The following is a 72,089-nucleotide window of genomic DNA, read 5'->3' on the forward strand; positions in this document are numbered from 1 at the left end:
TTTCCAGAAATCCTCTTATGTAAATTGACCAAACTACTCTTTCATTTCTCTTTCCATGATTTACCCTGCTTATTCTATGAGGGAAGCTGGCTTCAATTTCCCCCCCGTAAGTGAAAATGGGTTTCTAATTCAGGCTTTCACTCTTTATCCTTTCTTTTTAATTCACGGTCATTCTTGTTCCTAGCTGGTCTCTGTTGACCTACTCAGAATCATTACTGGGAACCAGAAGATGGTATGTAATTGAATTGGTATTGCTGCTGTCACCATCAATTTTTTAGGAAAAAAGGCTGAGGAAACACAAAGGCAGAAACTATAATTGAATTTGGTTACTCCAAAGGTAAAACACAGTTGCAATTTTCAGAGAGCATGGCAGGTCAGATGGTGAATGGGTAGGGGCTGAGTGAGATGGATTATCCCTAGGGGATATGAAAACCAAAAAGTTGGACTTGGGCCAAAAGGGATGATCAGAAGTCATGAAACCCACAGCTTTCTCAAGGTCACTTCTTTTCTAGGCATCAGGTACAATGAACACTGGATTGAGGTGAATGGGGGCTCAGGAGAAGTGTGTTCTAGTTCTAGCTTCTCCAGTAAAGGTAAAACAATCAGCACGTTATTTAATTGCCCTGGGCCACCATCATCTCACTTATAAAATTGAGACAACAATATAATTCCTGCCTCTCAGGGCTGCTAAGAGGATGAAATGACATGGTATCTTTGATTGCTTTTGAATAGTGCTTCATGCTGTTTGGAAGCTAAGTCTTATTATTATTACATGATCAATGCCTTATTTCTACAATGACTAATCATTTCAGTTAGCTTTTTATCCATTACAGAAAGCATACCACAGAGAATTGGCTTGCTTAAATTATATTTATTTAACTTCCAACCTCCCATTAATATGTATTATCATGGCTGGGAATTTAACAGCCTGTAAGCCAGGACATATGAAAGTGATATCTGCATAGCATCCTTACATTTCATCACTTCCCTTGTCACAGTGAGGAGTGATGTTTACTTTGATAATATTTTATCAATGTCATCCGCTTACCTTGTTGCCTGAACGATTATTTTTGTGATTTGGTTACAAATACTACCTTTGAGGGGATCATGTGACTAGACTCATTATGGATTGTCAGTTTTCTATCCCTTTTTTTCTACCCAGAATTTTCCCCCAAAAGTGTTTTTACTTCTTCGCACCTTATTGCATTTAGTCATAGTCTAGAACTCATTTAATGTTTTACTCTAATTCTGACCTCAGTTAGTTAGTTAACAGAAAGAGTGTGAACTGCCCTAGTTTTGTTCTATTTCATATGTCTCCAGAAGTGTTGGAAAGGTACTAACAGGCTAAAGTTTATTTCCTTTTATGGCACCTCTTGCTCTCCAAAATATTGGCAGATGGACATAAACATTTTGAAATCCTAATGAAGGCCTGCAACTTGATCGTCTGTTAAGGACAGGGTCACCATACGACCCAGTATGCCTAGAGGGTTCTGGTTTATACCGGGTGTCTAGGAATAATTATTAATAGTATTCCCCTGTCACTCACAAACATGTCTCATTTGAGATAATATGACTGCCCTTTGGGGGATGATATTTTCAAATTACCTTCCAGTTGCTAGAACCATGTGGTTATTATACCAAGAAGGGTCTTTAGAGTTATCTGCCATTCTTTAACCACACGGACACTAAGAAGAAACTTCAATAGCTTGAGTCAATTCGATAAGTTAGTTTTGCTGCAAACTAGCTGTGTAACTTTTGACAAACCAGATTATCTCTCTGACTTTGAGTTTTAGTTCTAAAGTAATAGATAGCATTGGCCTTGAACCTATGTGGTCGGTCCATCTCTGTGTATGCATGTCTCTGTCTCTCTCTAGTCTTTATTGATATTTTCTGATTAATACATAGTATTTTAAAATTGAAACATTATCAACCATATAACAATTAGAAAGGAAAAGTGCCCCCACAACTTTATTCTCCAGATATAACCAATATTAAATATATTTGACATATATTCTCAAGCTTTTTTTTTTCTTGTGCCAAAGATCTAAGGAAAGTTGTCTTACAGAGAGTTTTAGAACTATTTCTAAAGGCAACAGGAGTTATATCAAGTGTCCTGAGGCTGATGACTCTAAGTTGATTTTTCTAGAAATCAGTTCTATCTAGGTCTCATGAAATAGAAAGGAGGTAAGGGCAGCTTTTTATCTCCTCTTTATGCCTCTCTGGCTTTGCATCAGGACCTGTCATTTGATTGTGCAAAAGCCCACAATGATGAAGTGTAGTGTGCTCTATTTTGGCTGATTCAACATGGTATGAATTATCTGCTGGTTATATTGTAACTCCTGGACTAGAACACTAATGGTCCTCTTTGGCTCCTCTGGCTGTATTTAGTTGCAGTGATTTGCCTGAATTGATCAGTGGTGACAGGGGCAGATGTCCTGAGAGTCCTCATTTCCCAGGATGAACTGTCATGGTGGACAGATTCTCCACTGTGCATAGAGCATGGTTTGGATACAAAAAGCCCATGTCTAAAATTAAATTCTGGGCTTTGTGTTATAAAGAAATGAATGCCCTAGAACTAATGAGCAAATCTGGACCCTACACTTACCTATGTAGCTTTTGCCATTAATTAACATGGCAGTAGGGAAAGAGATACAATGGAAAAATGGATATAATAATATTGTCATACTTGTTGCGGTAACTGCAAGAAGCTAAGAGGGCCACAAAAGCAATTTGAAAAATGTAAAGGGTTACTCAAATGTTAGGCATAATTAAGTTTATTATACTTGTTTTGTGGTCTTTAGGTGGATATTTCGGATACTTCTGGTATCCTATGCTGCCTAAGCAAAGTGAGGTTATTATAGTTTATGCCATTTTGTCTCCATTGGGTGGATACATTTAAGGTATACCTTCCAGCTCTAGGATATCCCAGGGGGAGGAATTTTAATACTGGTCCCTCCAGTTTCATGATCAGACATACATTTGGTCCAGTGTAGAAAATGTTTCAGCTCTTGGGTTTAATAATCAGGTAATCAAGTTATGTCACTTAATTCTTTATCAAATGGCAATTTGATAAATATCCCTAAATTATTTCTCAAATTAAATTAATGCAAAAGAAGGCTTCTCTCCGCTCGACTACTTCCTTCTCATCTTGCAGTTTAATTCCTCATTTTCTACTACTGAGGGCTCCCCGCTCCCGGGGTGCCTGACCTCTACTCTTTTGTAAACCCACATGTATTCTGAGCTTTATTGTCAGGGACCTGCTGCTAATTCTTTGCTGGCACTATCTTTCGAGCTCCTCAAAGGTATGTTATTAATGCTAGCAATAAAAAATACTTTCATGCAAAGCACATTTTTGGAACCTGGTAACATCACAAAAACAAAACCAAAAAACAACTGGCTGATAATATTTCTATGATTATCCAGTTCCACCTGGCTTGGCTTTGATAATCCCCAGTGATAACAATAGTAGAAGCTGGAGGTGTTTGAGAAAATGGCAACACATAGGATTACCCCAGCTAGTCTCAGCCCAGCTCCTTCTGCTAATCAAACCAGTGATGCAATCTTCTCTATTTTCCAGGAGGCACTTCTCTCTCCAGAGTGACAGAATACATTTGGTGCTTCTTACCCTGCCCTAGGTCCATGACTCCCTACCCTCTGAACAGTCACAGCTAAGGAGCCCAGTGACCCTGTGGCATTCAGCCTCAACACCGTAGTCTATTCCATCTTTTTTTGTTTTTGTTTTTCCTCTCTTTGCTGAATTGAATTGCAAATCTAGGCATGCCTCAGTGAAAGCACTTATATTTCTGATCTGCATCCGGACTCCCATCCTCTTCTGGGATAGCAAAAACCCTGAGGAAATATAGTCAGCCTCAGTTAAGCCAAACCTCTGATCAGATTAGCTCCCTGTTTAATAAGACTGAGGTAGGCATCCCAGCTGCGCTCTGTCCCATTTCACACAAGCAGAAGGATCAATGGCAGAAGACCCTTATTCTATGAATGTAACTTTGGGCACTGTTTCTCTAGTTTTATCATGAGGTTCAGACCACAAGGCATATTGCAGGTTTCAACGGGGAGACTTAAAACCTAAGAAAGAACTAGAAATCTTTATCTAGGGAAGGTGACAAAAACATGGACTACTAAAATGTGGGTCCTGTTTACAACCCTAACAAAACATGATTCTTTTAATAGCATAAGGTCACAATCTTTCCACCTCTTCAGTCCTCTGGCTTCCTTTCCTAATATGTAAAACATATTGGGATAACACAAGATAATTCCCAAAGTCCTTCTCTGTTCCAACTCTCATAAAATCCTTGGGCCCTAAATGGCTTTTATGGGCGAGATATTTTGAGGAAAGAATGAGGAGACCATAACATTGTTCGTTCATTGAACTACCCCTGCATTTGGCAGACATTTCATTCAGTGCTCATCACAGGCTGGCACTCGGGTGAGTAAGCATGGTGCTTGACTGTGAAGAACTCAGTTTAGTGGGGGAGGTAGGGCCATGAAGAATAATCATAATCCAGTATGGTCAGTACATCGTCAAGACCATACAGGGTACTATGGGTGTACAGAGGAGAGACTATAACATCTATTACAGAAAGAAAATTTGCCATGCCCTATTTACAAGCTCAGAAGAACCATAGGCGTCTCCACTCTTCTTAGCAACCTCTTGGAGCTCTCATTGTTCATTCTCCAGGCTTGCTCTGTGTCTTAACCCAGAGTCTACATTATGATCATTTTGCCTTATATAAGGATAATAATTCACAGAAATTATTTCAGACACCTTCAAGTTTGTGTTTACCTACAGCAGGCCCTCTGAGCTCTGAGAACAGAGCCTGTTGAATCTGTCCTGGGTTACCTCCCAACCCAAATACGTCACCAACCACATAGTTTGGCCCAGCCAAACTGATGTATCTGGTTACCTATCTTTTAAGAAAGAACAGGAAACCAGCAATATTTCAAAATGTTGCTGTATCTGTTTTTGAAAACGTACCAAAAACTATGGCAGGAGAGTTTGTTCCTGAATGCTTTGTTCTTCAATTCTGTAAGTTAATGTCGAGTGCTACATTATTCCTCAGGTGTAGTGCTGGGCCTTTTCTCTTTCGAGGGCAGTGTTCTTGTGCAATAGAAAAAATACTGAATCATTAGTCAGGAGGCCTGGGGTTTACTTTTGGTTCTGTCGTTAACTAGCAAGGTGACCTTAGTCAAAGTATGAAAACTCAATCTTTTCTATTAAATGAAGTGGTTGGGTGAAATGATCCCCAAGTTTTCTTTCAGCTTTGAAAGAATAGTCTCTGTTTCACTGTGAGTCTCTGATAGTCTCTGATCCCAAGGCTGTTCAGTGAATGTGTGTGGTTGACATGATAGGCTCAAAGCATAAGAAATTAGCATGGGTTCTCTGGGAAGCAGGCTCTGAGATGGAGATTATCAAGCAGGTGGTTTATTAGGGAGTACTCTTGGAAAGAATCCCTAGAGAAGGGAAGGAAAGGAAGCAGGACTGAGCAGAGGGACAAATAGAGCTTTAATGCAGCCTCAATGGAAAACACAGATGGGATGACCCTTTGGAGCCATCTTGAGTTGGAGAAGAGAGCTGGGCCTTTGAAACCCTTGTGTTGAGGAGTTGTTGGATGCAGCCTGGGGGGAAGCAACTCTCCTTAGCCAAAGTAATCCCCCAAAGTGGGCTGATAATTGAGGGCCTTCTGCCAGCAGCACTCCTGGTAGCTGGAAGAACACGTCCTTCATTCCTGAGGGGGATGGTACATCACAGCATCCACCCCAGGATGTCTGTGTGCTCCCACTCTTGTGAGCATCTGTGGAATATATGCAAAACACCTACCCAGTAATCATGCTCAACAGATGTTCATTTGTCCATTCATCCAACCATCCTTTTATTATTTTTTTTCCAGAGGTTACAGGAGAGAATCAGCTGGTGATTTCTCTTGCTAGCAAGAAAGGGATTCCTATTTAAGAAGGGAGATTGGATCTATTAATTTTCTTCCAATCTGAATCTACCTCTGTTCTATGATTCTATACTAATTAACAATAATAAATAATAATTAAATACTGCTCCATGGTTTACAGTGTTTTGAAATATGTTGTTTCATGTGATCCTCACAACTAACTTGTGTGGCAAACTAGGCTGGTATTAATAGTCTCATTGTAGAGATGAAGAAACTGAGGATAGATCTAGTAACTTGCCCAAAACCAGGATTAGATGAAAGGAGACTCTGAATCCAGGTCTGCTGATTTCTGGTCCAGGGCTGTTTCCACGATGCCAGAGTCAGCAGGGGCTCACAGGCTCTGAAGCAGCTGATAAGACCTGGCTTGGGGCAGCCTATCTTGCTGGTGAGTCTTCTCAGCTAAAGCTGACCTACTGGGCAGCACTGGCTTCCAGAGTCAGTGAGTCTAGAGTCTATGGGCCCCTTCCTAGTGCGTCCGTTCCCCACATGCCAGCCCCCCATAGCTCACCGAGCTTGTGCAGAATCCTGTGTATATATACTCTCAGCAGAGGCACTAAACTTGGTAATTTTATACACAGAGCAGCAGAGATTGTTCCCTATGACTTAGTGTGGGATTATGGTGAGGAAAAATCCTGGAAGGTGTATGTGATGTGTAACCATCCCATAGACCGGTGCTTCTCAAACCTTAACTTGCATTTGGATCACCTGGAGATCTTGTTCAAGTGCAGACTCTTTGAGTTGGTCTGGGGTGGGGCCTCAGGTTCTTCATCTTAAGCAAGTGCCCAGGTGCTGCTGGACCATAGTTTCCCTCTCTCCCAGGGGCAGAAACCTACAGTCTTTCATAGAAAGCTCAAGATTGGTCTTTGCTTTAAAGGCTAATTGGAGCCAATGATTTGAAAGGAACAGGTCATAATTTTACTGTAGTTACAGTTTGTCACCTCTTTTACCTCTTTCTAAGGAAGGAAGGAAGGAAGGAAGGAGGGTGGCAGAGAGGGGAGGAGGGGAAAAAAAGAAAATCAAATTGGTAATGTAATATGTGGTCAGAGTCAATCAAGCTGTAAGTGCATGTGATGCCGGTAGCAGTGCCACAACACTGGATCGGAGACTCTTCTTATTTAGTAGCGTCCACATTATCCATTTTGTGAAAGAGAAATGGAAACCATATGGATGAAATCTTCAGACACCAGAGGGAAAGATGCAGTGGACAGCCACTCGGGAGTAAAGGGAGCCCTTGGGGTTAGAAGCCCAGAGGAAAACCCTGTGATTTGGTTAAACCAGCTCCATTTAATGGGCTGTGGCCGGGTGTTTATGCAACAGAATGGCCCTCACTGCAGTCCCTGGGGTGTTGATTTACTCTTTGATGGTGTCTGTTCTGTAGAATCTGCCTTCATTTCCTGGCTTCTCAGGCTGCTGGAGGGGGTGGGTGGAAGCAAATGCTTTTGAAGTGATTTCCTTGCTAAAACATTCAAATCGCTTCTTCCTAAGGGGATGACATATTTTCTGAATTTTCACTGTATAGTTTCTCCGAGCAATAGAAGGAGGGGGCAGGGAATGCAGGCTGGAAACAGCCTTAGTCAGGAATGTTCTCAGGGGTAATACCAGGCAGGGAGGGGGGAAGGGAGCTTTTTCCTACAAGGCAAACTCTCTAAAAGCGAGGAGAAGAAATATGAAAATCAGGGTCTGCTCACCAGGGAAAAACTGTCAGTACAGTGGTGGAATATACATGTGAACGGAATATTTAAAACAGGCTTGGTCAGGTCCCCAAGAGCTATTCTGTGCAGAGCAGCGCCTCTCCAGTCCCCTCCTGTCTTCCTGACTCTCTCAATCCCGGTCTCAGGGTGGTGGTATCGGGTGGGGTTGGACTGGTGCCCGCAGCCATTGTCTGTCTGTGTTGGGGGTGGGGGGCGGGGTGCAGGCTGCTCGCGCGTGTGCGCATGCATGGTGGGGGAAGGGCGATGGCTGAGGCTTTCCAGGAGCTTGTGTCTCTGGAGATTTGGGGGAGAGCTGAGTTCAGGCCCTGGCGCCAGCCTTCCAGAGGGAAATCAGAAGCATGGTGCATAATTAGGCATCTCCCCCCCTCAGGCAAATGGGGAAGGAGTTTGCTCTCCCTGAGCATCAGCCTGCAGAGATGAAAACCAGGAGCAAACAGCAGGATTCCCTGCCACCTGGCTCAGGATTCCTGAGGCCCGTGGTGTGAGAAGAAGGTGGTACCCGGAGCGGTTGTCACGGGTGCCACCAGCTGTCGATCTGAGCATCCTGGTCTCTTTTCCATGGCACTTTTTTACCCACTTGTTTGAATGGTTTATCACAAAGAAATCACATTCTATCCCTGAACATTGAAAACTGTGGCATAGTGAGAGGCAGGGAGATAGACAGAACAGGGATGTATAACTTAAAGGAAATCTCCATGGAACTGGAAATAACTTAAAATTTAAAATAGCTGATTTTGCCAGAGCACTTGCAGTGTTTTAATTGATTTGCATGTGTTATTCTGTTGAGTGTCACAACAGGCCTGAGGCAGGCACGGTGATAATCGTTCCACAGACAGGAGACTAGACGACTGGGAGAGGCTGTGACCTGTCCAAAGTCACACAATTAGTAAGTGGCAGATTCGGAACTCAGTAAGAGATGGTCTGCATTGTGACAGCTCTCCAAAAAGGAGTTGTTCCATGTCTTCTCCACATGGCAACCCTACATGCCTTAGGGATTTAGTGTATTATTGCCTGCAGAAGATAGACTGACTCCACCCACTCCACCCACTGGGCCATTTCCTTGTTTGTTATCATCACATTAGATTTATTAAAAAGACCAGAATTTCCCTTATATGGAGTGGTTGCCTTCTACCCACTAGGATTTCGGGGAGACCACAGGGTGCCTGCCATGTACCAGTGTTAGAAAGGTGAAACCAGACTCCGGCTTTCACCTCTTCTGGTATAAAACAAGTGAGAGGCAGTAGGGTAAATATCAGCATGGGCTTTGGAGTCAGACTTCCTTGAATATTCCAGCCTGATTAACCTTTCTAGGCCTCAGTTTTCTCATCCATAAAATAATAGGAATAATAATAATACTTCTCTCAGAGGGTCTCTGTGAGGCTTAGAGAATGCATATGAAGTAGTCAGTAGAGTGTAGAGTTTCAGAATGTTGGTGACTGCTATTTTTAGGTTCACAGACTTTGCAGTGGGACCCTTAAAAAAAAGGTTTGACTTTGAGAGACTTGCAAGAATTCAAAGTGATTGAAATGCTGTTTGAATGAAAAGCCTGTATTTTCAGCTCTGTGATTCTAAGGGTCTAGTAAATAACACAGAGCCAGGCCTTTGTTTCATGCATCTTTGTATTTCTCACAGTTACCAAACCCAAGGCCTTCCACGGAAAAGGTGCTCAATGGATTCCAATTCATTGGGGTGGGGATGGGGAAAGGGGGTGTGCGTGTGTTGGGAGGTGGTTGGATGGAAAGTTATGGCAAGTAGGGGGATGTGGGGATGTGCCCTTTGACAACCACAACCCAGTGTTTTTGGGCTCCTCCTTTTTAGCTTTGCCTTGGGGACATACATAATATTCTTCTTTCTCATACTTTTTCCAGTATAATGTCAGCAGAGATACTCTCACGATTATTGCCTTAGGTATAATAAACTCTGCTTTACTAGGGGTGTGAGAATCTTTGTTCATAATAAAACTGAAGAGCAGTTATCTAAATAGAACTTCCAACTTTTCTCAGCTTTGGAGATCACTTGAAGACTAATCATTTCTGAATTCACAGCCCTGCTATTCCTGGCTCACATTTTTCTCTTCTTGAGAATTCACCAAGTCTACCTTCCTTACAGGTCTCATCCTATTTCTCTTCATAGACCAAGCTGTGCTTTCCTGGGTTGCCGGCCATTGCCATGGTCACAGAGAGCTGTACCTTTAGCTCAACAGGCTTGATCCTCAGCTTTAATGGAATTCTGTCTTTCAGCTGACTTCTCAGTGCTTTATGATCTGTCCTGTGAAATCCTCATTTCTAAACTGGAGAAAGCAGAGAAACCCTGTGTTCAAGACCTACAGGGATTTGAGATCAAGAGAACTCTTTAGATCTGTTTACCTTGGCACTGATGACCAGTAAAGTGTTTAGTTTAGATCAAGATTGTCTTGACAGGAAGAGTTGCCTATTCTAAGATGGAGAAGGGAAGCTACAATGAGGTGTGATATAAAAGTCATTGAGAACCCTATTTACCCTCAAGTTATTTTACTATTATGGCATTGAAAGTGCTTTGTGATTATTGTTTTTTCCTCAAGTCCTGCTTAGAGATGCTCAATCAGATCAAACCAAATAGACCCAGAATCATTTTCTAGCTTTGTCCATTACTGGATCTGTGACCTCAGGCAAATTGCTTCAGTTTCTTCATTCTGTAAAATGGCAAATATACTCCCTGTGTGACTGTGGCACAGAATAGAAATAATGGATGTAAAGTGGTCCTTGGTGCCTGATGTGTATTAGATGCACAATAAATGAGAGCTATTTATTATTTTAGTATTTATAGGCTGTTCCTCTGTAAGTCACTCACTAAAATATGAATATGCCTCCTGGAAGGAGTAATAGACTCCATTTATCAGTTTAACTAGCTTTCACCTTGGAAAACAAATAGGTTCTAAGGTAAGAGAGAAGAGAAGCGTGTTGGGGGAAGTGGCCTAGGGAAATGGGCAGCTGTGGCAGGAAGGTAGAATCCAGATGGACAGCTGTGGTTGAGATTCTTGGGTAGCCACGAGATAGCAGAAGAGCCCTGGAAGCTTGGGAAGAGGTGGTGACCAAACTGGGTGTCACCCACAGATTACACTGGAAACAGTCACCTATCACTAAGAGTGGACTCATTGTACCCATGGTGATGGTGGTGGGGAGTGGGGTGGATCAGGCCACAGAACTCCTGGCTATAGGAAAGGTCCTTCATCACAGCTGTGGCTCATGAAAGCTTCCAAAAAACCTCACTGTTCTCTGCTGTTCCAGCTGCAGCAGAAGGGAGCTTGGTCAGAAACAAATTGGACGTTTCTTAGAACACTGTATGAAGACCAAATGAAAACCACACAGCACATGTATTCTTTTAGCTGGTCATTTGACCAATTGCTTGTTCATGGGAGACTGACTTATGGAAAATTGAGCTAAAGGCAGAATCTAAAGGACTCTTTCCCATTTCATCTGTATCAACTCTGCTTTTCTGTGTTTTATTTATAGTTAAATTTTGTGAAATAATAGAAAATATATGTATTGGTCTCGATCTCCAGTTTCTGGCACAAAGCTAAACCCTTTAATTTCCTAAGTGATAAGAGTAGTAGGAACATTTGTTCTAATATTTGGTCTTTGACCCCAGTTCCCAATACAGAGCTCCTAAATCCCTTGGAATTTAGGAATGTCTTTTGCTCTAATAAGGTGACTCTTGGTGGGCTTCTAGATAACTTCAGGATGGGGGTTGGTCTCAGAATGATCAAGCCATGATTAGAAGGTTGGGACTTTCAGAATGATCAAGCCATGATTAGAAGGTTGGGACTCTCATCCACTGGGAAGAAGAGGGGCCTGGAGATTGAGATAATAATCCATTCTGCCTACACAATGAAGCCTGCATAAAAATTCCCTAAGTTACCAAGTTTGGAGAGCTTCTGGGTTGGTGAACAAGTCTACATTCCAGGAGGGTGGCACACCTCAATGCCACAGGGACAGAAGCTCCTGAGCTCAGGACTTTTCTAGACCTCACCCTATAGATCTCTTCGTCCGGCTATTTATTCATATTTTTTATTATGGCCTTGATAATAAACCAGTGAATGTAAATAAGTGTTTCTCTGAGCTCTATAAGCCATTCTAGCAAATTATCAAACCCAAGGAGGGGTTATGGGAGTCCCTATTTAAAGCCAATTGGTCAAAAGTAAGGGTGACAACCTGTGACTTGCAGTTGGTGTCTGAAGTTGGGGCAATCTTGTGAGTTTGAGCCCTTTACCTGTGGGATGTACACTAACTCCAGGTAGATAGTGTCAAAATTGAATTGTAGAACACCTAGCTGGTGTCAGAGAATTGTTTGATATATGGAAAGCCCACACCTCTGGTGGCAGTATTGTGTGGTAATTGTGTGAAAGTGAAGGAGAAACACAGGAGTGTTATTCATAGATTCCCTTTTCTCTGTACCTGGGGCACTATATTAAGGAAGATTTTGTGTGGTGCTTCAACTTTGGTTTTGTTTTGTTTTGTTTTGTTTAAGTCATCTCTACACCCAACATGGGGCTTGAACTCACAGCCTCAAGATCCCATGCTCTACCAACTAAGCCAGCCAGGCACCCCTGTGTGGCACTTCAAAATTGAAGACAATGATTTCTTTTTACCATAATGAGGTACAAAAAAGACATTTCACTAGAAGGATCGACCACCATTGATATGTGATTAGTTATTATAAGTTTTATTCCAAGTCCAGCCTGCTGGAAGCCATCCATCCCACCGCCCCCCCCTCCCAAAACCCTGAATTTTCCATCTAGTAGCCTATCAGAAATTCTCTGGAATTGGCCTAGAATAAAAAAGTGGATGATTTGCTGATTATATGGAGCATTCATCATGGAGAGTGGGGGCGGCAACACCTTGCTGCCTTCCTAAGTCAAAGCAAAAATATCTGGAGGATTTAGAGTTTGCTGGGCCTAGTGAGCAACTTACTGGAGAATTATCTGTGCTCTCACTCTAGTTTCTTCCTGAGTTGGATCCACAGATTTATTTGCTTCCTGTGCATTTTTTAACTGAGTGATAAATTTAAAGAGCATTTTAAAGAACACCTGCCATGTTTTATCAAGGGGCTTTGATGCCTCTTAAGAACAAACTCAATCCCAGAAAAACCTCACAAGCAAAGGAACAGCCAAGGGAATGCAGCAGCCATCTGGAATGCCTGACCAAAGCAGGAGATAAGCCCAGTTGTAGTACAGTAAGTGTGAAGTCTTTTTTTGTTTTGTTTTAACTCGGCCTAGAATGTTGATTTAATTACATTTAAAATAAGAGAAAGAAAAATAGATTAAGATGCAATGTTCTCCACTTGTAATTGAGGGAAACAGGCCATTTTAAGGAAGCATCTAACCAAGGCCATTCAGAGAGTTAATGTGGTTGACCAGAGGGATACAAACAGAGTTACCTAGAATATAACTTGGAGCATTAAGATTCTACAGATAATTATATTATCATTTATAGCAGTTCTGGGCATTGTTATACTTAATCCTGATCACAAACATGCCAAGTGGGCATTGAACTTCCTATTATTTAGATGAAAAGAAAGATAAAATATATCAAGTATTGACCTAAGTTTATAAAACCAATGAATGAAAGAACTTGGATTTGAACATAAAGATTTTTCTTCTCTCACAATATCACACTGCCTTCTTACTTGTTTATTCTTTATTTCACACAAAGTAATTGTTGTTTTGTTATTAACCATGTATTCTAATTATTCTTTTGACATTCATTTAGCTAACATTTGTCAGAAACCTACTATTTGCCAGGGATTATAGGGGATACAACAATTCATAAGGCAAAGCCCCTCATCTCAGAGTTTACAGTCTGATAGGGAAATAATTGCAACATAAGGCAGAATGTAAAATATGCCAAAAGAGAAGTATGGGTCTCTGCTTCTCTATTCCTCCTTCCCACAGATAATCAATAATTAATCCCACTTTGTATTTTGCTCATACCTGCCTTCCAAGCAGACCAAATGCTTTGCATATATTATCTTGTCAACACTCCCAGTAGTAGAACAGCTTCATAGTTCAATTCCAAACACCTATCACTTTGTGAAACTGTGCGCAGGCAGTCTCACTCTTTCTCATGCCAGAGCAGAGCAATGACACAGCGTCTCAAATAGCATCAGTGATCTCAAGTACGCAGCACCAGCACCGAGGGTCACACACCTCAGTTTTACTTAGATCTGCATGGGCATACGGTCCAATTTTCCTTCTATAGATTATGGACTGCTAACACTGTTGGTAGGGCAGTAGGGGGGAGAAAATGAAAAGAATGAAGAAATTGTATTCCATTTGGCCAGCAGAAGAAAGCAAACCCTAAAGGGAAGTTAAGGGACACTAGTAGCATCTGAATGCTGAGTTATAATGAAGGCAACCATGTATGGTGCTGTGTGCTTTACTTTCATTATTTCACTTAACCCCCACATCTCCCAGTTCAAAAGGGTTGCACTTAACTCATGGGCAAGCCCTCGTATTATCTCCATTTTCTTACAGGTGGGACCTGGGATTCAGTTCGGTTCAGTAACTTGACTTAGGCCAGGTAGTTAGTCTAAAATGAGCAGGAGTTCAGTCACAAATCTGTTTTTTTAAAGCTCAGGTTCTAACAACTATGTTCTACCCCTTCTCAGCATTGGGAGAATCAAGGAAAGTTGCATAACAGAGGTTGGATGCCTGGAAAGGCTGGGGCAAGGCCAGGAAGACAGGAATTGGGAAACACTCAGGTTTAAGGTGAAGTCACGAATAGTTTAACAGTAAGAACTTGGCTGAAATGATGGAAACCCTACTCAAGCTATCTTAAACCATAGAGGAAGCTTTTGGCTCAGGGAATCAAACTATGGCACTAGTGGGGGAAGGGTCCTGTGGTCTTCATCTAGAGAAGTAAAGGCCTCAGCTCTCTGTCTCTGTCTCCCCATACTTCAGCTCTGCTTCTCTCTTTTCACTCATTAACACCAGCTCTCCCCATGAGGCTGCAACCATGTCTAGAACCTGCCTCAGGATTTTATCTTTATAGCTCCATGACTTGTGCGGAAAAAGAGCTGTTCCCCTTAATTTGAGTTAGGAAAATCCCAGGAAAATTTATGACTGGTTTTGCCTGCACTATTTACCTCCCTGTATTGGAATCTTACCCCAACCAAGCAGAGGGTGGGAGTAGGAGGAGAACTGCTTCCTCTTCTAGAAAAAGAGGAAAAAGAGATGTTTGACTGACAATAACATATGCCTCCTACAAACAGAAACCAGATTAGCTATCAGAATAACAGATGTAAGAAACTAACCATGGATGGAAAATACACCTTAAAATCAGGGTTTTTTTTTTCCGCCTAATAAATCTTCCTGCTGCCAGAAGATGATCCATGCCAACCGAGGATCTACAACATCAGAGACTCACAGAATCCTTCCATCTCCTGTCTCTCCCCATTGCGTACTATGATCCATCCACATTGTTTTTCCTTTGGCCACTTTTTTGTAAGTACCAAACTCCATTCCTTCTTAGATTATACTAGCTGTTCCTCCGTTTGCAATGATTTCCCCCAGTTGTGCAGATCTCAGCTCAAATGCTACCTCCTGATAGAGGACATCTCAAACTACCTTTTTATTATAAGGCAATCCCTGGGGAGTTTTATCTTGTCATAGTAAATAACACCACTGACATTCTCATTCCCCTCTTTTCTCCTCTCCTCTGTTTTCTTTACTGTTTAGCTTCCCTAAAATATGAGTTCTCTGGGAGCAGAGATCTTTTCTGTCATCTTGCCCATTATAATGCCAGCACGGACAATAGTGTCTGGCATACTGTGTGGGTCCTTAATACATATTTGTTGAATAATTGATGAATCCTAGACTTAGAAGAGACTACAGCATTTAACTTGGTGGCTTGTACATAAGAGGGGCTTAAAACATGTTTCTGAATAAATGAAAAATAGGAGAATCCAGGAAACCTATGTTTTTTTCAAACTGTGGTGGGAATTTGCTGAATTTGAATAGTATAACCAAGACTTCAGATCTTCACACCAAGGATGAATGGCAAAGATCCACCTTCCCCTTCCACATTCTTATTAGGTGTCTGAGCTGCATGAGTGATACTTTGGAAATGACTGGCTTCTTACGTGGCTATTCATTTATTGAGCAATGTCATATGGTTTACATATTTTAGCTCCAATTCTGAGAGTTAAAGTAGTAGGTAACTTGCCCAGAGCCCAAAGGTTTATAAAAGGCAGAAATGGAAGTGTTCCAAATGTGCTCTAGCACATCTAGAAGATCTCAGAGTTGTGTATTTGGTCAGCTCTAGTAGTTGATACCTGCCCACAAACCCATTTCATTTTTATCTATACCTGGCATGTGGGTAAACAGATGAAAATCGATTCATGGTTGTCCCAGAGGTCTTTGTCTCTTAGGACAGTGGTTGAAAAGTAAGGTCCTCAGAAGCACATCATTATGTCCTGAGGACATGTTAGAAATACAAACTCTGAGGCTTCATTCTTTTTTTTTTTTTTTAAAGATTTTATTTATTTATTTGAGAGAGAGAGAACACCTGAGAGGGGATAGGGTCAGAGGACGAAGCAGACTCCCTGCCGAGCAGGAAGCCCAATGCGGGACTCGATCCAGGGACTCCAGGATCATGACCTGAGCCAAAGGCAGTCGCTTAACCAACTGAGCCACCCAGGCACCCTCTGAGGCTTCATTCTTGATCTGTTGAATCAGAAACTCTGGGAATGAAAAATGGGGGTAGAGTGATGAACTGTCCTGGTTTTTCCAGGACTGAAGGGGTTCCCAGGATGTGGGATTTTTAGTTTTAAAACTTGGCCAGTCCTGGGCAAACTGGGATGAGTTGGTTCCTATATTAGTTTTTTTTTTTTATTGCTACCATAACAAATTACCACAAACTTACAGCTTAAAACAACACATTTATTATCTTTGCGGTTCTATAGGTCAAAATTCCAGTGTGGGTCTCACTGGGCTGAAATCAAAGTGTAGCAGGGCTGTGTTTCTTTCTGGAGGTGTGATGAGAATCCATTTCATTGCTTTTTCCAGTTTCTAGGGGCCCCCTTCCTCTGTCTTCAAAGCCGGCAATGTTGTGTTTGGGGGACCATTCTTTGGCAGCCGCATGGTTCTCTGGCTATAGCCAGAAAAAGTTCTCTGATTTTAAGGACCAATGTGGTTAGATAAGGCCCACCTCAAGATCCTTCCATTTGCCAAGTCCCTTTCATGTCAGCTAATATATTCACAGGTTCCAAGGAATAAGATTCAGGCATCTTTGGGAAGCCATTACTCTGCCTACCACAGTTACCATAACTAGAAGCCAAATTTTCAGTAGTAAATACAGAATTTTCAGTAAGAAAACCAGTAAAGTCCTAGGCAGAGACAGGACAAGTTGGTCCCTTCACTGGGGTGACAGAGGGCAGAGAAGAGCCGTCTCACTGTGGCGGTGGGACCACATTGTGAAGTGGAGAAGGAGGCTCTGAGCTAGGCAGAAGTCAGAAGGAGGCAGATCTGTTTTTTTGAGTTGCCTGTTGTGTGATTTTTGTGTAACCTGATTCCGATTTTCTCTTTTTCAAGCTTGTGACATGATCTCCCATCTGTAGACATTTTTGTGTGTGTCGAGTATAACCATACTAATTTATTATTAGTCACTAACCATGGGTAATTCACTGTTGCTTATAAAATGCTACATTAACTACTGCTACCATTTAGTTATCAAGTTTTGATGGTAGCAAAAACAAATCATGACTTTAATTGTCTGAATCTGGCTCTCTGTGTGTGATCAGCATATGATCAGGACCTTGCTGAGTCCTACGGAGAACCGGTGAAAGACATTCACGGGATGCGGGCTGTAGTAGTAGCTCTTGCAGGGAAGCAATGTTCCATGAGTATTTTATTGTGTATGGTATATAGGAAGGATTTATTTGTCCCGTATAAATATCTGACTCTCTCTAGGTCTGCCATCTCTTTAGATGAAATGCCACCAAACAAAACACCTTCTAAAATAGCTAGAAATAGATGCACAGATAGAGCATTGGTAATGCTGCTGAAGTTTTGTGACTTTAATATAAACATGGGTATAGGAAACCAACGAATGTCTCTCTTCTTCATGGTGACTGGAAGGCTGGGAATGGAAGTGGAGTGAGGATTTTGCCCCCCGTGAGGTCATAGGTGCAGCTCTACTTTACATTATGATGTAGATGCTTCTCTTTAAAGGCGAGAGCACAGTCCTGGGAATGAAGATAGACATGCCAGTACTCAAATCCCAAGTCCATCCCTTATTAACTGTGTGACCTAAGGGACATTTCTTATCTTTGTGAGCTTTATTTTTCTCAGCTTTAAAAAAAGGATAATGAGACCTTATATTTGTTGTGAAGATTAAATAATAACATTATGTTTTAAGTGTCTGGTACAGAGTTGGCACAAGTAAATGGCAATTATTAACATTATTGGTTCACTTTTCAGAGATATCTCCAATAATCAGTAGTTTTAGTCAGTAGTAGCCATTTTCACTCCTTGAAAGGCCATTCATTCAACATGCTTTCTATTCTGTGTCAGGCTGAAATGGATGGTATAAAAATTAATAAATGAAGAATCTGTATCTTCCAGCAACCACAGTCTTCCTGGAGAGATGACACTTGCTTGGACTGGAGGAACCAGTTAGTGACATTTGGAGGAGAAGAGAGCACACTACACTTCAAGAACAGCATGAGCTGAGCCAAAGCACAGAGGTAAGATGCACCCCTGGTCTGTGTTGGGAATGACATGTAGTTTGGTATTGCTGTGATGTAAGTATATTAGGAAGGAAGTGGTCAGAGTTGTGGCTGAAGATACCAGCTGAAGCATGAAAGATCTCCATGGTGGCAGGGAACTTGCACATTGTCTGTGCATGGTGGGGATCCATTGATGGTTTTATGTGGGGAATGATGTAATCTAATTAAGATCTTAAAATATCACTCCAACCAGTCTATGGAGAAGAGATTGAAGGAGAGGAAGGGTGAAAGAGAAATTGGGGAGCTCAGTGAAGAGGCTCTAACAGTTATGGTATCTGCATTGAACAGAAACCAACTAAGGTACCTCATGAGACTTCAACTAAAGAACTTAAAGAGAGAGTGTGAACAGAGTTAAGGGAACCACCAAGACTGGGAAAGCATGCCAGAGCTAGCAAGAGTGGGAACCATTACCAACCCCTGGCATGAAGGGTCAAGGGAAGGGAATAGTGACGGCTGGAGCCATGGAGAGAAAGCACTGTGATAGGAGTTGTAAGAGTTGGGTTTCCGAGAAGTTAACCCCAGAGGAGGATTCATGTGCAAGTGATTTATGCAGGAAATGCTTCTAGGAGGAACTAGTAAGGAAGCAGGGGAAGAAGCCATGCATAGGTACTATTTCATCAGCATTTGGTGGAAGGAAAGTGCTATACCATGAGGTAGGAGTCAGAAGGCCTGGTACCAGGTCTTCTGCCACTTAAGTCACTCAAAGTCCCTGGCTTTTAGTTTGATCATCTGTAAAATGGGGAAAGTGCACCTTACATAGCCATTGTGGGGATGAAATAGGAAGTATGAGGGTTTTGTAAGGGGGTATGCCAGTGTAGGGTGCTATGACATAGAAAAGTCGTAGATGTTTTAGCCTGAGTGATCTAGGGAATGTGAGTTCAGACCTGGGGCCACACATGGAGGCTGGTCTTAGGTCTTCTGGGCCTCATGTTTATGCTCTAGGCCTAATGTAAACAGTCTTTAAATTAGTTCCTGGACACTAATGGCTATCTTTTTATGACTAATAGAAAAGATCCTGCCAAATGAATTTTTATTTTCTTATAATGATGGTTAATTTTGGAGATTTTCATCTTTTAACGTGGATATAGCACCTAAATGATGGTATATAGGTACAAATTACTGTGATTATTATATTTTTGAAAGGTAAATTATCTGATATTGAGTCATTATCACCGTAGGGGCTCTGTTGACCAACAATACTGTTATCTCGCTATTGGAAATCTGATGGTATACCTCAAATGAATAGAATTGCTGCCCTCTAAAATGATTTTGAAATCTTATTATTGCCATTATCACTATTTTACATTTCCCTAAACTTTTCTACAAACATCTGGGTTATAGAATAGTTTCTCACTAACTGATAACATCCAAGATACTGTGAGACAGTTTGGCAAAACTTTTTGCTGAGGAAAACCCTCTCATTATCTGGATGTTGAGGAGACAGGCAGCATAGCAAGGAAGGTGACCTGTTGGGGCATCTGATTCCATTGTGATCGACACAGGAGTTACTTCCTCCGATGACAGCAGGAAATACTGGTAACCTTGGCAACACTGGTGGCCCTTCCCATCCTTTTTAAATTGAAATCACTGTTGCTAGGATACATCCTAAAGCAAAAGGAGGGGAAAAGAGGGGAGCAAGAGAATGAGAGAAATGAGAATGGGAGGGGGAGAGAGGATGAAAGGGAAGGAGAGAAAATAAGAGGATAAAAGGAAAATAGCAAGTGGTATTTGAAGGGTTGGCTTCTGGATGTGAAAGAGGCTGTTGAATTATTGCCAAAATTAGAGAAGATGGAGTGGGGGTAAAAGTAGAATGTTAGTTCCTGACTTACTGACAATCAATAATTCATACTTCATTTTGACTTTGACTTTTCTCAAACAAGCTACTTATCCTTGATGTGGGTGTTTTCATACTGCCTCAGAAGGGAAATGTTTATCAGCTCTCTTTCCTTTACCCAAACCTCCATCAGCATTCTTCCTTCTGATGCCTCACTTGTTCACTAGCCTGAAAATGAAATATCTGCAGAGAACAGCATTCTGTTAAAATGCAGTGAATGCTCCTCTCTCAGGAGGGCACAGGTGAAGTTTCTCTGGTGTCCAGAGGAAGCCATAACCCCACCATCCATGCATCTGCCCTCTCGCCTCTCGATCTCCTTTCTCTCCATGTACAGCTTGGAGAGTAGGGGAAAACAAAGAGTTGCAGCAGCTGACAACCTCTGAGTTCAGGGGAAAGGTGGCACTTGCTCTGGGTGATTGTAGCTTTTTGTAACAGGGGAGTCACATCATGCCAGACTTACAAATGAAGAGAACTGGTAGCTGAACGGTCCCTTCCTCTCTACTGTGGTGGGGAAAAGAGTCACCCTGGGCACATTCCCCCACTTCCAGAAAATTAGTAGGTTACCCAAGATAGAGCCATAAAGTCAGTGGCTTGGAAATCTTGGGCATCTTGTTATAGTTGAAGGGATTTTGTACACTTTGTTCACCATGGCATCTTTAGCACCTAGACGAGTGCCAGGAACATGGTAGGTGCTCAATAAGTGCCAATGAATGAATGAAAAGAAATCACTTGCCACAGTCCTCTCACTGTTCCCAATCTTAGTTTGGGGGGTGCCCGTCCCCTTTGACTGGGGTCAAAGCTGAGGAGATAGAGTTTTTTTTCCCCTAGAATTCCTAGCAATGAACTTTCACAGTCTTCCCCCTGGACATGAATGAGAAAGGAGGTAGTGCCTGGTTCTGCCATAGTCATTTGTAAACATGGTAGCCTAAGACAAGAGCTAATCCTAAGGAAGCAGAGCCGAGAAGGGAGGACTCTGACTTTCTGCCCAGAGGACTGTTTCCAGTGTCTCCCAAAGCTGCATACTCTTCAAATATCCTGGAGATCAGGGTTCTCCACACTGCACTGGGAGCCACAGGGGAACAGAGATGCAGAGGTGCCCTTTTCCCAGTGCAATGGCCCACTTTGCCACCTGGGCACTGAATCAACATTGCTTGTGTTTTTCTGCTTTACCAAATTTCTAAAATCAAAAAACAAAGCAAAACAAAAACCAAACTGGTAACTCCCTTCCACGGGAGTAGCTCTCTTGGTCCCTAGCGTTTCAGATTTGGCTGAGAAACCTTCTTCCCTCTTTCACCTCATTATTCCCACTCCATAGCTGCTCCTGAAGTCTTTGGATTTTCTCACAGATTTCCTTTTTAAAGGTATCTTTGACTAATGCAAATCAATAAAACAGACACCAAGAAGCTTCCCACCCAGTAATTTATGATAGTCCTGTAGACTACTTGAGTTTCAGATAGGGCTCAACCGGGACCCACTACCATAAATAAAATAAAAGACATTCTAAAGGGCTCATCCATTGCCAATATTCTATGGCTTTGAATCTAATACATGATTTGTATCATCATTCTAGAATTTAAAACTCAATATTTTTTATGTCCCTATTATCTGCTAGGCATTGACCTGAACACTGGTTACTGCCATCATGGAACTTACAATCTAGTGGGCATGGGGGATAGATAGGCCATAAAAAAATGAACGAGATTTCAGGTCATGATATGTGCTACACAGAAGACAAAACAGGGTGATGTGACAGTGCATCTAGGGTGTGAGGGGTCGATCTTACCTAGGGTAGCCAGAAGGCCTCTTGGAGGAAGTGACAAGTGAACCAAGATCCAAATGATGAGAAATATTTGATCACATGAAGAGACAGGGGGAGGTTGTTCTAGACAGAGGAAGCCACAGTTGAAAACTCTGCAGGGGAAATGAGCTTGGAGGGTTGTGTTTTTCTTTCTTTCTTTCTTTTTTTTTTTTTTAAGATTTATTTATTTATTTGAGAGAGAGAGAGCACGCACAAGTGAGAGGGGCAGGGAGAGGAAGAGAGAATCTCAAGCAGACTCCATGCTGAGTGCAGAGTCCAACACGGGGCTTGATCTCATGACCCTGAGATCATGACTGAAACCAAAAGTCGGACACTTAACCGACTATGCCACCCAGGTGCATTGAGCTTGGAGTTTTAAAGAAAATTAACAGAAAGATTAATGTGGCTGAAGCAAGGGAGAGAGAGAGGTTCTAGAAAGGACAAAGTCCCATAGGGTCTTGAAGACCTTGAGGAGGAGCTTGGAAGCCAGTGCAAAGCAAGGGAGCAGTATATGATTTTAAAACAATCATCCTGTTGCTTTGTAGAGAGATGATTATAGGGAGGCAAGGATACAAGCAAAATGATGGGCTGGAGCTAATGCAGCAGTGTAGTTGAAAGGTGCTGGCAGCTTGGATTAAGGTGAGGCAGTGCAGCTAGGGAGATTGGATCCAGGCAGTGAAAAAGGTGGTAGAATCGAGGACAGCAACTAGGTTTGGGGCTGTGTGAGTGAGTGAATTGGGCTATTGTACTGAGGGAAGACATGGGATATAATATTTGGGGGGACTGAGAGTTTCATTTGGATCTAATATGTTTATGTAGGAAGTTGAATACATTAGGTTGTAATGCAGAGAAGGTCAGAACTGGAGGTGTAGACTGTGGATTAATTAGGCCGTAGATGGTATTTTAATTATGCAGCTGGATGAGATCACCTGGGAGAATGGAGAGAGAGAAGTGCAGAGGGCCAAAGAACACGCACATTTAGAGGAGGCCAAGTGAGCAGAGGAAGAAGTGCCAGCAAATAGGAATCTAATAAAGAAAAGCCATAAAGTTGGAGGAGAACAAGAGAGGCTGGTATCAAAGAGTCAGAGAAGGGAGCTGTAACTGTATTGACTGTTGCTCAGAGGTCAGGTTAGATATGTAGGAGATGTAACCGCTGGATTTGAAAACATTGGTGACCTTGGCAGGAAGTGTTTCAAAGCAGTGGTGGGTTGAAAATTAGACTGCACTGAGTTGAAAACTAAGAGGTAGCAATAAGGAGAGAGAGCAAGCAAGGGAATTCTTTTAAGAAGTTTGGTTGTACAAAGAAGAAAAGAGATGGTGTAGCATTTGGAAGGAGATTTGGATTCAAGACGAAGTTTCTTTCACTTACAAAGATCAGAGATATGAGAGCATTTTTAAACATGAAATGGAATGATCACCCATGAGCCTTCCAATGCCTGGCCCAAATTCCAAGGGCCCGGATGTACAAAAGTAGATGGGTCCTCTCTGAGAACTTCTCAGAGGCCTGAAGCTCCCAGTCTTGGTAGCATGCCCCAGGAGGCATGTCTTTTTTCATTGGTTATTGCCTCACTGTTACAACTCTGAGTTATTAAAAGGTCAATGCTGGATCCAGCTTTCTTTATCAAACTGCTAATACAATATTAGTTTTAGCCATCAAATCGAAGAAGAGAAAGCTTTCCTGGGTGGTTAATAACTAAGAAGACAGAAATTAAATTTGGCCTAAAATTATTATTTAAAAATAAAATCGAACAGAAGTAGAAAAATGATGAGAAAAACAATCCCTCCTGAAACAACCCTGTCCATTTTATGTTTCCATTCTGCATTATTTTGGGATAAAATTAGTTTACCCTTTTTGTTAAGGGATCTGGCAATTCTAGGTGCTTTTGGGAAATGAGGAGAGCAGTCTGAGCTGGGGTCTGACACTGTCCCTGTAACAGAGTGTGCACTAAGTTTTAGTATTTTTTGAAGGTAAAAATAAAGCTTCTGACTTGAAAAGTTACCTCCTAGGAGAGAAATGGGAATTAACTTGGAGGCAGACTATCCTTTGTTCTGGAAAGAGCTATCCTTTATAGATTCCTAGTTTAGAAGAAACCCTTCAAAGAAAAGGATAAGTGTCTATACCGATAGTACCGTTCTTATCCAGTTTTTTTAATTTGGATTGGCCATGTAAACATGTCTTTATTTGTTCTAAGTGTCCCTGAGTGTTGGGTTAAGGTTGAGATGGGCACTGACGAGGCAGAATGGTGTTTTCCATAGTATGATCATTGGACCCCTCACATCAGCATCACTAGGGAGTTGGCTAAAAATGCATAGTCCTGGTTGCCACTGCAGACCTATTGGATTAAAATCTTTGTAGGTGGGTCCACAAATGTGAACATTCAACAAACTCTCCAGATGATTCATATCAGTTGTGTGCTCCTAAATGTTCAACTCTTGGTTTGGGGGGTAGGGTGGTGGGAGAAGCCCTGATATATATTATTTACCAGTATCTCTTCCTTTACACCAAAAAGAGAGGTTAGAATAATAATAATAATAATAAAACCCTGATAGAAATAAAGGGGAGTTTGGTGACTATTTTCTTTTTATTTTTTGTCAAGGACTATTTTCACTACTCTGTAGTTCAGGCTCGCAGCTGACATTTATATTTAGCAAGCTCTGCTTTCACCTTGCCTCCTCTTTTCTCAGAAAACAGATAACTCTTTCTGTTTGATAGTTGCTGCCAGTCACGTCTCTCCTCCTCCCCTTCTCCCTCCAGCCAATCCTTCTCTTTTCAGTGCCTCTACCCCTTCTCCCACAGCACTATTTGGATGCCCACCCTTTATCATCTATGTTATATTTGTAGCTTTGTCTTGAACACGACAAAGCTGGGATTTCCAGGGCTGCTTCTGTACCCTCCCTCCCTGAAACATTTATGTAAAAAAAAGAAGGGGGGGGGGGGCCGCGGTTCTCAGAAGGCAGGAAACTAAAAAACTGATTGGACCCAGGAGAGGGCGGCTGCTGCCTTAGACTGGAAGCTCATCAGCTCATCTCTTCACTCCAGAGAGAAGTCACTGGAAATTCTTCACGCCCACCAGGGTGTCACACACATTGCCTCCTTCACCTGAGGCTGACCTCAGAGCCGAGGTGCAATCTTATCACCCACCTCATCACCCTGTCACCTGATAATGCATCCCTGTCACATTCTTCTCAATAAACCTTATAATATCTGCTCTTCTCAACACCTGGGGCCTAACCCCCGGGCATTCATCTCAGAAAGATGGCCCTGAAGTTCCTTTCATCTGTTACAGGATTAACATGATACATCAGTGTCCTTTTCTTTTCCCAGTGGGTTATGCATTTGGTGGTTACAGAGCCCAGTGGCACGAGGAGTTTAAGGATCTGAATTGTTTATCCTGACTCATCCTGTGGTCAACTTCAACCAAAGAGCTTAACAGCTCAGCCTTCAGTTTTTCCAACTTTGAAAGACAAATCGTACATAATAAAGCTCCCTCCTACCATGCACACACACTTATTTCATAGGTATTTTTAAAGGATAAATAGCGATAGAAGTTTTATCAGTTCAGGATCAGTTCTTTGGTTGACTTGCGAACAAAGCTGGAAATGGTTCGGTATGCCATGTAAAGGTTTCATGTTTTCAGAGAGCTCTATTGAAGTGCTTTGTATGAATCATCCCTCTCATTTTTCCTAACAACGCTGTGAGGGTTTTCTAGATGAGCAAACCAAGGTTCAGAGGACTTGAGGTAATAGGGAGAGAGCTGGCATGGAAACTCAGGTCACTGGCTTTCCCTAATGACTCTCAACTCAGTGTCTCAGACATAAGTAACTCCATAGCAAGGTCTTTCTCTTGAACTCCAGACTGTATGTCCAAGTGCCCTTTGGGCATTGCTATTCTTTGGAGGCTGCCATTGCAAGACAAAGGCTCTTCCTGATCTGGCAACTGCCTTCCCATCTGGCCTTCTTGTATACCTCTCTCCCTCTCTATGTTGAGCCCTACTGAACTACTTAACAGTTGGCAAAAACATGTGCTGTGATAAATCCTGTGGTCTCCCACATGTATCTTTCCTTTGGAATCAAGGCATATATTTTCATAACTACTAGAAGTGCTGGCTATTGCCCACTGATAGCTGAGAATTTCTAAAGAAATTGCCTTCTACCAAAAGGAGTTGCCATGAAGAAAGTTACACCTTTCTCCAGAAGCAGCCTGCATTTCATGACTGGTCAGTTCAGGGGGTATAAAGCCCAATACTCAAAATGGACAACTCTGAAGGCCATTCCAACTCAGAGCCTCTCCCATAGGATTGGCTGAGTCTTTGTTGGAACTGCCTCGCTGTTCAAACTTTTTCCTCTGTCTAACCCTGCTCCTCTTCCCACCTCACAAGTTTTTTTTTTCTTTCCAAGAGCCCTCTACATAAAACTGTATTCACATTTCTGCCACACAGTCTGTTTCCTGGGAAGTCTGACCTAAAACAGCTGTTACCAGATTTGTCCCTACCAGATTTAAAATGGGATTTTTGAGTTATATTATCCTTTGGCTAGCTGGAAATGAGAACCCCATTACTGGTGGCAGGTGGAATTTTGATAACTCCTGGAATGCTGGAACAGTGCAAAAGTTATATCATCAGTGGTAAACTGGGATGGAAACTGAAAGAGAATGTATTGGCAGGTGTACTGTCTCAGGAGATTAAGAGGTTCTAGGAGAGTAGTCAATATAGAGACTATGGAATCACATGGCTTTGGCTGAGTGCTATCAGACATTAGAGAAAGGCAATGAAGGACTGAGAGTGATTAATCTCAAATTTAGGGCAAAGCAAGAGAGCCAGAAGTCCTGAGGGTAGAAAAGCTGAGGACCAGAGCTAGAATATGATTTTAAGTACAGCAGAGTTCCAGAGAAGATTAATTTGTCAACCTGGTAAATCTGCCTTACCAAGTTCATGGCCTTAATTGCAAAGGAATGAGGCTCTGAGATTTAAGATGGTGCATTATCTGGGTTTATGCCTTTGGAAATCTTGAATCCTCAGTTTCCCCTGCACCCAGAGAAGTACCCTATTCCTTCCTGAATAGGGATGTTATCACTTCTTTTTGCTTGCAAGATAGCAAAATAACCTATACTTCCACACTTCCCCTCATCTATCTACACCTTCCCTCTTGGCCACCAGACCAATAACTGGGTTCAAGACACAACGTAACTGGCTGGGAAGAGTTTGGTCTTTCTACTAGCAAAAGAAAGGAACTGTACACACAAAGAGCTGCAGGACCTGGCCAACATGTATCAATAGGACCAGGAGAGAAAGTATGGACTTGATCCTGAGGTTCTGGGTCAAGGTGGAGAATGTGGGAGAATGAGGGCAAAATGTAAGTTTGGATAAGGGGGAATTTATATGGAACATTCTCCATTGGTGTAGGACTTAATACCCTGTCAAGGACCCAGGAGACAGTGCTAACATGCAGCTAGAATGGCTCCTAGAAGCTTGGAAACAGCTTTGGTACACACTAACTAAAAATACCAGACCTTCTCCGGTACATGAGGAAAGAAGAGATCAAAAGGTTTAGAGAAGTGGGTATGCTGGAGTGGGTGTACTATGCAAAGCAGAAAATCCATCTGCTAACCAGCTTAAGGGTCCACTGGATACTCCATTTACCGGAGTGATAAAGGGTGCACTGATGAGAGGGGCACCAGCATAAACGAGGTACTCAGTGGTGACTGTTCTCTGTAGGCGAGGGCTGACGGTGGAAGATGCTGGCACAGGATTGGGAACCCTGAGAACAATAAAGAGGATGGCAAGATAATAGAAGCCAGGTGGTGGCACTTCACTATCAAAAGCAAAGTAGTCACCATGATCATAATAAATGGCCAGTCTGAGTAATAGCCAGGGAGGCCTGACCCCCACAGGGCCAAGGAGATGGTTAATAAAACAGTGTACCACAGGCAGTTAACAAAGGCATGCTCCATGTATGCAATCAAAGGAGTCAGATTTAGATAATCAGGAGGTTGAGAACTTACTGTAATAAAAAGTCAAAATCGCTTATTCAGTTTCTGGAAACTGAGCCAGTTCTCTCAGGCCCAGATCCCACTGCTTAAAGGAGAAGTCAGGTCTCCAGGAGGGAGAGACCTTCAACCCTTTATTAAGCATATGTGATAATGATTCCCTTAGTACTTCCTCCAGGTACCTATGACTATTAGAATAATCATGCCCTAAGAAAAATGAGAATACCAGTTATTTTGAGTAGGTTTGTAGACAGGGTCTAAGTTAATAGTGATAGCCAGGGACCTAAAGGATCATTGTGGCATCAATTAGAGTAGCAGCATATAGGAGCCAATTAACAAGTGGAAGCCTGGTCTAGTTCTATCTCACAGTGAGTTCACTAAGTCCATTGACTCACTACATAATCATTTCTCTGATTCCCAGATATAAAATTGGGACATACTTGGTAGTTGGAAGAATTGCTATATTGGTTCTTTGTCTTTGGACTGGCACATCCCTCTTTCAGCCTGCCAAGATTACTTGCCTATCTGTGAGCAAACTAATGAATTCATGGGTGGCATCATGTCCCCTATTTGAATCATTAGTATGACTTCTACAAAAAAACAGGTGGGTCTTTGAAGATGAGAGAGGACTTCTGCAAACTCCATCAAGTAGTAGCCCCCATTGCAACTGCTATGCTGTATGTGGTATCTTTGCTCGAGCAGATTAACACAGCTTCAGATCCATAATATATAGCAGTTAATCTGGCAATGGGATCTTTTCCATACCTTTTAGGAAGAAGGATCAGAAGTAGTTTGTGTTCGTGTGGACTGGACAGCCATATATAATGGTCTTGCCCCAGGCTATGTTAACTCTCTTGTCCTCTGGTATAATACAATCCAAAGGGACCTAGACTCTTTATTCTTCAGAACATTATCAGTCCACTGTATCTGTGACATGTCACTTGGACTGCATGAGGAAGAAATAGCAAATACATTGGAGGCCTTGGTAAGACACATGCACTCCAAAGGATTGGAGATAAATCTAATGAAAATTCAGGGCTCTGACATGTATGTTTTTAGGAGTATAGTCATCAGGGACATGCCAGGATATTCCTTCCAAAGAAAAGGAGAGATTAATGCATCTTGTATCTTCCACCCCTAAGAAAGAAGCACAACACTTTTAAGGTTTCTTTGGGTTCTGAGGATGGCATATTTCATACTGGGAAATATTGTTTCAACCCATTCACCAAGTGACACAGAAGGACTACGAGCTTTGATTAAGGCCCAGAGCAGGAAAGAATTCTGCAGCAAGTCTGGCACAGATGGTCTTGCAGAAATAATGGTAGTTATCTGTGATGGAAAAGATATTGTTAGAGGTTTGTGGTCAGCCCCAGTTGATAAATTGCAAAAAGGACACCAACCAGCTACTTGGTGATTAGTTGATTACATTGGACTCTTTCTGTCCTGGAAATTAGTGATTCATTTCAACTGGGAAGGAGACATATTTTGGGATAGGTTCCCTTTCCTTCCTACAGGGCTTCTTCTAGCACCACCATAAGAAGGTTTACAAGAAAAAAAAAGAAGATTTACAGGAATATTTGATCTACCCATACTATATACTGTAGAGCATAGCCTCAGACCAAACAATGATGTTGCAGCAGTGGGTACATGACCACCTATCCATTGGGCCTATTACATTCTGCACTAATTGGAAGTTGTAGGTCTGAGAGATGATGGAATTGACTTTTGAAAGGGCAGCTGAGGTATTGGCTTGCAGATGATAGTCTATGAGGATGGGGCACCATGTTTCAGGATGCAGTAACAAAGACCCTTATATGGCTCTGTTCCCTAATGGATCCAGGATGACTCCACTCATCAGTCCCGGTGACTCAGTTGAGGAATGTATTATTCTCAAGCATGTGTTTATGGCTCTGTGGGTCTATACTAAGTACTGGATCCTAAAGGAAGGATCTCTTATTCCCCTTTTAAGAATCCCATTAAACTTTAAGCTATGACTACTACATGGTAACCTAAATCTCCGCATGCTGAGTCTAGCAAGCAAGGAAAGGAAGCACAATATTGGTAGAGATCATTGACTGATCATTAGGAAGAGGTAAGGCTACTACTACACAATAGGGTCCAGAAAGAGTAAATCTAGTAGAATAAATAACCTACTCTACTGACTTTAATCAAGAAATGGACAAGTACAGAGGCGCCTGGGTGGCTCAATTTGTTAAGCATCTGTCTTCAGCTTACGTCATGATCCCAGGGTCCTGGGATCTAGCCCCACTCAGGCTCCCCGCTCAGCGGGGAATTTGCTTCTCCCTCTTCCTCTGCCCCTCCCCCCACTTGTGGTTTCTCTCTCTCTCAAATAAATAAATAAATAAATATTTCTTTAAAAAAAGAAAGAAATGGACAAGTGCAGCAGCTGTAGTATGGCATGGTTACCAGGGGCCCAGGAACTCAGTGATGACTGTCGAAATCATACTACTAGGTAAGCCACCTAGACCATGAGAAGTACCAGACTAGGGTGAAAGGAATCTAGAATGAATCATAGAGGAAGGAGATGATGAGTGTCAATTTCAATCTTAAGACCAACCTTGGTGGGAAAGGCTGACTTTCACCTTACTCATTTTCCTCTTGTAAATTTCTCCAACAAGAGAGACCACCCAGACATTTGAAGGCACTCTTTTCAGATGGAATGACTTACTATATGAATCAGGTGACTCTAAGTGGTGCAAACGTGGCCCATATTGGATGCTATGATGTAACATCTAGATCCCTTCTTCAGAAGGCATGTATTCATCCCACAGTTGTTGCTGATAGGCTATAACTGATATGGTCTCTGGAAATTGTCCTTGGTTGAAGGGAGCTGCCTTGTCCAAGGCCACACCCTCTCCCAGGGGCAGTCTAATTGAATCACTTGATGCTGCAGAGGTGCAGGGTTTCAGCCTTCTTGTCATGATGCAAACAAGTCTTAAGGGATATCCCAGCTCCAAACCTCCCATAAGTCTGAGCTCCCATAGGTCTGTCAGTTTCTCTTCTTACCCAATCCTCTTCTCTCATTCTTTATTGGTGGTATTCTAGAAAGTACTCCCTTATAAATAACCCTCATGCAAATATATACCTCAGAATCTGTTTTCTAAGCAACTGAACCTGAGGTAAGTGCTCTTACTGCTTTCAGACTTTTCAACATGCTAATACCTCAGCTTGAAGTGCCATTGCCTATCTTCAGCTTTACCTAAGCCAGTGATTTGCAACTCTTCTTTCCCATTAAAATTATTTAATTGCTTTTAAAAAATAACAATTCTGAGGACCTATCCCCAAAGCAATGAAATCAGAATCTCTGGGCATGGAGGCCTAACATCTATATTTTCCAAAGGTTCCCTTGATGTTTCTGATGCATAATGATGGCTTAAAACTACTGATCTTAACAATGCTTGCTTATCTTTTGGATATCAACCAGCTGTCCCTTCTTCTGAAAAGTTCTCCCTGATCTGATTCCTTAAGGTCCCGACACTTACTGCCCCCTGTGCTTGCCTCTGATTGGGGACTTATCACACTCTATAATTACCCTCTTACTGATCATTTTTGTCCACCTGACTATGAACTCCTTGAGAGAGAGATTATATCTTAATCATTGCAGTAACCCCAGTGAATAGCCCTGTGTCTGGCACATACTTCTTTCTCTCTACATATATGTTAAGTAAGTGGGATGTAGATTTGGGAGTCACTGGCTTTCAGATAGTAACAAAAGCTGGGAATGAGGTTGAGATTACTATGGAAGCGTGTACAAGTGTCAATCTTTTTTACATATGAGAAATCCTTTTTAACGTTAAAGTTTTAATTACAACAGAAAATCCAACATACGTTTGAAACAATTAAAATACATATGTAGGGAAACTTAGTACATTTATTTTTTCAGATAGTACACATTTGGTTTCAAGGGCTTCTTTTGATTATACAGAAGTCTGCTCAAGAATTTCTCTAGAAGGAGAGTAGGAACCAGGACAGAACCTTTGGAACATTGATGCGTAAGAGTAAATGGAAAAAGAAGTGGTTGCCGAGGACAGAGCGAAGGATGGGCCAGAGGTAGGTAAAGACCATTCAAATGGTCTTTGTCCATTTGACTAATGTCTGGAAAGGTTGGATAACAATTGGTTTTGGCTATGAATTTCACCTTTTAACTTTCTTTCTTCCCTTACCCTAACTACAGCCTTTTTGAGAAGAATGGGTTACCAACACCCTATGTTATGACCTTTACCCTTAAATATACAACTCTGCATATTGGGACAATCATTTAGAAGATATAAGGGTGGGAAGTTAATAGTAGAAGCAAAGCTGAAAGAAACTACATAGTGGGCCATGAGGTAGAACCTGGCAATAAAAACATAGGCCATGAGTAATTCAAAGACAAATCCATAGATCAGATGAATAAGCAAGTAATTTTACTTCTCTAAGTTTTAATTTTCTTTGGGAAATAATTAGCAATTTGGGTTTGATCGATTTTTTTACATTTGACCAGAATTTATTTATTCATTCATGTGCCCATAATGCACTGTGCTAGACACACTCGTTCATTTCATCAGCAAATCCTGTCAGTTCTGCCTTCAAAATATGTTGAGAATCCTACTACTGCTTTTGTGTACTGTGACCATCTTGCCCCAAGTCACTATCTTCTCTTTTCTGGATTATTGTAATCACATCTTTAATTGGTTTTCCTTTCCTGCCTCTCACCTAATCCCCACTACAATTTAACCTCCATATAGCACCTAATGTAATTCTTCAAAAATCATGACAGATCATATTATTCCTCTGGTTAAATCCTCCAAACAGTTCCTTCATCACTCACAGTAAAAGTCCAAGTCTCTTCTAGTTGCATTCCTACCTGATCAGAGCCCACTACCACACTCTTGTCATGCAACGGTTTACCCTCCTTTACTCTATTCTAGTATCATAAGCCTCCTAACTTTTGCTCCAACACCCAAAAATTATTCCCACTGCAGGGCCTTTGCACATACTGTTCTCTCTGGCCAGAAGGAGAAATCTGCTTTGTTGGCTTCCTCCCTTCCTACTGGAGTCAGCTTAATTGTCACCATTTCATAGTGGTGTTTCTCGGTTACCACTTAATAAATATCATCGATCCTCTTGCAATGTCATAATGCTCCATTTCCTTTCCCTGGGTTATTCTGTGCATCTATCACTTGGTCAGCTTCGTTTACTGCAGTGCCTAGAACAGTGCCTGGGATGTGGCTGGCATTCAAAAAAAAAAGTATTTGTTGAACGAATGAAGTGAAAACAGATGTCTACTTGTGAGAGTCAGAAAAAACTCAGAATTCTATCTGAGCACTTGACAGTGCTTTTGTGTTGAGAAAAATCCTCTCTATATCAAATTTGGCAGGGAATTCTCTCTGCTTTTTTTCTTTTTTGAATGGTATTGTGATGTCGTTTCTCCCATGACCATTCATCGAATAGGTGTTTCTATGGTTACAGTGTTATTTCTAGTCAGAATCCTGCTGAGGAGAAACCTGAATTTGGTATCCCAGTAAGTCAAGATTCCCATGACATACTATTAAGATAAAGATGGATTTTCACAAATCAGCTTCCTGTGTCATTCATCAAATTATTGGAAAGGTGGAATAGAAGATATATTTAGGGGTTAACTCTGGAGTCCTGAAAAACAGCATTGTAGGAAATAGACAAAATGAGTTACCAGTACATCTGCTCATTAGTGAGGGTCACAATGAAATCAGTCCAGTTTTACCTTACTTCCCACTCCTGGAGCCCTGGTGTACCTGTTGTCATTATGCCCTCGTCTTTATACCCTGTCAAGCTGTGGATTCCATAGGCTGCTTATCCCTTCTGTTCTATTCTGGGGATAGGAATAAAAATACAGATGGGTATACCTCTAGAGCCTAATTTGTGAGCTTACCCTAGAAAACAAATGAAGTATGGCTAATGTTGACATTCAGTGAGTAAATGGGGAGCTGGCTGCGTTAGAACACCACAGAGGCAATAACCACACAATTTAGACACATGCCTTAGCTCCTTAAGCTCAGTTTCTACAGAGCCAGCATAGAGAACCATGGAGAAGATAAAAAATTGTATTTTTAGCTTTGTCTCATTTTTTTCTTTTTGGTGCCCCTTCTATCCTGGCTGCTCTTCATCCCACCCATCTCCAATCTAGCTCCTATTACTCATAAACTGCCTAGGGATGAACCATATACAGTTCTGTTGTTAATGAATTACGAAAATGTGAAAACATTTCTGTAGCTTTACAAATATCTTCATGAAATCTTTTTTTTTAAAGATTTTATTTATTTATTTGAGAGAGAGAGAGAATGAGAGACAGAGAGCATGAGAGGGAGGAGGGTCAGAGGGAGAAGCAGACTCCCCGCCAAGCAGGGAGCCCGATGCGGGACTTGATCCCGGGACTCCACGATCATGACCTGAGCCGAAGGCAGTCGCTTAACCAACTGAGCCACCCAGGCGCCCCTATCTTCATGAAATCTTTAAGGAACATTGCAAAATGCAAATTAAGTTGCATATGTATGACCCAAATAAAACGACTTTCATGTCCAACCCCAGCGTTATAAGGTGCTCGAAGCCAGTATCAATGTAATCACTGAAAAGCAGTTTATGTTTTTGTTGAAATCTCTCCAAAATGTGGCAAGAGAAATTGTATCTTAAATCCTAGTACAATGTATTCTCACCCTGTGCCTTGCTGGGGCTCTGTTTGCTAGTTTCCTCTCCATAGGCTATCTAGCTCTGCTTGCTCAAGCCCGTTCCCTCAGCATGTTTAAAAATAAACAAAACAACAACAAAAAAACATTGTTCAGGACTTATCATGTCTCCCAGAGTTCATACAATCTTTGAAAGAACTAAGCTTTCATTCATTTATTCATTCAATAAGCGTTTACTGAGCACATACTATGTACCATGTACTCTGAAAGGAATAAGAACTGACCTCCATGTTTAAGAAAATCAATATATAATGTGTGCATTCTGGAGCAGGGTAAGGAGATATGATATAATCAGCATATTGTCGAGCAAGAGGTGACAAATTCTGTGAATCAAATAAATGACAAAATCATAAAAAAGTCTCTGATCCTTCTGGATAACGCAATTCCTTATTTCCTTGGTGAATAGCCTCATTGATACTCTATCATTAAAGTTTTCCCTCCACTAACCCTTCCAAATTGAAAAGAATTCAAGGCACCACTCTAACTCAGGTTTTAAGATCCACCTTTTTGCAGATGTATTTTATGACTAAATTGCTCTGTCTGTCTGACAGAGGTCATTACCTTCTTGACTAAGATCTATGCCTTTTTCTAAGTCTATCCCTGCACTAAGTAGCTGCTATTTCACAAATAATAAATAAAAAATGGTGATGACTCTGAGTGTTTGTGATCTACTCACTGGCTTCTAAAACACATCTTTCATTTCTTTTGCTGGGAAATATGGTAAATGCTTCTCAGAGTAATTGAAAAAGTTAGTTTAGCTGTTCATACCAACATTTTAAAAGGTCTGAGTGAGAGTAGATAGAATCAATGATTAGGTGAACTGATTTCCTGGGACCATAGAGTTTGAGTATAAAGAAATATGACACCTTATCTGGGCCCAAGATGGGTACAGCTGTTTGGATTCCTATTTAATCAATTATAGATAAAAGAGAAATTTTGCTTAATAAAATGAACTGAGTCATACATAGCTGGCTGTGGGGCACATCCCTTTCAGAAATGTGACTTGGGAGCTACATTTGCAATTACTCTCGGCCAAAATGACCTCAGACTCCTGAGTCATCCATAGGATTTCATCTAATGTAATTTTCTGACTTTGCAATGAGAATTCTTAAAACACTACAGGTTTCATAGCGAAAAGGCACATGTGGCTTGGAAGTTCCAATGGGGAGAACTGCACCAGAGTCAGACAAGCCTGAGGATACACCTGCGCTGCTGCTCAATTTCCTCTGACTTCATGTTGGCCTCAAAGTTACCATTTTAGGGTTTTCACTCTTGCTTAGACTCCCTCCACACAAGGCTTGCCATGTATGGCTGTAGTAGCCATGGCTATTAGAATGCTAATATGTAGTCAGAAAGCCAAAATTTTGGGTTAACAGATACAAATTTTTAGTTATTAGGAAAAATTGAGACAAATACTTAGTTGCTGTTTGGCATCAAATCATCAAGGATTTAACTTTCTCACTGAATTTATCAGTCTTATTCAGTCAGTGAACCTCACTACAGTTGAACAGTGCACATCAGGACTCATCCTTTATCTGTTTTTAGTTCTATTGTTGAATATTTGACTGTACTTATCTAAACTCTGTAGACTTAAACAGGTTTATATCCATACATTAGCTTTGATACTTCAATCAAATAGATAAACAGATAAATACACTTTTAAAATAATCTTATATTTTCTAATTTAAATCATCAAGTAACATTAGGTTTAATATAATACAATGTTGATCATGAAGGTTATAAAGCTATAACCCTATTATGCATACTTTTAATTTATGTAATTTGTATAAATTTGGAGGTAAGACTGTCAGTAATGATGACACAGATTGCATATAGATATGACAAGAAGGCATTTAGACTGCTGCCAATTCCAAGTTTGTAACATAACTTTTGAAACTGACCAGGAGAGCACACTGCAGACCTACATATTCCTGAGGGTTCATTTTCCACTATGATAACACCAGCTGTATGGAACCCTTAAGAGCCACAGGTTATGCTAGAGAGAGCAAATGTCTGAAAGAGCAGTTCTCTGTGAAGTGAGGTGTGCTCGAGCTTGTGATTGTTGATGCTTTCATGCAGTGTTGTGTCACTCTGCTAGATTACTATGGGCTAGTATATTTCGGGTCACAAAGGTTGTTCTGGGTATGCTTAAATGTTCTCTACATGTGGTTTATGGGCAATGGAAGATTCTCAATGGACTAGCACATCTGTCCCTAGGTGAAAAGAAAAACATGACAACTTCTCAGGTTGGAACAGCCACCAGGTTAACAGTGAGAAGAATTCAGTTTATAGCTGCCATTTCAAGAGAAGCAGTTCATCAGCTAGATGAGAAGGCTGAGGGCTTTATGATCACAGTGACATTAGAAAAATCAGTCCCAAATGACAGACCGTTTTCTCTGTTTTCAGTTATACATCTGTACAGTCTGTATTAGTGACAGGTGGTTGAATTTATTTTGTTTAAACTTGACCTAGTCTGTTAAAATTTGAGTGAAAATGGTCTCTAACACTGGTTAGTTCTTTACAGGGCAAGTTGGGTCAAGCACTCAAAAAGATGCATCACTGAAACCATCTCTACTGTTTAGATCTCCTAATAATTGTCAAATTTTAAAAAAGGGCAAAGTGATTTTCATATGACTTGCTATTTTTTATTAACTACTAAATTTATTCTCTTTGTTTTCTGGTCCTGCAATAAGCCAGAAAAAAAAAAAAAAAACCACCAAAAAACAAAAAACCACACACACCAAGAATGTAATATGGACTATAATTTCATAATGTATTAAATGTATGCAGTTTATTACTTCCAAGGACCTGTACTTTTGTTACAGTATCCTTAGCATTACATGCAGGTGACCCTATTAAATAGTGCTGCACCTGCCAGCATTCTTTACAACCCAGCCAGCCCCATGGCCTCCAGGCCTTCTGCCCATTCCCAGGACACCTGAGACATCATTAATTTCTCTTCTAAACTCCCAGAAAGTTCATGGGGTTTCTTGACTCAGCAGATTTATCAAGCATGAGACACTGGGCATACAGGATACTGAACAAAGCCTACCATCCCCTGCCCTCCTGGTGCATTCATTCTACTGGGAATTTGTGTGAAATCAGACTCCACGAACTTCCCAGGATAGACTGGAACCTGCAGACCTAAACAGGATTCCTCACAAACTTCAATAATGTCCAAAACAGCTGCTCCAAATTTCAGCACAGATCCTAAGTTCTTGGAGTTTGGGGGACTCTGGAATGGACCAGAGTTGTGGAACCTTCTCTTACAATGGGACTAGCAGGAATAAAGTCATGATAATAAAGCCTTCTACTCTCTTTCGCTGTTCTCGGGTTGTTTTAGTGAAGTGGACCCTGAGGAAAATGTGCAGTTGTCCATACAAACCCAAATAAAAAGCATCAAAAAAGCAAAAAGATCAAAACAAATGTCGTTACATATATTTTTCATTGCAGTGCTAGGGTGTAGTAAAAGAGTATTGCATAGACTTTGTTTTTGATGTCTAAGATCTTAGGAACTATTAGTCTGGCTGACAGCACAGGTTGATTTGACTCCAGGTTGTGAGACTTGGAAAACTGTAAAGAGATTTGGGTGTGAAATGAAGTGACTTACACAATTCCTATGTGCAGTATTTGTCCCTGCGCAGATCAGCCGACCTGAAGTTGACCATTGGCTGTAGGCTTCTGGTACATGTGCCCGTAATAACTTCAAGTAAGGCTTTTCTATGTAGACTTTCCTCTGCAACTGTCTCCAAATTGAATTCATAGAACATATTCATTACTTATATTGATCTTTCCTCTCTTTATTTTTATATTTAATTTTAATTCTCCACAAAGCAGACTGTCAAAGGATTTGAAATTTTAAAGTGTTTTTGAATTGTTTTTTATAAATTCCTGGCAGTTATATAAAATGTGAAAGCAAAATCTGTGGTTTTTTAATTCTGAATTTCCTAAATTTATTAAAACACTGACCATTATTAAAATACAAGCTATAGGTACATGAAGAGAGATTTAGCAATAGCGTGAGACAAAATCATGAGCAGTTTTGCTACGTGGGTAACAATAACAAGACAGTGCCAGTGGAAGAAAAGGTGAAAATAGCTAACAATCTGTACAAACTTCTAAAAAGATTCAGGAGTGGAAGCAACCACTCCCCACATAACCCCTGAAATGTATGGGGAGTCTGTGGAGGCCACATAAATACATGCTACCTGGCAAGAACATTTTGGCACACCAGAAATGTAGGGACACAGGGAAGAATTTTGTAAAGGTTATTTGAGTGCCTAGGTTTTAAATTTATGGCCCTTGATCCACAAGTTGAAATTTGCATGATAGAAAGAGATTTAAGTCCTGGATGAACTAACTGTCCTTTACCACTTTTAATTCGACACCTGCCTGCTCTTAAGGTCCAGAGCGATCCGACTGTTGACGCTGACAGGTGGTTGAAGACTTCTGGTAGATGGAGGCTTTGCAAAGAACCTTTCTTTATTGATCTGTCCACGTAGCACAGAGCCATCTTAAGTCTCTTTTTTGCTCAGTCTTTCCTCTAGTAATGCTTCCTCACAGGAGGTGTAAGGTACACTTGTTATTGTTTGGGTGCAAGGAGTCTATCTGTAATGACCTTCCGTAGAGCCAGGAAGCTGTGTGCCTCTGGCCAACCCAATTATATTATAGGCTAGACAGAGTATGTTATGTTGGCTCTGGTGAATGGGCCAGAAAGCGAAATGATAAATCTTTATGATAAATGTTGATTGTTGGACAGGAGGAGAAAAGACCCCTAACCCCACCCCAATTTTCTTTTTCATTAGCCTCCTGATACCATCTCCTGAATAACATCGAAAGTAAGCAGCCTATAAATATTGCACAAGTTTCCAATGCTAAAAGCTGTTAAAGTTTATTATACTTATAAAATAGAAGGAAATGCTTTCAGTTTCCTATTTACAGGTCTCTAGGGAGATTCCAGGTATAATTTATGGCTTCAATTTAAAAATGTAGTGTCCCTTCACACATTGTCTTTCTTCTTTTGCTTTCTTTTCTCTTTGGTGTTTTATGTCACGCACAACATGTAAGTGACCACGCACTCAGACACTCAAACCTTCCCTTACGTACTTTTATTTTTGTTACATCTTTTTAATTACCCCTTTAAAGATAGTTCTCTCATAAGTTTCTCTTTGTTTTCCATATCTTTTTCCAGTCTCTTCTTAGTTGACATATAGACTATTCTTTCCACACATCTAAGCTTCCTCCTATTCCATGTTTGTATTCTGAAACCACCACCTATGTAGCCATGTCCTCACAAATTTAGAGATTTAACATATGGCTGGTAGTCTGCAACGAAAAATATAAAATACTGTCCATGTCCAGTAGTGCTCACCCAGATTTTGTCATTGCTTTATATGGAGGAAAATCTAATGAGTATTTTGATGAATGGACTCTGAATTTAAAATGCTCAAAAAAGGGTGGGGGAGGGTGCTTCAAGAAACCTCTGGTGTCATAGATGCTCTGTTTACTGATGATCCAGTGCTGTTCATAGGTCTGGAAAACTGGGCTTTCTCTGGACATAAAAATGACAACGACTGCGGGGATCATCTGGTGTAATATCTCCTTGCATTCACATCACTCCTGGTTTCATTATTTGTGAGGTGCTGCATTTTAAAAACAAGTTTGGACTTGAATTATCACCCTGTGTTCTTGGAATCACTTTGCCTTTAACCTTTAATGAATTGCACTTTACTCCACACAATATCCCACAAGGCAGCGGTAGTGGCAGCATCTTAGTTTCCAGATGAGAGGGGAGAGAATGGTGTTGTGTTCCTTTATTTATCATACAAACCAGCTGACAAAGAGGCCATCCAAGAGTGCTGGCTAAAGACATGAGAAGTTCAGAGCTTTGCCAAGGAGGCTTATAAAATGTAGGAGTGTCTTCACCCATGCCTTTTACTAGAATGTTATTTATATCCACATATAGAAGGGCATGGTGCAAAATAATGAATACTATTTTAGAGCATTGGTGAAGTGCCTCATTATTATTTAAAAATAATAATACTTGACATTTATTGGGGCTTACTATGTGCCAGAAGTTGAGATAGACTATATACATATTTTCTCATTTAAATTTAATAAGGAAACTGAAGGAAAGACTATTGTCCTCAACTTAACAGAAGACAAAAATGGGGTTCAAATAGGTGAAATAACTCACTTAAGGTCAACATAGGCTGTAGATGGTGGAAACAGGTTGAAAATTCAGCTCTTTTTGACTCCATTCAGTTCATTTGACTTTTTGAAACCAAGTGTAATTTTAAAACCTGTTTTGAGTCACTATATAGTATTCTCTGAGGTAACTGGGTTTTTCTTTTTTTAAGATTTTATTTATTGAGAGAGAGAGCGCATGAGCAGGGGGCAGGGGGAGGGCAGAAGGAGAGGGAGAAGCAGGCTCCCCACTGAGCAGGGGGCCCAATGCGGGGCTTGATCCCAGGACCCCAGGATGATGACCTGAGCTGAAGATAGACACTTAACCAACTGAGCGCCCTGCTAACTGCTTTTTTGAGATATTAAGTAAACATTTGGAAATCGTTTGCTTTTTTAGTTTTTTTTTTGTATTTGTTTCAGTAAGAACAATCTGGATAACACTATGCTTAATCTTTCATTAAAAAGACATTATATTGAAGCAGAATAGAGGTGACATAAACAAGAGAAATATTAATAATTAAACATTACATAATGACTTTATACTAGCCTGCAAAATTTAATTTTTATTTCTAAAACTTAAGCAGTTTTTTTCTCTATAACTTTGGAGTTGGAAGAATTCTGTCTAACCTACTCCAAAATACCTCATTTATCTTGTCTAATCCAGAGTGTAACTCTCTGCTCCATAATGTTCTCTGAGATGTGAAAAAATTTCAGCAAAAAATAAGATTCTTTTATTGAAACTGTTGGTCTTAAACAGCATTGATGAGCAGTATAAATACTGTAATTCTTGATAAATTACTAAACTTCTAAATTAGGTACTCAAAGATTTGTGCAGTTTGGCTCTAAATACATTTCTGTTTCTTTTACCACTCAGAACTATTCTTCACCCAAACTGGTCTCCAGACCAGTTTTTTTGTGTGTGTTTTCTTCCATTTGGAATGTTTTCTCTCCTGTTAATTCCCTTCTTTCCTTCTTTTTTGTACTGTTTGACTCTTTATAAATAGAACTATTTTATTCTATAGTTATTTGTCTCTAATTCTCTCCCAGTCATTATAAGCATCTGAGGTCAAAACTAGGTTTGCTCCTTTTCCCCCCAAAAAAGTTTTAATCAGTTTTTTTAAATGTCCATTATATGTCAGCCCTCTAGCCAGATTTTTTAAATAGACTATTTTTAAGAATAGCTTTATATTTACAGAAAAATTAAGATTGTAGTACATAGAGTTCCTATGTACCTCACTCAATTTCCCCTATTAATATCTAACATTGGTGTGATACATTTGCCACAATTAATGAACCAATATTGATACATTAGTATTAACTAAGTCCATAGTTTACCCAGACTTCCTTAGTTTTTAACCAAATGTCTTTTTCTGTTCTGAGATCCCATAACAATACCATATCACGGTTTTCATGTCTCCGTTACTCTTGGCTGTGAGAGTTTTTAGATTTTCATTGTTTTTGATAACCTTGGTAGTTTTGAAGGGTACTGATCAAATGTTTTATAGGATTTTCTTCTACTGGAATTTGATGTTTTCCTGATGGTTAGACTGGGGGTTTTGTGGGAGGAAAACCTCCAAGAACCATTGTTATTACATCGTATCAAAAGTACACAGTATTAGTGTGATTTATCACTGTTGCTATTTCTTTGTTCATTTTAGCTAAGGTATGTTTCTTCAGGTTTTTCCACTGTAAAGTTATGTACCTCCTGTCGCTTTCCCAACTTATACTATTTGAAAGGATGTCACTGTGTATGACCCATCCTTAGGGGTGAGGATTTATGGAAGTTAGAGTTTCTACATAAATCATTTAGGATTCTTCTGCAAGAGAGATTTCTCTTCTTCCTATTTATTAAACTATTCAATAATTTATGTCAGTGTGGACTTTTGGATATTTATTTTATGTTGTGTGTTACAGTCCAGTAGCACTTTATTTCTCAAATTGTTTCAGCCTTGGCCATTAGGAGTTCTTTCAGCTGGTTCCTGCTTCTCTTCAGTATATCCCCACCAATGTAGGGGGTTTTATTGTTGTTGCTTGCTTTTTGAGCACTTCCCTACTTGCTGGCACTGTAAGATGCTCTAGGCATATCTTGTATATTCCCTGCTTCAGTACCCAAATCAGCCATTTCTTTAAGAAGCCCTGGTTTTTCTTATTGGAAAATGGTCTTCGTTAGAATCTAAGATCTGGGTGCTAAGCATGCCCATTTTACTGGTATGTGGTTGCTTCTAGATCAGGTTAGCTAACATAGCAAAGAAATGTATGTATGTATCATAACCTGCATATATACACTTATCTATAAGTATATCTGTATATAACCATTTGTATTTATATTAAGCTAAATATGAGTTCATATTGATATCTCCAGCTGTAATCTGTTTCCACATGGCTCATTCTAGCCTCATTTTCTTGTTTATCTGTAAATTTCCACTCCAGTCCACCAACTACCATCCGCTTACTTAATTGTTCAGTTCCAGTATACGTAGACAGTGGTTTCAGAATTTTTCGCCCATACCACCATGAGTACAAGTCTGTCAACTAAGATGACAGCACTTATGTGCAGTTCCTTTTGCCTCTAGTCTTACAGACTCTACTCCTTTTCAAAGTTGTTTAGTGCTCCCCTACCACCTTTTTCTCAAATAATAAATCTTAAAAAAAAAAAGAAATAGAGCCCCACATATACAGTCAACTGATATTTGGCAAGGACAGAAAGGCAATTTAATGGGAACGAGATAGTCAACAAATGGTGCTGAAAAATTAGATGTTCATTTGCAAAAAAAAAAAAAAATTAATCTAGATGCAGACTTCGCACTTTCATAAAAAATTTAACTGAAACTGAATCATACACTTAAATATAAAATTCAGCATGATAAAACTTCTAGAAGAAAATATGAGAGAAAATCTAGGTGCTTTTTCATAAGCTTTTTCATACATTTGTAATCAGTACAATTAGGTCCACTTGTCCCCATCTGTCTTCCTTTATGAGATCTTCTGACCTTCTAAATAGGTTTTTTAAATTTGCATATATTAATGTTCATACTTTGTGCTGTAAAGTTCTGTAAGTTTTGGGGAGAAAAAAAACAAACAATGCCTGGTATCATATAGCATAGTTTTACTGCCATAAAAATCCCCTATTCTTCAAGTATTCTACCCTTTTTCCCTTCCCCGAATTCTTGGTAACCACTGATGTTTTTACTGTCTCTGTGGTTTTGTCTTTTTCAAAATGTCATATAATTAAAATCACGTGTAGCCTTTTCAGACTGGCTGTCCTTACTTCACCATTTAAGATTCCCTTGTGTCTTTCCATGGCTTATTAGCTCATTTCTTTTTATTGCTGAATAATTCTATTTTATAAATGTACCACAGTTTGTTTGTTTATCCATGCACCTACTGAAGGACATCTTGGTTACTTCTGGTTTGGGGTTATTATGAATGAAGCTTCTATAAACATTTGTGTGCTGAGTTTTTGTGTGAACATAATTTTTCAAATCAGGGTGAGCATCTTGGAGTGCAGTTGCTGGATCATATGGTAAGACTACATTTATCTTCTTAAGAAACTGCCAAACTGCCTTCCAAAGTAGCTGTACCATTTTGTGTTCCCACCAGCAAAAAATGAGAGTTCCTGTTGCTCCAAGTCCTCATCAGCATTTGGTGTTGTCAGTGTTTGGATTTTAGCTAATCTAATTGGTCTGTAGTGGTGTCTCATTGTTGTTTAATTTGCAATTCCCTGATGACATATGATGTTGAGTATCTTTTTATATGCTGATTTACCATCTCTGTTTATCTTATTTGATGAGGTGTCTGTTCATATCTTTCCATTTTTAAATTGGGGTTGTTTTCTTATTGCTGAATTTTAAGAATTCTTCTTATATTTTGGATATAAGATCTTTACTAGATATGTGTTTTATGAAAATGTTTTTCCAGTCTGTGGCTTGTCTCTTCATTCTCTTAACCATGTCTTTCACTGAGCAGAAGTTTTAAATTTCAGTCACGTCCAACTTAATATTTTTTTCTTTCATGGATTGTCCTTTTGTTGTATCTAAAAACTTATTGCTAAGCCCAAGGTTACCTAGATTTTCTCTCATATTTTCTTCTGGAAGTTTTATCATTCTGAATTTTACATTTAAGTGTATGATTCATTTTCAGTTAAATTTTTTATGAAAGTGCAAAGTCTGCATCTAGATTAATTTTTTTTTTTTTTTGCAAATGAACATCTAATTTTTCAGCACCATTTGTTGACTATCTTGTTCCCATTAAATTGCCTTTCTGTCTTTGTCAAATATCGACTGTATATGTGGGGCTCTATTTCTTTTTTTTTTTTTAACATTTATTATTTGAGAGAGAGAGAGAGAGAGAGAGCTTGGGAAGGGGCAGAGGGAGGGAATGTCCAAGCAGACTCCCGCTGAGCGGGGAGCCTGATGTGGGTCTCCATCTCATGAGCCATGAGATCAGGAGCTGAGTCCAAATCCAAGAGTCAGATGCTTACCCTACTGAGCCACCTAGGCATGTGGGGCTCTATTTCTGGGCTCTCTGTTTTGAGCCATTTATCAGTGTGCCTATTCTTTCAATAATGCACTGTTCTGATCACTATAGCTTACACTAAGTCTCAAAGCCAGACAGTGTCAGTCTTCCAATTTTGTCCTTCAGTATTATGTTGGCTATTGTATTTGGGTCTTTTGCCTTTTCATACAAACTTTAGAATCACTTTATAGAGACTTATAAAATAGCTTGTTGGGATTTGGATTGGAATTGTATTGAATATATAGAGGAGTTGGGAAGAATTGACAGCTTAACAAAATCAAGAATATCTGTCTGTTTAGACCCTTCAGAATTCTGTAGTTTCCCACATAGAGATCCTGTACATATATCATTGGATTTATACCTAAGAATTGCAGTCTTTGTTGCTATTTTAAATGGTATCATGTTCTTAATTTCAAATTATAATTGTTTATTGCTGGTATATAGGAAAACAATTGATTTTTGTATTTGAGACTTGTGTTCTGAGATCTTGCCGTAATCACTTATTAGTTCCAAGTGGTTTTCTGTTTTTTCTTTTTTCTTTTTTCTTTCAACTCTTTGGGATTGTTCACACAGTCAGTCATGTTATCTGGGAAGAACAACATTTTAATTTATTTTTTCCCCCAGTCTGTCTACATTTTCCCCCATTTGGTGTATGCTTGGACTGCCTAGAACTCCCAGTATGATGTTGAATAAGAATGGTAAGAGGGTATATGCTTGCTTTTTCCCAACTAGAGGGAAAAACCCCAGTTTCTCACCATTAAATATGTTACCTATAGGTTTTTGGTAGACACTCTTTATCAAGTTGAAGAAGTTCCTATCTATCCGTAGTTTACTGAGAGTTTTTATAATGAATAGGTGTCAGATTTTGTCAAATACTTTTTCTTTATCAATTGATGTGATCATGTACTTTCTCTTCCTTACTATGTTGATGGGGGTGGATTATGTTAACTGATTTTCAAATGCTGACCCATGTTGCATACCTAGAATAAACTCTTCTTGGTTGTGGTTTTAAGTTCATTTTATACATTGTTAGATTTGATTTACTAATGTTTTAAGATTTTAAAATTTATATTGGTCAGTAGTTTTACATTCTTATGTCTTTATCTGGTTTGGGTAGTAGGGTAATGCTGGTCTCATAGAATGAAATAGAAAGTAGTCTCTCCCCTTCTAATTTCTAGAAGAGATTGTAGAGAACTGGTATCATTTATTTCCTCAACATTTGGTAGAATTCACCAATAAAGTCATCTGAGGCTGGTGCTTTTATTCACTATTGATTTAATACCTTTAATAGATATAGGCTGACTTGGATTATCTGCCTGTTCTCTTTTGAATGTTCATAGTTTGTATCTTTGAAGGAACTGGTCTGTTTTATCTAAAATAAAAAATGTGTGGTTATAAAGATGTTCATAGTAGTTTTTTATTATCCTTTTAATGTCAGTGCATCAGTAGTAATGAAAATCTCTTTTATTTCATTTATTTATTTATTTATTTATTTATTTATTTATTTATTTATTTTTTGTGTAGTGTTCAATGATTCATTGTTTGTGTATAACACCCAGTGCTCCATGCAATACGTGCCCTCCTTAATACCCATCACCGGGCTAACCCATCCAACCAACCCCCTCCACTCTAAAACCCTCAGTTTGTTTCTCAGAGTCCATAGTCTCTCATGGTTCATCTCTCCCTCTGATTCCCCCCACTTCATTAGTGCTCACCATAGCACATACCCTCCCCAATATCTATCACCCAGCCACCCCATCCCTCCCACCCCCCACCACTGCAGCAACCCTCAGTTTGTTTCCTGAGATTAAGAATTCCTCATATCAGTGAGATCATATGATACTTGTCTTTCTCTGATTGAGTTATTTCACTTAGCATAATACCCTCTACTTCCACCCATGTCTTTGAAAATGGCAAGATTTCAGGTTTTTTGATGGCTGCATAATATTCCATTGTATATATATACCACTTCTTCTTTCTCCATTCATCTGTTAATAGACATCTCAGCTCTTTCCATAGTTTGGCTATTGTGGACATTGCTGCTATAAACATTGGGGTGCACGTACCCCTTCAGATCACTACATTTGTATCTTTTCGGTAAATACCCAGTAGTGCAATTGCTGGGTTATAGGGTAGCTCTATTTTCAACTTTTTGAGGAACCTCCATACTGTTTTCCAGAGTGGCTGCACCAACTTGCATTCCCACCAACAGTGTAGGAGGGTTCCCCTTTCTCCACATCCCCGCCAACATCTGTCATTTCCTGACTTGTTAATTTTAGCCATTCTGACTGGTGTGAGAGGTTTTGATTTGGATTTCCCTGATGCCGAGTGATGTTGAGCACTTTTTCATGTGTCTGTTGGCCATTTGTCTGTCTTCTTTGGAAAAATATCTGTTCATTTCTTCTGCCCATTTCTTGATTGAATTATTTGTTCTTTGGGTGTTGAGTTTGATAAGTTCTTCATAGATTTTGGATAAGAGCCCTTTATCTGATATGTCATTTGCAAATATCTTCTCCCATTCTTTCAGCTGTCTTTTGGTTTTGTTGACTGTTTCCTTTGCTGTGCAAAAGCTTTTTATTTTGATAAAGTCCCAATAGTTCATTTTTGCCCTTGCTTCTGGCGATGTTTCTAGGAAGAAGTTGCTGTGGCTGAGGTCGAAGAGGTTGCTGCCTGTGTTCTCCTCAAGGATTTTGATGTATTCCTGTCTCACATTTAGGTCTTTCATCCATGTTCAGTCTATTTTTGTGTGTGGTGTAAGGAAATGGTCCAGTTTCATTTTTTTGGCTGTGGCTGTCCAATTTTCCCAACACCATTTGTTGAAGAGACTGTCTTTTTTCCATTGGACATTCTTTCCTGTTTTATCGAAGATTAGTTGACCATAGAGTTGAGGGTCCATTTCTGGGCTCTCTATTCTGTTCCATTGATCTATGTGTCTGTTTTTGTGCCAGTACCATTCTGTCTTGATGATGACAGCTTTCTAATAGAGCTTGAAGTCTGTAATTGTGATGCCGCCAGCTTTGCTTTTCTTTTTCAACATTCGTCTGGCTATGCAGGGTCTTTTCTGGTTCCATACAAATTTTAGGATTATTTGTTCCATTTCTTTGAAAAAAGTTGATGGTATTTCGATAGGGATTGCATTAAATGTGTAGATTGCTCTAGTAGGGTTGACATTTTCACAGTATTTCTTCTTCCAATCCATGAGCATGGAATGTTTTTCCATTTCTTTGTGTCTTCCTCAGTTTCTTTCACGAGTATCCTATAGTTTTCTGAGTACAGATTCTTTGCCTCTTTGGTTAGATTTATTCCTAGGTATCTTACAGTTTTGGGTACAATTGTAAATGGGATCGACTCCTTAATTTCTCTTTCTTCTGTCTTATTGTTGGTGTATAGAAATGCAACTGATTTCTGTGCATTGATTTCATATCCTGCCACTTTACTGAATTCCTTTATGAGTTCTAGCAGTTCTGGGGTGGAGTCTTTTGGGTTTTCCACATAAAGTATCATATCATCTGCAAACAGTGAGAGTTTGACTTCTTCTTTGCCTATTTGGATGCCTTTTATTTCTTTTTGTTGTCTGACTGCTGTGGCTAGGACTTCTAGTACTGTGTTGAATAGCAGTGGTGATAGTGGACATCCCTGCCGTGTTCCTGACCTTAGGGGGAAAGCTCTCAATTTTTCCCCCATTGAGAATGATATTCACTGTGGGTTTTTCATAGATGGCTTTTATGATATTGAGGTATGTACCCTCTATCCCTACACTCTGAAGAGTTTTAATCAAGAAAGGATGCTGTACTTTGTCAAATGCTTTTTCTGCATCTGTTGAGAGGATCATATGGTTCCTGTTCTTTCTTTTATTAATGTATTGTATCACATTGATTGATTTGTGGATGTTGAACCAACCTTGCAGCCCAGGAATAAATCCCACTTGGTCGTGATGAGTAATCCTTTCAATGTACTGTTGGATCCTATTGGCTAGTATTTTGGTGAGAATTTTTGCATCCATGTTCATCAGGGATATTGGTCTGTAATTCTCCTTTTTGATGGGGTTTTTGTCTGGTTTTGGGATCAAGGTAATGCTGGCCTCATAAAATGAGTTCAGAAGTTTTCCTTCCATTTCTATTTTTTGGAACAGTTTCAGAAGAATAGGTATTAATTCTTCTTGAAATGTTTGGTAGAATTCCCCTGGGAAGCCATCTGGCCCTGGGCTTTTGTTTGTTGGGAGATTTTTAATGACTGCTTCAATTTCCTTAGTGGTTATGGGTCTGTTCAGGTTTTCTATTTCTTCCCGGTTCAGTTTTGGTAGTTGATACATCTCTAGGAATGCATCCATTTCTTCCAGGTTATCTAATTTTCTGGCATAGAGTTGCTCATAATACGTTCTTATAATTGTTGTATTTCTTTGGTGTTGGATGTGATCTCTTCTCTTTCATTCATGATTTTATTTATTTGGGTCCTTTCTCTTTTCTTTTTGATAAGTCTGGCCAGGGGTTTATCAATCTTGTTAATTCTTTCAAAGAACCAGCTCCTAGTTTCGTTGATCTGTTCTATTGTTCTTTTGGTTTCTATTTCATTGATTTCTGCTCTGATCTTTACTATTTCTCTTCTCCTGCTGGGTTTAGGCTTTATTTGCTGTTCTTTCTCCAGCTCCTTTAAGTGTAGGGTTAGGTTGTGTATTTGAGATCTTTCTTGTTTCTTGAGAAAGGCTTGTATTGCTATGTACTTTCCTCTTAGGACTGCCTTTGCTGCATCCCAAAGATTTTGAACAGTTGTATTTTCATTTTCATTGGTTTCCATGAATTTTTTAAATTCTTCTTTAATTTCTTGGCTGATCCATTCATTCTTTAGTAGGATGCTCTTTAGCCTCCATGTATTTGAGTTCTTTCCGACTTTCCTCTTGTGACTGAGTTCTATTTTCAAAGCACTGTGGTCCGAAAAGTTGCAGGGAATGATCCCAGTCTTTTGGTACTGGTTGAGACCTGATTTGTGACCTAGGATGTGATCTATTCTGGAGAAGGTTCCATGGGCACTAGAGAAGAATGTGTATTCTGTTGCTTTGGGATGGAATGTTCTGAATATATCTGTGAAGTCCATTTGGTCCAGTGTGTCATTTAAGGCCTTTATTTCCTTGTTGATCTTTTGCTTAGATGATCTGTCCATTTCCGTGAGGGGGGTGTTAAAGTCCCTTACTATTATTGTATTGTTGTTGATGTGTTTCTTTGATTTTGTTATTAATTGGCTTATATAATTGGCTGCTCCCATGTTAGGGGCATAGATATTTACAACTGTTAGATCTTCTTGTTGGATAGACCCTTTAAGTAGGATATAGTGTCCTTCCTCATCTCTTATTATAGTCTTTGGTTTAAAATCTAATTTGTCTGATATAAGGATTGCCACCCCAGCTTTCTTTTGATGTCCATTAGCATGGTAAATTGTTTTCCACCCCCTCACTTTCAATCTGGAGGTGTCTTTGGGTCTAAAATGAGTCTCTTGCAGGCAGCATATCGATGGGTCTTGTTTTTTTATCCAGTCTGATATCCTGTGTCTTTTGATTGGGGCATTTAGCCCATTTATATTCAGGATAACATTTGAAAGATATGAATTGTAAGGTGTATAGTGTATATAGTGTAAGGTGACTGTTATTGTATATTGTCTGTGTTCCTTTCTGGTCTATGTTATTTTTAGGCTCTCTGTTTGCTTAGAGGACCCCTTTCAATATTTCTTGTAGGGCTGGTTTCGTGTTTGCAAATTCTTTAGTTTTTGTTTGTCCTGAAAGCTTTTTATCTCTCCTTCAATTTTCAATGACAGCCTAGCTGGATATAGTATTCTTGGCTGCATATTTTTCTCGTTTAGTGCTCTGAATATATTATGCCAGTCCTTTCTGGCCTGCCAGGTGTCTGTGGATAGGTCTGCTGCCAATTTAATGTTTCTACCATTGTAGGTTACTGATCTCTTGTCCCGAGCTCCTTTCCTCTTTGTCTCTGAGACTTGTAAGTTTTACTACTAGATGTCGGGGTCTTGACCTATTTTTATTGATTTTGAGGGGGGTTCTCTGTGCCTCCTGGATTTTGATGCCTGTTTCCTTCCCCAAATCAGGTAAGTTCTCTGCTATAATTTGCTCCAATATACCTTCTGCCCCCTCTCTCTTTCTTCTTCTGGGATCCCAGAAGAAGAATATTCTAATATTCTAATATTGTTTCATCTTATGGTATTGCTTATCTCTCAAATTCTGCCCTCGTGATCCAATAGTTGCTTATCTCTCTTTTTCTCTGCTTCTTTATTCTCCATCATTTGGTCTTCTATATTACTCATTCTCTCTTCTGCCACATTTATCCTAGCAGCTGGAGCCTCCATTTTTTATTGTACCTCATTAATAGCCTTTTTGATTTTGACTTGGTTAGATTTTAGTTCTTTTATTTCTCCAGAAAGGGTTTCTCTAATAACTTCCATGATTTTTTCAAGCCCAGCTAGTATCTATAATCATCATTCTGAACTCTAGCTCCGACATCTTACTAATGTCCATATTGATTAGGTCCCTGGCAGTTGGTACTGCCTCTTGTTCTTTTTTTTGAGGTGATTTTTCCCTCTTGTCATTTTGTCCAGAGGAGAATAGATGAATGAGAGAGCAAAATGCTAACAGTGTAACAATGACCCCAGAAAAATATACACTAAACAAATCAGAAGAGACCCAAAACTGGGAGGAAAAGAAAAGGAAAGAAAGAAAAAAAAAAAAGAATATGATCAAATATGATCAGGCTGGTGAACAGATCAGTGCCACACACTAGATGTTGGGTGCATTTTGGTCTGTTAGAGGAAACTGCCTCCCAAAATTTTAAAGAAAGAAAAACTTACATATGTACAAAAATAAGGGTAAATACAATAAAGGGATGGAATATGATTGTAAGGATGAAAATTATAAAAGATTTTATAAAAGGAATTGATAAGATAAGAAGTTGGTTGAAAAGAGAAAGAAGAGAAATTTAAAAAAAAAAGGGAGAGAATGTGATCAGGCAGGAGACTAGAACAAAGCCATACACTAGAGATTTGGGGTATATTTTAGTCTGTTTTAAGAAACTGTATCCCAAAATTTTAAAGAGAGAACAACTTGTATATATACGAAAAATAAGGTTAACTACAATGAAGGGATAGAATATGACTCTAAAAATGAAAAATAAAAAATGATCGATAAGATGTTGGTTGAAAAAGGGAAAAAGAAAAATTTAAAAAAAAAAAGGAAATTAAAAAAATTAATTTTGAAAGACTAAAGAATCATGGGGAAAAAAGCCATGAATTCTGTGAGCTGTATTTCCGTAGTGCTGGATTTCTGCTGTTCTCATTGATCGGTAAACTTGGTCTTGGCTGGCTGTTCTTGCTGATCTTCTGGGGGCGGGGCCTGTTGCCATGGTTCCCAAATGTCTTTGCCAGAGGAGCAATTGCCCCGCCCTTGCCGGTCTGGGCTAAGCAATCTGCTCGGGTTTGTTCTTGGGAGCTCTTGTTCCCTGCAAGCTTTACGTTCGGCTTTGGAGGCCGAGAGTGAAAACGGCAGCCTCCCAATCTCTGCCCAGGAGGAGCCGAGAACTTGGGGCCCCACCCCTCAGTGCACCCCCAGAGAAAAGCAGACAGTCACTCCCATCTCCCCATCTCTGGCCGTACTCCGTGCTCACCCGGCCCAGGACAGAGCGTTTCTATCTGGCACATGACCCCATGTGGAGTCTCCAAACCCAGCAGATGCCTGCAGTGCACTCCCGTGCCACTCCTCCTGGGGGAGGAAGGGGAGTCTCCCCGGATCTGCTGCTTGTTAGGTCCCTGCTGGAGGAGCAGTGGCCCAACTGTGCTGCGGATCACAGTTTATGGCAACCCCGAGCTGAGAGCCCGCTCCTCGGCTCCATCTGGGCAGCCAGCTTCGCTGCTCGGATACCTGGGAGCTCTGCCGCACTCAGACACCCCCAGTCTTTCTGTGACCCCGAGGGTCCTGAGACCACACTGTCCCAGCGAGGGTTTCACCTCCTGCTTAGCCACTGGAGTGACGTCCCTCAGCGGAACCAACTTCTAAAAGTTCTGATTTTGTGCTCTGCGGCTCTATCACTTGCCAGGAGTGGCCGACAGAGGCCCCCTACCCCGCTGTTTATCTTCCCGAATATCACCTCGGATTCACTTCTCCACACGTCCTACCTTCCAGAAGGTGGTCACTTTTCTGTTCAGAGAGTTGCTGCTATTCTTTTCTTTGATCTCTTGTTGAGTTCCTACATGTTCAGAATGGTTTGATCCCTACTAGCTGAATTCCTGGGACCAGACAAAATTTAGGTCTCCTACTCCTCTGCCATCTTGCTCTCCCTCTCTTTTATTTCTAATACAATTAATTTGTGTCTTTTTCTTTTTTTGTTTTTCCTGGTTAGCATGACTAGTGGTTTATCAATTTAATGGTATTTTCAAAGAACCAGCTTCTATCTTTTTGATTTCATCTTTTGTTTTCCTGTTTCCAATTTGAGATATCTGCTCTAATTTTTATTATTTCTCTTCTCCTTGTCTTTGGCTTACATTTCTTTCTTTAGTTCCTAAGGTAGAAACCTAGCCTACTAATTTGTGATCTGTTTCTTTAAAAACATATGGATTTTAATGCTATAAATTTTCCTCTATGTACTGCTTTCACTGCATCCCACAAATTTTGCTAAGTTGTATATTTATTTAATTCAAAATATTTTTAAAGTCCTCTTTAGATTTCTTCTTCTCTGTGTTATTTACCAGTGTGTTGTTTAATCTCCAAATATTGAGGCTTTTCCAGATATCTTTCTATTATTGATTTCTATGTTAAGTCAGTTAAGATCTGAGAACATGCTTTACATGATTACCACTTTTTAAAATTTGTTAAAATGTATTTTATGGAGCCACATGTGTTCTGTCTTGGTGAATTTTCTGCATGAGCTTAAGAGAAATATGTATTCTGATGTTGGATCAAAAATTCCATAAATGTCAATTAGTACTGTTTGAGTCAACTCTATCCTTACTGATTTTTTGCCTTCTTAATGTACCAATTTCTGAAAAAGAGATGTTGAGCCTTAAGCTACAATATTCTATCACTTTTCTACTCACATATTTCAACAACCTGTTTGGTGTATGCTCGTTAATGATTACAATGTCTTCTTGGAGAATTAACCCCCTTCCTTATCTTATGTAATGCCTCTCTTTATCACTGATAATTTTCCTTTTCCTGAAGTCTGATTTATTTAAAATTAAGACAGCTACTCCTACTTTCTTATATCTTTCTCCATCTCTTTACTTTTAACCTATTTGTATCTTTTTATTTAAAGCAGATTTTTGGTAGAGAACATACATAGTTGGGGCTTGTTTTTTATTCACTCTGGTAATCCCTTTCTTTGATGTACTTAGACCAACTTCTTCTTAAAAAGAGTCTGAGCTTTGCAGCTCTTTTATTTTTAAAATTTTAAAAAATTTTTTTAATTTAAATTCAGTTAGCCAACATATGGTAGTACATCATTAGTTTCAGATGTAGAGTTCAGTAATTCATCAGTTGCATGTAAAACTCAGTGCTCATTACATCAAGTGCCCTCCTTAATGCCCATCACCCAATTACCCCATCCCCCACCCACCTCCCCTCCAGCAGCCCACACTTTGTCTCCTATTCTTAAGAGTCTCTCATGTTTTTTCTCCTTCTCTGATCACTTACCATTGTTTTCCCTCCCTTCCCCTATAATCCTCTGTGCTGTTGCTTATATTCCATATATAAGTAAGCAGCTCTTTCAACTATAATCCATTTTTACTATACTGAAGCCCTGTATATGTGGTGATATGGGGTGGGGGATGGGAATTTTCTTACAATCTTATGAGTAAATTTCAATCTTTTAATAAACCTGTGTCAATGGGCTGTGACATTCACAAGTATTTTTCACCTTTATCCCTCTATCCCTTCTCACCTCCTCCAACCCACCTTTACATAAGACAGGAAGGGCAGAGAGAGTCAGGGGAATGTTCCTCTCTCAGATGAAATATAGCTTCTGATAAAGTCTTTTTTTTTCCACTGGAGAGCAGACCTTTGATACAGAGAATGCTTTGGGCATATTTCCAAATTGTCACTTTTCTCTTCCCCTTGCCAAAAAAATGAAGTGACCTTTTTCTTGTCTCTTCACCAGGAAAACTTCTTGGAGCTCTTAGAGGTACAAACCCATTAAAGTATGCCCCTCACCCCTAAGACTGTAGCTTCCAAACCTTCTCACTCTTATGATAGTCCACATTTAGCCTCCAGTAATTCATCAAAATTGCCCTTTAAGCATTTCTATCAGTTGCTAACTCTAGAGGGTCCTATTCCAGGTAAGATGATCTTGGCTGTCATTCTTCTTATTTACTTCTCTCCCCAGATTTCAGATGATCATTTGCCCTGTGACTTTGATGGACCTGCCCAAGAAAAGTCACTGGTTTTAATTTTTCAGCTTTTTTTTCATGCTGTAAGGTTGGAAGTGACAACTTCCAAGCTCTTATATGCATGAACTCTACTCCATTTTGTAGCCCTTTAAGACTCCAACACACTGTCTTATGTTAGCAAGTGTTTGTTAAATGATCAAATTAGCAGAAAAAATGAATCAAGTTTAGGTACAACTGAAAAAAATTTCCCAGGTTCTCAAGAATTGCCTATTAGAAATAAAATTAGAAAACATGGGAAAAAAGAATGCAGAATAACCATCATTCTCTATTATTTTCAAAATGTATTTTGTGTGATTTGGATATAAAACAATTACACAGGGTAAAAACTAGATAATTTTTTAGAAACACAGTTGTTTTAAATTGCCAAACCAAATATTCAATTATATACTTATTTCCAAAACTTCAAGTAAGGCATGGGCATAGAAATTAAAAGGGGGATATATCCCCTCAACCACAGCTTGGCCCTCCTAATCACCATATTAAGAATGGTTGTTGTTGTTGTTGTTTTTTAATATGTTTTCAAGATCTTTCTATGTCATTACATACAAGCCTCCCTCAACCCCTCTTTAATCTGGCAAATCGTTATGGTGTACCTTATCAATGCAAGTACTGTTCTAGATGCTAGAGGTATTAGCAGTGAGCAAGACAAAATTCTTACCTTTATAAATCTTACAGAGTACTGAGAGATACAGATAATAAACATAGATAAATGAATATATAATATAATGTCAGAAACTGATAAGTTTAATGAAGAAATTAAAGCAAGAGTGGTCAAGAAAGGCTTTATTCTTCTTTACATTTTCATTCTTTTTTTTATGCCCTCTTACTCAGGTAATATACCTTAGTAGATCCCTGTGGTTTAGTTCTTAGCAATCCTTGCTTAATAGAATTGAAATATAATTCCAAGATTTCTATTAAAATACCTGTATCTAGCTAATCTCAAATTTATTTTTTCTTGTTACTCATTGATTGTTTCATTCATTTCACAACTCTTCATCAAAAGCCACCATTTGCCAGACACTGTTCTATATGTTGAGAAACTAAAGATGGAGATATACACCTGGGGATAGTAGGTAGATGTAAGAATTAGGGTAATCTTGCTAGGGTATCTAAAGCACTAAACACATCTCTGTTTCAATATGTTCTTATATTGGCTTAAGTTATTCTTTTATTATAGCCCACTGCTAATGTAAGTCCATATGGCTTTCAACACCCTCTCTCAGTTTGCCTATTCCTTTCTTCTGCAAAGTGGGAGCAGAAGAAAGAGAAGTTATAGTGTCTATACAGAGAGTATTCAACTTGTCCCAGGGCCAGATTGTCTCTAATCAGATGTTAAATATTCATTCTCCCAGCGAACAAAACTACAACTGCCCCAGTGCTACCCCTTTATAGTTGGAAGCGAGTGTAATTGATTTTATATGGAGAGTACTTTCTTTTTCTCTTGTCTCATTTACAAATTGCTTCATTAGGAGTGTTCTTGAGAAAGTGGCTTTTGAAAGAGTCTATATCTCACACACAGACCAGTGTAAACAAGTTTTCTGAAAAGAGACTTAGATTTGTTTCATGATAATCACATGTAGCATTAAATGGGGGGAGAAGAAGGGGAGAGAAATCCGAACTCCCAAACAAATGAAATATTGAAAATGTTAAACAATTCAAAATGAAATAATAAAGCACTGGGAAAACAGTAAAATAAGCAATATGACTTTTCTACTGCTTGCAAAACCAGGGGCTGGAAAGAGGGGGAAATAGTTATTGCTCAAGGGGCATAAAGTTTCAGTTACATAAGATGATTAAGTTCTAGTGATCTGCTGCATGACATAGTACCTATACTTAACAATATGGTTTTGTGTGCTTTAAAATATGGTAAGAGGATAGCCCTCATATTAAGTGTTCTTTAACGCACACACATGCAATACAAAAAACAGAAAATGTTTGGAAGTGGTGGATATGTTTAATACCTTCATTTTGTGGTGATGTTATCATGGGCATATGCATACATCCAAACTCATCAAGAATATGTACAATTTTTTATATATTAATTATATCTCAATGAAGTTTAAAAAACTTCAATTTTGTGTGTTTTGGATTAGAAAAAAATACATAAAATAAAAACAGAACAATTCTTGGGGGTGCCTGGGTGGCTCAGTAGTTAAGTGTCTGCCTTCGGCTCAGGTCATGATCCCAGGGTCCTGGGATCAAGCCCTGTGTCGGGCTCCCTCCTTGGCGGGAAGCCTGCTTCTCCCTCTCCCACTCCCCTTGCTTGTGTTCCCTCTCTCCCTGTGTCTCTATCAAATAAATAAATAAATAAATCTTTAAAAAAAAACTGAACAATTCTTAAAAACATAAAAGACTTGGCATAGTGTCAAATGTTGTGGAAAATGGCCAAATAATTGAGTGCCTGGGTGGCTCAGATGGTTAAGCATCTGCCTTCAGCTCAGGTCATGATCCCCGTGTCCTGGGATCAAGTCCTGCATTGGGCTTCCTGCTCCTTGGGGAGCCTGCTCCTCCCTCTGCCTCTGCCTCTCTCTCTCTCTCTCTCTCTGTCTCTCATGAGTAAATAAATAAAATCTTAAAAAAAAAGAAAAAAGAAAACGGCCAAATAATTGGTCAAATGTTTTGAAGATATGGCCTATGTTTAAAGTGTACCAACTAATATTCTCAAGGATCCTGCAAGATGGGTGTTTTATCATTGTACTATCTTACAGATATTGAAGCAGTGGATCAGAGAGAAGGGGGGTTTTAACCAAGATACCAGCCAGTAAGTAGCAATAGTGGTGCCCATCCTTTATCTTTTGTATCCCTAATCTATTGTCTTTCTATTAGATTAATTTGTTTCAATGACTTATCTGAGGTCATATGTTTTGAGGAAGCTCTAAAGACAAAACAGACTAAATACAGTGGCATCTGACAAGTAAATCGTTAATTAGATGTATGCACAGTTAATCTGAACAATTCAGAACTAAAATTCTCTCTTCATTCCCCCTCAATGACTTGTTTTTCCTGAGTCACTGCTCATAGCATTCCTCTCACTTGGATTGGTTCATCTCTCCCTGCCATCTATCCTTTTCAAGTTTCTCCTTTGCCCTGAGGCTTTCCCCAAGTATTCCTGTAATAATATAAAATTGAAATAGGTCCAAACGGGTGAATTAGTGAATGATATTTTAAATTAAAAAAGTATTTAACATCCATTCATTGATAAAACTTCTCAGAAAAGTATGAATAGAGAGGAATTTCCTGAGCTTGATAAATAGCATCTAGAAAAAACCTACAGCTGCCATGTACCTAACGGTTAAAAGACTGAATACCTTCCCCCTAAGATCAGAAACGGGGTAAGGGTGTTCATTCTCTCTTCTTTTAATTCGACACAGTGCTAGAAGTTCTATCTAGTGCAATATAATAAAAAAAAAAGAAAGAAAAGAAATGGAATGCAATCTGTATTGTAGGAAGGAAGAGGTAAAACTACCCCTATTTGCAGATGGCATCATTATCAATGTAGAAAATCTTAAGAAATCTTCAAAAAACAAAACTCTAGATCGAAGGGAATTCTATGGGGTCAGAGAATACAGAAAAATATGCTAATCAATTTTATTTCTGTATATGAGCAATGAACACATAGACATTAAAATTAAAAATACAGTACCATTTATAATTGTCCAAAAACTGATATGCTTTGGAGCAAAGTTTTCGTGAACAGGATTTGTATGATGAAAAAAACTACATAACACTGACAAAAGAAATTAAAGATGATTAAGTAAATGGAGGCATATACACATGCTTGGATTGGAAGATTCAGTAAAGATGTCAGTTCGTCCCAAATTGAAATACCGGTTTAGTGTAATTTTTATCAAAATCCCAGTTATACTTTTTTGTAGATACAGACAATATTGTGCAAAAATTTACATGGAAAAGCAAAATAAGTAAAATAGGTAAAAGAAAGTGGGAGAAATCTGCCTACCCAATTTGAAGACTTATTATATAGCTACAGTAATCAAGACAGTATGGTGTTGACAGAGGAATAGATACATGGATCAATGGACAGAATAGAAAATCTAAAAATATGCTCACAGAAACAACTCACCTACTTTTTGCCTAAAGTACAAAAGCAATTCAAAGTAAGAAAGATTGCTTTTCAATAAAAGTTCTAGAAGCACTGGACATTGATAGCCAAAACCAAAAAAAAAAAAAAAAAAAAAAAAACCCATATCAAAACTAAAAAACCTAATGTACATCTCACACCTTATGAAAATTTAACTCAAAATGCATCACAGACTTAAATGTTAAATGCAAGATTATAAATCTTTAAGGAAAAAACACAAGAAAATCTTTAGGATCTAGGGTTAGGTGGAGTTTTTAGGCTTGACACCAAACATGAACCATAGGGAAAAAAATTGTACTTCATCAAAATTAAAAACTTTTGCTTTACAGAAGACTGTTAAGTAGATGAAAAAACATACTACAGGATAGGGAAAAATTTGCAAGTCACATATTTGGCATATGAGTATCTAGAATATATAAAGAATTCTCAAAATCTGACAATCCAAAAGTAAACAGTTCAATTAGAGCATGGGCAAAAGAAATTTCACCAAAGATTTTTCAGATGGCAAATAAGCACATAAAAAGTGTTCAACATCATTAGACACTATGAAGATGAACAATTAAAACCACAATGAGGTATCACTACATATCTATTAGAACGGCTAAAGTGAAATAGGATGGCAAGACCAAATGCTAACAAGGTTGTGGGAAACCTGGATCATTCATAAGTTGCTGGTGGGGCTATAAAATGGTACAGCCACTCACTTTTAGCAGTTTCTTTAAAAACTAAACATGCAGCTATCATCTGACACAGCAATTGCATACCTGGGCAAAAATCCCAGAGAAGTGAAGATGTGTTCACATAAAAACCTGTACATAAATGTATAGCTTATTTATGTAACTTTATTTATAATAGCCCAAACTGGAAACAAACCAGATGGTCAGAGGTTAAAAAAAACTGTGTTAAAGCTACACCATGAAATACTCCTCAGCAATAAAAAGGAATGGAAATATTCTGTATCTTGACTATCAGTGTCAATATCCTGGTTGTGGTATTGTGCTATAGTTTTGCAAGATGTCAGCATTAGGGGAAACCGGGCAAAAAGCACATGGGATCTCTGCATTATCTCTTAGAACTGCCTTTAACGCTCCAAATATTTCAAAAAGCTTCCTTAAAATATTATGGAACTTTTATACAATGGGTACTATACGAGGTATTATCTCTCGAAACCCCTAAAATGTTAGACATAATTATGTTATCTGATGTTATATGTTCTATTATTATATTCCCAACTATAATATAAGCTTCTTGAGGGGATACATGAAGTTTCAGCACAGCATTGAGTACTTGGCAGGCATTCAGTATGTTTTATGGAATCATCTGGATATTTGCTCCAACAACCCCACTTGGTTTACCAGCATAGACAACTCACAACTGAGGACTTACTTACACTCAGTTCCTTTGCAGCTCTGCAGCATTTGACATTATTGGCCTCTTCCTCCTCAGAATTCTTTTTCTTGACTTCTGTGCCCAACCTTCTTTTGATTCCCCTAGTTATTTCATCTGCTTTATGATTCATTCTATGATACTTATCTTTCCAAACTCTACATGTAAATGTTACTTAAATTATTTTATTTGGCTTCTTTCTTTCCTTTTTCCCTTCAATTTCCATTGATAATCTCAACCATGTTTCTGCCTTTTTTTCCTTATTAAGACATCTTTACAGATGGCGTTCTAATTTTTAGTTTCAGTTCCATACCTAAGTTCCTAAACTAATTCCTCACTGTTTGCTGAACATTGCTATCTGAACTGCCCTGTGACACTTTGAACTCAACATTCCTCAAACAGAACAAACACATCATCTTATTACCCGCATCTCTGTCTTCTTTTCTGCTCCCTGTTTCTTATAAAGACACCACCAGCGTCAATGACATAAACTCCATATGTTTATTATAGGCAGTGGCCAAGAAAAGTTTTAAATTTCGCCCCAGAGAACTGGCCATCTCTTTTCTGTGCAAAAAAGGACCTCCCCGCAGGCTACTTCATCTGTGGGCTCCCTGCAGAGATTATGAACATGGGCTTTGGGAGGTACATAATAACTCTGATTCAAGACAAAGGCTGTATTTCTCCACACTTGTATTGGATACACACCTCACATCATATTGGCTCACCCAATTACTGCAGCCATCGCTCCTGCAACCAGCTGCACAAAAGTATAAACTGACAGGGCCTCAAGTCAGCTTCATCACATATTTCGTACCTCCTGATTTGGGGCTCCTGTGCCTTGTGGGGCTGCCTGCAGAACCTGCTTAACCATTCTTTTTTTTTTTTTTAAGATTTTATTTGTTTATTTTAGAGAGCGCGTGTGAGTGGCCGGACGTGGCGGGGGGGTGGGGGTCAGGGGGAGAATCTCTAGCAAACTCCATGCTGAGTGTGGAGCCAGAGGCGGGGCTTGATCCCAGGACCCTGAGATCATGACCTGAGCCAGAACCAAGAGTCGGATGCTCAACCGACTGAGCCACCCAGGCGCCCCCTGCTTACATACACAAGTATGTGCAACCTTTGACCAACAGTAGAGAATTGAGAGCATTTCTGAGATCTGTTCTCCATGGATCCTCAGAGATTCCTTAAGAGGACTGGATCAAGCCCCAGTTACCATAGCAATTAACCTGCTCAATAGCATATTCTTGAATTGCCATTTCACCCTTTCTGGTTTCGCACTTGCCAGATCACAGTTATGTTCTTCAAGTTCTCTTCCAAAATTAAGCTACATGAATCCTAGTCCTTGTCTCAGGCTTTGACTTTAGGGAAGCCAAGGCTAAGAATCACTGGAATGCCAAGATAAGCTAAAACTTGTATTTTATATTATAGGTAATGAAAAGTCACTAAAATTTTACCAGTTATAGTTTAAGATGATAAGTATATTTCTAGGGTGTAGGATAAATTGAGTGGTGGAAATTAGGAGGTTTTTGTACTCCTTCAGGACTGGGTACCAAGAACCTAAACATTTGGATAACAAGGTAGGGATGATAATAGGACCCTGTGCAGGACTTGGGTGGGTGGGTGGGGTTATCTGATATTGGTAAGTAATGGAAGGTTGAAAAGGGAAGTGACAAAGATACTTTTGTAGCTTTAGGCCTGTAGGTTATAGGTTGAATTGTGCTGCCCCCAAAATTTACATGTTGAAGTCCAAATTTTTAATACCTCAGAATGTGACCTTATTTGGAAACAGAGTTATTGCAGATGTAACTAGTTAAGATGCAGTCATACTGGAGTAGGGTGGGCCCTTAAAAAATATGATATCCTTATAGAAAGGGGAGTTGTGGACATAGATGGCATGCAGAGAACCAGGTGAAGGAATGCCAGAGATCATTAGCAACCCACCAGACCTAGGAGAGAGGCATGGAATAGATTTCTCATTCATAGCCCTAAGAAGGAACTAACCCTGCTAACATATTTATTTTGAACTCCTAGCCTCCAGAACTGAGAGAATATGTTTCTGTTTGTTAAAGCCATCCAGTTGGTGGTACTTTGTTATGGCAGCCCTAGGGAACTACTACACTAGGTAACTAGGTGCCATTAACATAGGTAAGGAAGTCAAGAGGGGGAACCCAGTTGAGGTGAGGACAAAAGTAGAGATGGGACAGCGCTTCAATTTGGGGCATACTTGATTCGTTATAAGGGAAACATAGAGACATGAGTGCCAATTGGAATTTTTGTGTGATAGGGCAAGAACATGGTCCCCATTAATTTAGTTGGAAAGGAAAGCATTATGTGAAAAGGGCAGAACTCATTCTCTGCATGTAACTAATGAATCTGCACTTGAAAAAGCATGCTCGCTCCCTTAAGCCTTAGAAGGATAGAGAGGAACCAATTAGGTAAATTGGGTGAAATTCAGATAAAGAATTTATGAGAATGAAGGATTGGCTTTGAGCAAAGATGAAAGGAAAGAAATGTACTTAGCTAGACAAAGTGATGATTAAGTGGGATTTGATGATTAGGGACACATATATTAAGGGTGAAGCTTCAAAGTAGAAATAAAGTGACGCAAAGAGAAAGATGCATGCATTGTACCAGTTTTATTTTATTTATTGCATAAATAAATAGTTTAAATATTTTAAACTAAATGCAGGAGATATTTTTGTACTATGGAGGTGGGAAAACCCTTTATTAATACGACAAGAAAGTGAGAAACCATAAGAGTAAAATTTAAAAAATGGATAACAGATAAATTTGAGAGTCTGGAATAAAAAACATTTGCATAAAACCACTAAAGGACAAATGAAAATAGGAAAAATATATTACATATGACTGGTAAAGGATTAATATCCAAAATCTATAAAATGCTCCTATTAGGAAAAAGTGATTAGTCTAATTTTAAAATAGGAAAATTAAGTGACATGAAACTATATTGTGGTAGGCATATAAATGATCGACAGACAGTTGGAAAGATATTCAAAGTCACTAGGTTATCAAAACATGGAAATTAAAAGTATAAAGTACATTTCTTATCATATTGGAAAAGTTTTTGGAGACCTAGAATACTTAATGTTGGTGAGGATACAGAGAAATTGGTACTTTTGTCCACTAGTGAGGGGATTAAAATGGGTCTAGCCTCTTTCGAGCCCATTTTCAAATTATTTTAAGATTAAAAGGTGTATTTTTTTTTTGATTCAGCCAGTCAGCTTGAAGGAATGTATCCTACAGTAATACTCTCACAAATTCTTTAAGAAATATGTACCATGATATTTACTGCACAGTTGTTTGGGTAATGAAAAATTAGAAGCAACCTAAATGCCACCATTAATATGGAAATAGTTAAATTAAGGGTGATGGTCATAACATGGAGGACTACGTGGCCATTATAAAAAGAAATGAGGTAGATTTCTGTACAATTGTTATGACCTAGGAAGATGTTTATGTCATATTTTTTAAGTATAGAAAAGTGAATGACGAGACGGCGTTAGTCATTAGCCATATGAACCTCTTTTTTGGTAAGCAAATACATACATATTCATTAAAAAGTTTTAATCAAGCATATCTCTGCTAGATGAGATTATGAATGATGTTTACTTTCATTTTGTGCATATCTGTATCTTTTGAAATGTTTCCAGTGTGAACGTATTTCTTTTATGATCAGACTGTTTAACAAATGGGTAAAGTAAGTCCTAGTTAAGAAAGACAAGAACAAAAAAAGGGCAGATGCTCCAGGAGTATATTGTTGAAGGGCAGGAAGGAAACACCTGAGAAAATGCTTATGAGTATGGATGGGATGTATCTGGAAGGTGTGATGCTCTACGTAGTTAGCAGTACTTTTAAAAAGATCTGTAAATTCATAATGGAATTTTAGCTTGATAAATTAAGTCAAATATATCTTTGGATTTTATGTATTTAATGTTCAGAGTTTCCACTGAAATTTTGTTATACAAAGTAATTTTTCATTTTTCCAAGGCACAAACCTGACTTAGAGGCATTTGAAAAGCTAATTTTTGAGATGCAAGTCATTTAGTTGTGAGCAAGGTTTGCAAAAGGGCAAGCATCTTCATTTCAACAAAGCTTTGATTCTTTTCTTATTACATATACCATCGCCCTTGTGAAGTAATAAAATCTCACTGTGTGAAAAAATGGCCAATAAAGGAGAAGAAAGGTGTTTTCAGATGAGGATATTCCCTCAAGAATATCATACTCTATTAGTAATTAGGCCTTTAGATCTAGGGAAAGGTCACATCATCTGTGGTTTAGCTATTACTTGTGTTTGTCCAGCCCCTGCCCTCCCTTCCTCCTACTTCTGGTGAAAGGCCCTTTCCTCCCTGGCCACGGATAGGAGCCACGTGGTCAGGATTTGGCCAGTCAGAACACCTTGTTTTTCTGATTACCGTTATTAAGGCTTGAAATGATCAGAAACTGTCTTAGGTTGGGTTCCCTGGAAGTATACCCTGAGATGAGGAGTGTCGTCGAAGTGATTGATTAGGAAATATCCCAGGAAAGATCTAGAGGAAAGTTGGAGAGGACAAAAGTAGAACTGGGAAGGAGAGAACACCAAGCAAGTAGCGTCCAGCAGGGTCCCATGAAGGCTACTGTGTCAGGGGTCTTTAAGACCACTCCCAGGTCTGATGGTTCGCTAGGAGGATTCACAGGACTCAGCATATAGTCATGCTCATAGCTATGATTTATTACAGTGAAAGGATACAAAGCAAAATTAGCTAAGAGAAAAGGGGTGTTTAGGGTGAGGTTCAGAGGAAACCACACAAAAGCTTTCTACAGTGCTCTTTCAATGGGGTCCCACATGACACTCAGTTTCTCTAGTCAATGAACTGTGACAACACATAGGAAATGTTGTCAGCCAGGGAAGTTCATTAGAGGCTCAGTGCCCAAAGCTTTTACTGGGAGCTGGTCACATAGGCACCCTCTGCCAGGCACTTACCGAAGTTCCAAGCTCCCAGAAGGAAAGCAGGTGTTCAGCATGAACCATATTGTGTGTACAGACAGTTTAGGTACAGTAAATGGTGGAAACTCTTTTGAAATCCAAGTTCCCAGATGCTAGCCCCCGGCTAACCTTCCAAGTGGAACTTTTTAAGGCTAGCAGTTTTAGACCTGTTGGGTTAACGCTTTTCTCCATAGGTACCTTTGGCTCAACCCTATAGGGAAGCTCTGGAAGCTGTGCAGGTTATACCTCACCTTTGGTTCAGGGAGCTAGAGTATATTTCCACACCTGTCAGTCATTGTTTAAAGGCTACCTGCCAGGGACATATTTTTCAAGACACTTCTAGCAATCTGTGTGGGCAGGCCCAGCTGTTCCAGCTGCCTGAGGGCAATTCTTTCAACAAAGAGATGCCGGTGTTGGCTGTTGAGAGTGACAGACACTAGGAGACATGTGCATAAAAAATGGACCTGACCCTGAGAAGGATGTGGGTGAAGTTCTGACACCATCAGCTACAGTGATCTTCCCTGGGGTTTTATATACTGAACCAGAGGTAGAGAAACCATCCTCCCGAGATAGGCAAGCTGGCATGTAAGCCTAAAGCTGCCCGCAGCCATATTCTCCACCTTCTAGAGAAGACCCTTCTGCAGTAGCCAAGAATGAAATTTGCATTCGGAGAAAAGCAAAGAAGACAGAGATAGAAAATCAGGGGTACCCAGTTCAAAGGTATTTGATAGTAAATTTTATTCTCTATTAAAGGTAGGGACTTAGATGAATGGATTTGGACAATGTGAGGTGTTTCCTAAACCAGATTTCAACAAACTAGAGCCAAATCTACTGCTTGTGCCCCCATCCCCACCCATGCACCCCTCCCAGTCTGTTTTGTAGGACCTCTCAGTCTGTTTTGATGAATGGTTTTTACATTTTTAAATGGTTGAAGGAAAAAATTAAAAGAATGTTTTTATGACACATAAAAATCATATGAAATTCAAATTTCAGTGTTTATAAAGTTTTTAATTTCATGAATAAAATATGTGTAGAAATTTGTTTTCTCTCTTGTTATATAAGTATGTATATAATAGCCTTGATTTTGTCTCTTGGTCAACAAAGCCTGAAATATTTCTTGTCTGGACCTTTTCAAAAATGTTTGCTAATCTCCCTCTTAGAATGGTGAAAATGGAAAACTGACTAACACTTCTTGAGGAAAAAGACCATGTGTTATGATTTTTTTAATCATGTGTAATAGTACTTAGAAAAATTCTTTGCAAATTGAAACATGAAAGAAATTGAACTGATAAAACTAGGTGGGATTTAATACCCTACTGTCATAGTGCCAAGGGGAAGGGTGGCTTAAAGATACCATGCATCACTCAGTGGATGGCTACAGTGACTGAAAACAATGCTGCTCTCTCCTTGCTCTTCAAAACGTAGTAAGGTAGGGCGCCCGGGTGACTCAGTCGGTTAAGCGGCTGCCTTTGGCTCAGGTCATGATTGTGGGGTCCTGGGATCGAGCCTCACGTCTGGCTCCCTGCTCAGCGGGGAGTCTGCTTCTTCCTCTCCCTCTGCCTGCCACTCTGCCTACTTGTGCTCTCTATCTCTCTGTCAAATAAATAAATAAAATCTTAAAAAAAAGATTAATAATAAAAAAAACAACATAGTAAGGTAGAGGAGAATTGATGAACCTCTTCCTTGTGATTAAGTTTTGAGGACTCAACTGTGGACTTACATGAAATAGTCAATCTAAGATTCTGAGAACTCAAAAATCAGACATTCAAGTGTGTTAACTAGCTCGTATTTTAAAAGCAGATAGATTTTTAAGAATACTGAACTTCTCATTTATATCCCAGTATGCGTAGTTTCTACCACGATGATCAAATTACTTTTTTGTTTAGCTGTTGCAGGGAGTGAGAGGTATAAGGGAAGGAAGAATAGGAGGGAGAAAAAGAAAGTGTGATCTTGGATCTTGGAAAATTTTGGAAGAGGGTGACCCTGTGCACGGCACTCCTTTGTAGGATTTTACCTTTTCAGCCTGAGAACTCTTCCAAGAAATGTGGAGGACACCAAGGAAATTTGTTTTATTTCACAATTTTATCTAGGGACCAGAGCTCCTTATGTGCCTGCAAAAATGCATGCTGCCTGCATATAATTAGGAAATCAATGCGGATCAATTGTTATGTTAATTTTGATGTTAAGATACTTTGGACCAGTTGTGGTATGGAATCATTTAAGTTTTGTCATGTACAAGGTATTTCCAAATACTTTTTCTGTGGTTGCATCATATCCTTTCTTAAGGGATTACTTGAGACTAATCCTTTATAAAGCATTACTGCTGGACTATTTTCAAGGAAAATCTCTTATCAATATGCAATGAAAAATGGAGGCCAAGCGGGTGAATGAAGATACCAAACCATATACCTAATGAGTCCTGTCTTCTCAGTTAGCCACTGGGAGGAGTTCTTTGTGATTCACAATGAGGAAGAGGTGTAGACCAGTTTTTCAAAGGCTTTCCTTGGCTTAGCAGAAACTTGCTAACTGGAACCTTAACTTGTGAAATGTATTAAGTCTTATATTCAAGTTCCAAATTTGAGGTTTCTAAAATTCATCCACACATACTGTGAAGAACCAACCGTTTTCACTGCTCCGCCTTAAATACAATGGTAAGCAAAATAGAGAGAGGGCCTGCCCTCGTGAAACCATTGTCTGCCTGCCATCCTGTGTCTGTGTGACCCTCCAGTCTCCAGCAACTCATTAGTACCTTTTCAGCCTTCAATACAGGCTTATTGTTATGTTTTTTCCCACCTAGGATCGATCTGTTAAACAAATTAGGTTCAGGGTGAAGACAGTTACATTTTATAATAATAATAGCTACCTTCATTGAGCATTTACTAAGGGGTCAGTCTTGTGCTAAGTGGTTTATATGCATTATTTCATGTATCCCTCCCAACAACCCTATATGGTAGGTAGTATATTTTTCCATTTTATAAATGAGGGCACAGGAGCCTAGAGAGGTTAAATAAATTGCCCAAGATCACAACACAAGTGAGTTATGTTACAATCCTACTCTAACTCTCAAAGCTCTGTTTGTAACCACTGGTATGTAATGCTTCTCTGTAAACCACTAATTATTGTCATATGATACTTAGTTATCACACAACTGTATGTCTTAGGACACACATCAGCTAAGAGATACACTGACTGGGCAAAGTAGTTCCAACCAGAAGAAAACAGCAAAACCTCTAGAGAGGGAGAACTGGTATGGGAGTTGGTAGACTAGCATACCCACAATGAAGAGACTTTCTTGACTAGTAATAATTAGAGTAATGGAAGCCAAAATTAGGTTAATGTGAAAAACCTTGAAAGCCAGCTTAGGAGTTTGAATTTAATGCAGTAGACACTGAAATGTCATAGATGTTCTTGAACTCATGCAGTAATTTGTAGGATGCTTTAGAGTTGGCCAAAACCGTTTTGTAGGCTGTTTTTTGAGAAATGTTATTTAGTGGAGATATAAAGTGCACCCGAGTAGGAACAGAGAAGGGAAAATGAGTAGGCAAACTTAGAGTGCATTGAAATTAAGGCAAATTGAAGCTGTCATTGGCTGTTTATCCTACTAAATATGCTACATAGACAGTTTGAATTAAGATATTGTTTGTTGAATGAGCAGCTTTGGGGTTGGTGATTGGGTTTATAAATAGGGATGTTCATTAAAGATGACAAGATGGAATAAGTGTAGATGAAGAAGAGCAGAACGCTGAAATAATAGCTGTGGTAGAAGCTCACAGTTTGGTCATGAGCAAAGGGAGAAGAGTCAACAAAGTCAAAGAAGAATCATTCATTAGATTTGGAGAACAAAGGAGTACAATGTCATGGAAACCAAGAGAAGACCTAGAATAAAGGAGCAGGTGGCCAGCATCAAAAGTCATGAGATCAGGAGGACTAATACTGAGGCAAGATTGGACTTGACAAATAGGAGATTATTGACGACACCTGAGAGTTCAGTCAGGTGGAAGAGGTAGGAACAGACTTTGGGAGATACTTAAGCAGGACTGTGAAGCCCATTTATATAGGTCCCGGCTTAAGAGCTTTGGCACCGAAAAGAGAGAAATTGAAGTGTTCTAGCAGAACATACTCCTATTCCAAAATAAAAGACAGTAGAAAAGTGAAATTCATCTAAGAGAACTTCACTTTCCAGCAACAATTGCTGGAGCCTCCACCATCTTTTGTGGGAGAGAAACCAGTGGTAGAAATGTGTCTTTTTACTACTGAAAACTGAACTGCCTGATTCTTGCTTTCTAAGTTGCTTTCCATCAGCATTTACTTTACATTTTCCTTAACTTGTCATCTTTCTGTGCTGACAGTAGGAAGGAAAAAAAACCATGCTAATCGACTTGAGATAAAAGTGAAATTTCTAAGACTGTCGATCTACATGATTTCTCTGGCGGCTTTTCATTGACAACAGAGTGTCTAATGTTCAGGGACAAGAGGAATCAGACCGCAGGATGCCTGCCAGCTCTCCGGGGGACAGAAACCCACTTTTGCATGCATATGAATGAGCCCAGAAATAGGTTGTGAGATCAGAAGGAGTGTAATGTGAGAGGGCTCTGCACTGTGCACCGGGGCCTGGACCGTCCTAATGGAAGGGGACTTTGGATGCTGTGTGGCTGGACAAGATAACGACATTAGAGAAGAATCAGAAGCATGATCTATTTTTCCTGAGGGCTGTGCCAAGGTGGCAGGTTGTTGAATTTTGTAAAATATAACACTGAACAGCTCCTTTCGTCTGACCTTCCAAAAATGCTTATGCTTGCAAAGGGAAAATTTGGCATCAGTTTCCATTCATTTCAGAGGATTAAAAAAAAAAAGGCTAATGTGGATATGTATTGATCTTTTGAAAGGTCAACAGCAGATTCATAGGTCAAGGTGCTACTCCTTATAGCCCAGATGCTATGTGATAGGGGAACCTCAGAAAGAAACAAGAAAAAACAGAGGAATTGTCCCACACACAAAATCAACTACATTTTCTTATGTTTTTAAAGAACAGTATAACATTGTATGCATGCATGTGTGTGTGTGTGTGTGTACATTATCATCATTTACTTTAAAATTAGAAACAGAGTTCAGATAATCTAGTAATCACAAGAAATAATTAAAAATATATTTCAGCTTCATGGTATAACCTTAAAGTTAGGAAAAGAGAAAGACATACGGGGGTGGAGGGAGGAAGACAGATAAAGGAGAGAAGGAGAAAATTATATAAGTAGAGGGAAGAGGATTTTAAAAGGAAAGTAGAAATAGGGAATATTAAGGAAAATGAGAGGGAGAAAGAGACAGAATGAGGGGTGTGTATTCAGCAAGCATTTTCTATGTTCCCACAATAGCATAAAGAGCTAAGAGCAAGGAAGATAAGCAGAACAGTGGGGGGGAAAGTCCTGACCAATTGTCAATGCATTCCGAGATGAATGTGCTGGTTAGCGATCTGTTGCCCTTTTTACTTACACACTGTTCCTTCCCTGGGTAAGGGCACGAGCAGAAGCTTAGCTTCATGCCATTACGTTTTAAAATTAGGACTAGCTCTCTAGTGGTTTAGATCAGTCCTTTCAGAGTTTGGAATACATCTTCTTGTTTTATTTTCAAACTTCAAAGCAAATTTATGAAATCCTTTAGGATCTTTGAGGTTTCTTCTTAAGTGTGAAGGGATGGCTACATTTCAGAGGCTGGTGT

The sequence above is a fragment of the Neomonachus schauinslandi genome, chromosome 1 (genome assembly GCF_002201575.2).
Source record: "Neomonachus schauinslandi chromosome 1, ASM220157v2, whole genome shotgun sequence".
NCBI classification, from domain to species: domain Eukaryota; kingdom Metazoa; phylum Chordata; class Mammalia; order Carnivora; family Phocidae; genus Neomonachus; species Neomonachus schauinslandi.